General features: G+C 35.0%; 3 protein-coding genes and 1 long non-coding RNA gene across 8 annotated transcripts; 3 read left to right on the top strand and 1 right to left on the bottom strand.

Annotated features, from left to right (window-relative positions):
• LOC109711464 (putative inactive cadmium/zinc-transporting ATPase HMA3) lies at positions 763 to 16,024 on the top strand. Its single transcript, XM_020234511.1, has 10 exons — positions 763 to 850; positions 1,326 to 1,581; positions 2,669 to 2,926; positions 6,361 to 6,458; positions 10,239 to 10,494; positions 10,614 to 10,751; positions 11,458 to 11,803; positions 12,646 to 12,848; positions 13,337 to 13,536; positions 13,998 to 16,024. Exons 2-10 carry the CDS (start codon positions 1,338 to 1,340, stop codon positions 15,024 to 15,026), a joined length of 2,772 nt encoding a protein of 923 aa, XP_020090100.1. The 5' UTR covers positions 763 to 850; positions 1,326 to 1,337; the 3' UTR covers positions 15,027 to 16,024.
• Positions 10,593 to 17,104, bottom strand: LOC109711465. 2 transcript variants are annotated; one of them, XR_002216605.1, is made up of 5 exons: positions 16,995 to 17,104; positions 13,371 to 13,516; positions 12,414 to 12,540; positions 11,442 to 11,718; positions 10,593 to 10,728 (listed from the first exon to the last, which is right to left on the bottom strand). It is a non-coding gene; the product is annotated as an uncharacterized LOC109711465 (long non-coding RNA). The 2 variants fall into 2 exon arrangements; XR_002216604.1 differs by lacking the exon at positions 12,414 to 12,540.
• On the top strand, positions 30,559 to 41,912 carry LOC109711834 (polyamine-modulated factor 1-binding protein 1-like). Of its 3 annotated transcripts, none has more exons than XM_020235109.1 (15): positions 30,560 to 30,869; positions 31,538 to 31,665; positions 32,320 to 32,385; positions 32,462 to 32,575; positions 34,354 to 34,422; positions 34,506 to 34,562; positions 36,930 to 36,983; positions 37,074 to 37,136; positions 37,299 to 37,361; positions 38,518 to 38,682; positions 38,870 to 39,025; positions 39,905 to 39,985; positions 40,084 to 40,145; positions 40,247 to 40,381; positions 41,538 to 41,912. In XM_020235109.1, exons 1-14 carry the CDS (start codon positions 30,686 to 30,688, stop codon positions 40,332 to 40,334), a joined length of 1,350 nt encoding a protein of 449 aa, XP_020090698.1. In that variant the 5' UTR covers positions 30,560 to 30,685; the 3' UTR covers positions 40,335 to 40,381; positions 41,538 to 41,912. The 3 variants fall into 3 exon arrangements, with proteins under 3 accessions (XP_020090699.1, XP_020090698.1, XP_020090697.1); XM_020235108.1 differs by having other exon boundaries at positions 30,561 to 30,869; positions 40,244 to 40,381; XM_020235110.1 differs by lacking the exon at positions 41,538 to 41,912 and having other exon boundaries at positions 30,559 to 30,869; positions 40,238 to 40,377.
• Positions 48,146 to 60,573, top strand: LOC109711718. Of its 2 annotated transcripts, XR_002216668.1 has the most exons (12): positions 48,146 to 48,233; positions 49,521 to 50,011; positions 51,957 to 52,055; positions 55,145 to 55,245; positions 55,342 to 55,413; positions 55,495 to 55,585; positions 57,838 to 57,918; positions 58,751 to 58,807; positions 58,942 to 59,064; positions 59,200 to 59,238; positions 59,907 to 60,167; positions 60,380 to 60,573. XR_002216668.1 is itself a non-coding variant. In XM_020234898.1 (11 exons), exons 2-11 carry the CDS (start codon positions 49,682 to 49,684, stop codon positions 60,033 to 60,035), a joined length of 1,122 nt encoding a protein of 373 aa, XP_020090487.1. In that variant the 5' UTR covers positions 48,146 to 48,233; positions 49,521 to 49,681; the 3' UTR covers positions 60,036 to 60,573. The 2 variants fall into 2 exon arrangements, 1 of the variants encoding a protein (XP_020090487.1); XM_020234898.1 differs by having other exon boundaries at positions 59,907 to 60,573.

A 69,849-nucleotide genomic window follows, 5' to 3' on the forward strand; every position in this document is an offset into this window, starting at 1 on the left:
AAAATCCTAGAGTGAAGAGCTGAAACACTTACATCCCTTTTCGGACGTACCAATAGCATTTATCTTTAAAATTATTATTCAAGTTTAAAAATGAGATAAAATTATCTGCACAACACAATTCTGTGACAAAAGAACAACACCAGAGAGGGTTATGTGACATCCCAATAGTTTCGTCGCATCAAACGGAAAAGAAATTATACATGAGAATGTAAGGATCATGAATTTTAATACTAATAACTGATTATTACTGCTAGCAGGTTAGGTCATCACATTTGGTGCCAAATTGCCAGTCGACAATATGAGATAGAACACACATCGTGCAGTGATTTTGGACTGGAAAATGAAACCTAACGATAATACTCATAACTAAACTTAAACATTTTGGACCAGCAAATTGTTAGTAAGTACTTGTAAGCTGAGTCATTACAATTTATATAAAACAAAAATAAATTGTTCAAGTATTCCTATATTAGCTGATCTCAAATTGCTCTAAAGGTTAGATAGGTGGAAAGCTTTTTTGCTGTCATTTATTGAACACCAGAAGAACAGAATTAGTACTGCACAAGCAAATCTAACAAGATACTAATTCCCATATTATAATATATTGATCCTAAACCCCAGAGGCCACCACAAAATTAGTGGAATCCCTTGCTTTCCAACTTTGATAGTGGGCCAAAAACAAATTCCTCAACAATGAACACAATGCATATATATATACAAGTTGGTTACTCCATTATTTGCTTCATTGAACATACCATTCCTTGTTAAATTCCCCAACCACCCCCCCTTTCTCCAGCTACTCACACAAGAGGAACCAGCCACTGAGAAGTTGAGGATCTTCAGATTTCAGGTGTTGTAATGTTGATAGATACATTCCCTTGGTTGAGATTTTGCCCTGTTTTTTTTGTGTTGGTGTTCTTTTTTGGGCCATTTGCTACTGAATTATCACAAATTGCACTAACTTTTAGAATAACTTCATCTCTGTCTAATTGGCTCATCATTCTGATCACCATTCTGCAACTCAAGAGTAAAGTTAGGCTTTTTTTCTCAACTCCTTCCACCTTTTACTAATTAATTTGAATTCCTAAGTAGGTTGCCAACATGAAGAACATGCTCCCTCTTTCTCTCTCTATACAATATCAGTGAGAACAACCAACCCCTCTCACCCTCTTTCTCTCTTAATTGTTTTTCTTTTGCTATGACATTTTGATACTAAGCCAATCAGTCACCTTCTCTTCCCAATTCCACTCTAAGAAAAAGTCCGAATCAAATTTAAATTTGATTTTATGTTTTTAACCTTTTTTTTGGGCTTATTGTGTGTACAGGGAGGGCTTAGGATGGGGGGAAATGAAACTGGGGAGAGCACAACAACATCAACAGCAACAGCAACAACAACAACAAGAGAGGTGAAGTATCAGAAGAGCTACTTTGATGTTTTGGGGATCTGTTGCCCTTCAGAAGTGCCCCTAGTAGAGAAAATATTGAGGCCATTAGAAGGGGTTCAGAAGGTCTCAGTGATAGTTCCTTCAAAGACTGTTATAGTTGTGCATGATGGCAGCCTCATCTCCCCTGTTCAGATTGGTATGCATGAATCTCTCTCTTGTTCAGTCTGGGGTCTTCTTTATCTGTCTAAAGAGCTCAAGTTGGCTTGTTAGTTAAGTTTTACTGCACAAGAAGTTAACCTAAAAAATAAAAAGAAAAAAGAAAAAAGGGGGAGAGAGAGAGAGAGAGAAAGTGAGAAGTTTGAGTAATTTTTGTATTTGGTCAGTTATATCCATCAAATCGATCTTTCCAGTAACATAGTATCAAACCAAGTTCTAAGATCCACGGATCCAAATATTAACAATATTTAGTTATAATGTTTAGCATGGCCGATGTGATCTCCAGCGTGCAAGTGAGCATGAATGTTAAGACTATTCTCAGGCATTTCCTATCAGATTAATTTGTTTGCTGACCGAAAATAGCTCCCGAGAGGCTTCCCTACTCAAAAAGTAGAAGCCAATTAGCAACCAAAAAAGATTCGGGTTCAAAAAATTACAAGCGACCCTAAAAGAGCTCACACTAATCAAAATAACATTTCTACAGAAACTCAAGCCACACCAAAAGAAAAAATAGTCCCAAGACAACCAAACAAGCTTTTTTATGTTATTCAATGAGGCTTTGGTTTGGAGGTCTCCAAAGTAGAAGAATTTGGTTAAGGCTCTCTAGAGGAAAAGATCATCAAATAATTAAATATTTGGTTTTTTTGATGAACCTCACTGTTGGGACCAAACAAGCACCACAAAGACCTCTAACTGCACCAAAAGCTTGATTTTTTGAAAGCTACTGGACCTGCACATTTAAGTTTGGCAGATGTTACAACTTATTTAATCATTAGGTAGTCATTTTCCAGGGCTCTATAATTAATTTTGAAGAGAAAAAAAATTAAGTGGGAAGAGGGGGTAGATGAAGAGCATTAATTGAAATCTAAAAATATCCTTGGTTATATGGTCTCTCTCTCTATTCTTGACTATTGGCTAAGTTGCCTGAATCTTTTACCTGCAGTGTTTCACTTGAATTGATGTTCTAAACAGTGTAATCCATAAAAATGAATTGTAATATGCACTGCTTAGTAGATCGGCATTTGAATCCATGAATCACCCTTTGATCTGATTTTAACTTTCATCAGTCAAGGCTCTAAACCAAGCCAGGCTCGAAGCCTCGATTCGAGCTTACGGGGGCGGCAGAATCATCAACAAATGGCCGAGCCCGTATATAATTGCGAGCGGTCTGCTGCTTCTCGTCTCGCTGTTCAAGCGATTCTTCCGTCCCCTGCAATGGCTAGCCTTGGCAGCAGTCGTGGTCGGGCTGCCGCCGATAGTATTGAGAAGCATCGCCGCCATTCGGAGATTAACTCTGGATATCAACATTCTCTTACTGATTGCAGGTACAGGACCTCATCCTTTGATTCCCCTTAAAGGCTTTATGATGACATCTTAAGTGCAATTTGGTACTACTTATCTTCTAATAAAAGAACACATTCCAAAGAACAATGAAAAGCATAGGATTCTATTTCTAGGGATCTAGGGGTGCATAAATTGCTCAGGTTAAGCACAAACAAGACAATTCCCCATTGCACTTTAGCTCCGGTCTCAATTACCCCCACTGCATAAAAGAAATCGCATCAATTACCCTTCCACATTTTATCATTATCTCAAACAGGTCCAGGTATTTACGATAATTGTTGAATTCAGTTATAAAACTTTGTAAAAAGAAATGTGCAGTTAAAGTTATCTATCAGTAATGCAGTAGAATCTTATAAAATGAATAAATTTCTCAATAAACTATCAATTTTGATAGTATTAGTAAAATAATAGATATCCTTTATCTAGATTTTTTTATATAATTTTTAAGTTATAAATTGGATATATGTTGAGATACAGAACAATGTGATATCCCAGTTCGTTTTAGTAAAGTTTTATAGCCTAATTTCCGAATTGTTTAAATTTTTTAGATCTATTTAAGATGATAATCAAGCGTAGGGTGACATTTTAATGTGGTGGGGTAATTAAGACAAGCACTAAAATGCAATGAGGCTTTTTATTATTTACCCATGTTTTTTCCACAATAAATGATGGGAAAACTTCAAAAAACCCCCCTGTGGTTTGGTAGTTTCTCACTTTGTCCCCCTGTGGTTTAAAGTGTATTAATTTGCCCCCCTGTGGTTTCGTTTTTATCTTTTCGGTAGCTTTTTCGTTAATATTTCATTAAATTATATACAAAAAACTTCAGATACCCATCTAGATTTATCAAATATTCACTTTAGTACCCTTTAATTTTAACTTTATCACTGATTTAAGAAAAAAAAATAATGAAATTGATAAGAAAAAGAGAAAAAAGAAACCACAGGGGGGCAAATTGATACATTTTAAACCACAGGGGGGCAAAGTGAGAAACTATGAAACCACAGGGGGGTTTTTTGAAGTTTTCCCATAAATGATTAAACACATCATGCACTTTTCTTATTTTCCTTCTAAGAAAAATAATTATTTAGAAGGTACTAAAGATGCTATTAAGATTATGGTATTGGAGAGCAAGGTTGTCATTAGCTCCATAATGTTAAAGTTAATGATTCTGCAACAAAAATAAAGAATTCCAAGTTGAGCATAGTAGGAATCACTACAAACACAAGTCACAATTAAGGGTGGACCAATCCATGATGCAAAAAGAGATCACTTTTACTTTTTTTTTAAATGCAAAAAATGTAGAAAAACCTAGTATTGCACTCTTAACATAATTAAGAAAGGGGGATAATCTTAATCTCAGGTGAGATTCATACTTTTAAAATCTAAAACCTATAAAAAATATATATATATATCAAGTTTCATATCCAACTTAAACCTAAAAAACCCGAATTCGACAGAACTATAAGATCCGTGTCAAGATCCGAACCTAATTAGTGGTTAGCTATGAGATCCATGTTAGGATCAAACCTAATTGCACATCATCCTCTTAAGTTATTTTTCTTAAAGTATGATTAAATAACCTTGTAAATGGAACGCATTATCCTAAACAATCATGACTATACGGGTTTTATAGCTGATTAAAAAGAAAATGTTTGTGCAACAAAAGTCATCATTTGATCAAATTTTTATTAACTAAATATTTTGTAAGATCATATAACTAGCAGGGATACAATAGTAGCCAAAACTCGTAAGACGAATACCTTGGGGGGTTAGGTCTCGGAAAGCCAACCAAGAAATCTGAGGTTCAAAGTTTGAAACTTACTGTACCTAGCGCGGTTGGCTAAGGGCTTGATGGTCGGTACCCAAGGTTCCAAGTTCGAAGCTTAGTTGCTTCACATTTCTAACTACATTTATTTCTAAAATAAAAAGAAAATAAAAGAAGCAGTAGCTTGCAATCTTTAATAAGCTGTAGAATGTTGTGTCAGGTGTGGGACTCACAGACAAGTCTAAAAAAAATAAATAAAAGTGAAGTAGCTCCAAGCTGGAGAACTACACCACTTAGGGGGGGCTCCCAATTGCTCTATCTGCGATTTTCCTATCTCCTATATTGAAATTTTTTTTTATACTTTTTTCACTTTACTAGATGAAATTTCAACATGAAATCATAGTCTTTCAATCGAAGAAAAAAATTACCTTAGTCTTCCATTTCTAGACCGTTCTATTCCAGTAGTTCGACCGTCAAATTTTATTTGTTTTGCTATTTTCAGAATACGGAATGTGACTTACTATTATTGATCTAATTGATAATACATGGAATGGACCTGTTATCTCTATCAAGATGAGCTCATGATATGCTCAGGTTCATGGAATAACTGTCAATGGGTGCCTGTCATTTGTGATTTGCTTGCCTTGGTGGAATGGGAATAGTCCAACCTTTAAAGTTATAATACATATATAGAGAGAGAGAGAGACCACATGAGACACTTCTAATAGCACCAAGCATATGGTGCTTTTTCGCCATTAAATTTACCCTTTGATCAATTCTATCTTTTAAATCATGCTATACCAACCAACAATCAAACCCTAGAAGACCACTATCATTTCAACCCTATAATTTTTCACCCAATAGTTATAAATTTGGTAGTAAAAAGACACGAATACTATTAAAAAATATTCTAAGTCAATTATATATATCACCTTTTGGAGTGCTCAACTTGAGTTTTATTAAAGAGGGTTTGTTCCCTCTATATAGATACTGTGGTTAAGTACCACAACGTAATTTCCCAACACCAAGAGGTTTGGATTCCAATATTCCAACATGTTGAAAGCACAAAATGATTTTATTTTCTCTTTTTTATTTCTTGGTATGGAATAATTAACATAAGGTGTGGCATAACTATCAACTGCACTAGCAGTAAAGGACAAAGTCTGAGAGATGCTTACCCTACTTGCGTGAATAATTTTAGTGTAAAAATGTACTGAGATCCCCTCAACTATTAGTCATTTTGATCTTTAGATTATTTTTCCAAATTCGGCTTTATATGCAATAAAATTAAGGATTGATGACATCTAAATTCCATCTGCTAAAATGTAATCTAAACTTTTAAATTCAACAAAATGATTGTTAACTTTAGTAAATTTTTAGATTAATCAATAAAAATAACTTAACCAAAGAAATTAAATATTGAAGGGACATAAAAAAAAAAAAGAAAATAGTTGAGGGGTCTCTGTACATTTTTATCTCATAATAATTCATATCTTTCAAACTTTCACTTCCACATATATTGCCATGTGATAAAGATTAATTGTTTATTTGATTTGCTTCATTTTTTTGGGTCCTAGTAAGAGATAAATTTTTTAAAGTTAAGATTAAATTATGGTTTTTCTTGTTTCTTAAATTATGTGTATTTGGCAGTGGGTGGAGCAATTGCTCTCAGGGACTACTCAGAAGCAGGGTTTATTGTGTTTCTCTTTGCCACAGCTGAATGGTTGGAAACAGTGGCAAGTCACAAGGTCTCTATCAATCTCTCTCCCTCTCTCTCTCAATCGCACACACACACACACACACACTTTTAATTTCTTTTTTTTTTTTTGGTAAAAATGTATGGAGACCCTCTCAACTATAGGCAGTTCTGAAAGTGACCCCCAACTTCAATTTTTCTAATTTACACCCCCTTTAATTTTTTTTTTTCAATTGAATTACTCTAGTTATTTAACTTAAAAATCTTGTTAAATTTAATGGCTTAATTAGCTATTACCAGTTGATTAATCAAGCTTTATTCCTCACACTCTTCTAAGGCCTAGTTTGATAACATAGTAACTAAAAGTGCAAGAGCACTTTTAATCTTTTTTCCTCTACAGGCTTCTCCATCAGCCGTTTACTCTAATAAAAGATTCAGCTAGCATAAAACAATAATTTGACAGGAAGTAAAAAGCCTATACTTGAGCTTTTAAACTAATCAGTTGTTTTATAATAATAGGCACATTAATGTAGAGACTATCAACTGTAGAGTCAGTAAAACCAATCTACACAATATAAGAATTTTTTTATTAATATTCTTAAAAATTATTATAATTATAAAAATAGTTCTTTAAAAAAATTATTTATAAAACTAGTCTTACACAATAAATGAATTACTGATTTCTAAATGCGATAAATTATCCACCGCTTTCTATAAAATATTAAAATTACTTTTAGCGTTTAATGTCATACATCTTATTTTTTGTAGTTCGACCATAAAAAATATAGTGTAGAGCTACTATGCTATCAGAAGCATAAAAGGTTTTATGTTTTCGACTTTTTGACTCTTGGATCAAAAATTGTACAGTTGGGATGATTGTGGTCCCCCCTAGGATTGAGGTAGCACTAGGGTGTCAAACGGCCGGGCGGCCGCGAGTCCGCCCGGCCGGCACGAGAGTGGGCGCGGGCCAGGCACGGCACGAGTACTGTAGCGGGCCGTGCCGGCCCGACCCGGCCAGTCAAATCGGGTCGTGCTGGGCCTTGCTCCTGTGGCTTGATGGCCCGGCACGGCCGCGGCACGACCCGAGCCTGGCCGTGCCGGGCCTGAGAGTTTACCTTGCCGGCGGCGCGGCATGACACGCCCGACCCATGTGGCAGGGTCTTCGAGCCGGGCCCAGGCATGGACTTGGGTACGACGGCCTTACCCAACTCCCAAGGCCCTGTACTACCCAACTCCCAATGCATTGGGAGTTGGGCTTTGGGGCTCTCCCAAGGTCTGTGATAATAGATCCTTGGGAGTTGGTTTGGACCAAAATCCCTCCAACAGTCAAATTTTTGATTGTGGGAAGGGCATTTTGTTCCAAAAATTTAAAATTAAAATAATTTAAAATTTTAATATTTTGTAAATATATTTTAAAATTTTAATTTTTTATTGATATATAATTTTTAAAAATAATATTTTTATTTTTATTTTAAAAAAAAATTAAAATTTTTTAAATAAAATTAATAAAATAAAAAAAAGGGCTGGCCCGAAGCCGCCCAGCCAGGCACGGCTAGGGGTGGCAATCTCAGCTCGCTGTTCGCGAGCCAGCTCGTGTTCGGCTCGAAATGAGCTCGAGATCGGCTCGCTCATTTAGTAAACGAGCCGAACACGAGCCGGATTTTTCAGCTCTTTAATAAACGAGCCGAACACGAGCTAGGGTCAGCTCGCTCGCGTTCGGCTCGATAACAGCTCGATTTTATTTATTTTATATTAGTATAATTTTTTTATATTATAATATATATATAATTATATTTGTATATAAATATATAATACAGATTATTAATTTTAAAATTTTAGCCATTCTAAATGGATTATCTTGGGCCTAATCTTGGTTTGGGCCACGATGCTAGAGAGAGAGAGACCGACTCAGGATGCTATAGATGGATTATCTTGGGCCTTATCTTGGACCCGACTCAGGATGTGGAGTCGGGTCCGACGATGTTACAGAGAGAGACCACAGACCAGCTACCCGATAGCCGGTTCCAGGTGCGGATTCGGGCTCGGGAAGCGCTACAGTGAGGAAGCGCGGACCCGTTGCCCGAAACCCCACTCTCCTTTAGATTACGCCGCCGCCTTGTCCCATTCTTCACCTTGGATCCTCCCATGTCTCACCCATGTCTCACCGCCGCCTTGTCCCATTCTTCACCTTGGATCCTCCCTTGTCCCATTCTGCGACGATGCTTCTCGCTCGCAGCGAACTTCGGCAGCGGCAGCGAACTTCGACAACGGCAACAGCAGCGGCAGCAAACTTCGACAGCGGCAGCGGCAGCGAACTTCGACAGCGGCGCTAACGAGCCGAACACGAGCTAGCTCGATTAAGTTGCGAGCCGATCACGAGCCGGAGTTTTCGAGCTCGTCACGAGCTCGAGCCGAACACGAGCCGACCTGAAGACGTTCGAGCCGAGCTCGAGCTGGCTCCAGCTCGCTCGAGCTCGACTCGTTTACAGCCCCCTAGGCACGGCCCGTGCAGTGCGGGCCGGGAGGCCGTGCTGAGAACTTTGGCCCGGCACGGCACGGCCCGATTTTGGGGCCGGGCCGTGCCGGGCTGGCCTCCGGCCCGTTTCGACCCGGGAAAGGGTTGAGTGATCCCCACAGGGTAATAGTATTAATCCAAAGGTTAAAAATGATCAAAGGGGTTAATCTAAGGGCCAAAAAGTCAGAAGCATCAGATCCTCTATGCTTGCGATAACATAGTAGCTCTACTAAAAAATATATAAGGTTGGTGAAAATAGTGAATAATTTATCGTTTTTAGAAAGTGGTGAATAAAAAATTCTAAAAGGTCAAGTTGCCCAAAAAAAATCCAATATAATCAAAATCAAGATCACATTGAGGGACCACCCCTACAAAGAATATCTACGAAAGAATATGTATGATGCCATACAAACAGTAGGGGTACTGTAGCCACATTTATGCTATCAATTGGCCCACTTAATTTTGCTTGTACATTCTTGGTATGGAATTTAACGGGACCATCAACCATATCTACTGTTTCATGTGCATGTCCATAAATAAAAGCTTTGCCTAATAGAGAATTTCATCCACTCCACCACTTGGAATAGGAATTTCATATTAACAGAGTCAAATTTACTATTTACAAATAGATTTGTCAAACTTGATCACTTTCCATTACTTGGATTTGACCAAATTTGATGAATCTGCGAGGCAAACTTTTTATCTAACGCAACTGACACAAAGAAAAATGAGGACAAATTGTCAAAACAAAACACAAGATGGGTCTGAGCAAGCTAAGCCTAAATACACATTCATAAATAGTTTTTTCATAATTAGTAAAAGGAGATATCAACCTCTAACCTCGCTACTGTTTGGTCTAGCTAGAGCTTCCGCGAAAGTGTTGTATGCTTAAAAGCTACCCAAACTTCAGAAATTGAAAAAACACTGCCAACAAATTCTAGCATTTGCAACTGGAAGCAAAATCACAATGGAGTCAAAAAAGCAACATAGAAAGTAGTCTCTATTACAAAGAAAAACACCCTGCACTTCTGATCTATTTTATTTGTTTTAAGATCTATTATTAAAGTTGGACCTTAGATGTTCCGAACCAACATAATATGCTAACTCATTCTAGTAATGTTTTGCATCTAAATTCAACAATTGTTCCAAATTTTTCAACCAACTTGACATGGTGGTGATGTGCAAAGTGAGATTGATGCAACATTTTATGCCAAAAGATAACTGAAACAGGTTAAAGGGCAAGGATTTTCTGTAGTTTAGCCTGCTAATAATTTGTCTTATATGGAAAATTTTAGAAAGAAACTTAGTTACCTGCAGGCAACTGCGGGGATGTCGTCGCTGATGAGCATGGCTCCACAGAAGGCCGTGCTGGCCGAGACAGGCCAAGTGGTCGATGCTCGAGATGTTAAGATCGACACGGTCCTGGCAGTCAAAGCTGGGGAAGTGATCCCAATCGACGGCGTGGTCGTCGACGGGAGGAGTGAAGTCGACGAGAGAAGCCTAACGGGAGAGTCATTTCCTGTTGCCAAGCAGCCAAATTCCCAGGTGTGGGCTGGGACACTCAACATAAATGGTACCACCTTAGTAGACTAGGCCCTTCATTGTCCTTCCAATGTATGTGAACTTAAAACACATAGTTCTTCATAGGGTTCACATGGATAATTGTAGCTATGATCATTGTTTCTTCTGTAGGATACATTAGTGTGAGGACAACAGCAATGGCTGAGAACTCTGCAGTGGCTAAAATGGCAAGGCTAGTTGAAGAAGCGCAAAACAGCAGATCCAAGACGCAGCGATTGATCGATTCCTGCACCAAATACTACACACCAGGTAAGCGAGTAATTTTTCTTTAACATGATCATAGTTTTACTAATATAGTTGGTTATCGTACTTAAAGAGTTTGATTCGATGATTAATCTCTACGTTTGAGATGATAATTAGCATAACATAAGCTGTTATTTCTACCTCATCTGGACTTACCTAGCATTGTGTATGATTAAACTACTACAAAGAATATAAACTAATCTATTAATCAACTGGCCGCAAAGGTTTTGCTGTCAATTCTCCTCTAGCTCTAATATTTTACGAAGCACATAGTAGTTTCCAAAGGGAAAATCACACTGTTTAGTTATTAAAGTAATCATATATATTCACTAAGGTCACCAAACTTCAATTTGTTCCAACAGTCGTATGAAACTTTAATTTCAGTTTCAACCACACTTTGTTAAAGAGTTTAACAGAGTGACTGAGACAGAGATAGAAATTTGGTACAACAGTCTGAACAAATCAAAGTTTGGTGATCTAAGTAAAACTTCGACATAACTTCCGTGAGACCGTGACCAACAGTAGTTTGACCATTTCTAAAGAGTAACTAGTTAACAAACTCGCTTTAACAAATCAATAATTTAAATCTTAAAATGCCAGACAAGGAAGCCTTCTTGAAGTACTAGTGTGCTTGAAATATTTATATTCGATAGTTGAAAATTGCTGCCTATGTGTGATTCTTGGCTCATATGTTACCTGTTTCTTTCTGCAGCTGTCGTGTGCCTAGCAGTAGCGGTCGCATTGGTTCCCTTAATAACGAGAATCTGGAGTCACAAAATAGTCCGGAACCCCAAAGGCTGGTACCAATTGGCACTGGTCCTCCTAGTGAGCGCGTGCCCCTGTGCTCTGGTGCTCTCAACACCCGTTGCGACCTTTTGTGCACTCCTCAAAGCTGCGAGAACTGGGCTCCTCATCAAAGGTGGGGATGTCCTTGAAACTTTGGCGAAGATCAGCGTAGTAGCCTTTGATAAAACTGGAACAATCACAAAAGGAGAGTTTGATGTTAGAGAGCTCAGAACGGTTCAAAGTGAGGTCTCCCTCCATACACTTCTTTACTGGTAAGTTTCAATATGTATTATAGGATCTTTTAAAAAAAAAAAAATTGGAGACCATTTGTCGGTAACCAAGTTGAGAAACTTTTTGAAGTTTGCTGAACTACACTACCAGTTACTGAACCTATGGTGACATGTCACCTTAGTCTTCACCAAACTTGCAATTTGTTGCAACTATACAAGGAAGCTCTATTTTTGCTTCAATTAAATCACTCCATTAAACTCCGGTTAGTATCCCACAGGGATGACTTGGGCACCTGACTCAATTGCTATGTCATGTTGTGACTGCTGATTTAACTAGCAAATAAGCTCTTGAGACGATGCAGCATTTGATCATAAGAGCCTTGAAATGAGTTGCTTTGTCATTGCTGTATCATGTTTTAGAGATGACACGGCAGTTGAATATACTGTCCATCATCCCTTCATTGTGGAATTAAAGTGAGGTTGTGGAGTAACCTGATAGACTGAAAAACTAAACCTCTTAAGTATAAATGGGCCAAAATCTCAAGAAACACTGAAACAGTAATTAATGTTTAGCGCATCAATTGTGACAACGTGGAGTGCAGGATCTAAGAGAAATTTCACAAGAGATTCACTGACCAATGATATTAATTACCATTAGAAATTCATTTGTCAAGAAGATCTTCCACAGAGAGATAGTTGTTCAATTCATGCAGATCCATCTTATTCAGAAGACAGTCAAATAGGCCCCATTATTCATGTTCTTCATCTCTCCTCTTTCCCTTAAAACAAATTAACAAGAAAATTATTTGGCATTCAATGATTTGTTAAGATTTTAAGTTTTTCATATTTTTGTTGAAACTTGGCTGAGTCTCATAGTTCTTCAGGGTTTCAAGCATCGAGAGTAAATCCAGCCACCCAATGGCATCTGCACTAGTTGATTATGCTCGATCAAACTCAGTCGAACCGAAACCAGAGAATGTCGCAGAGTTTCACATCTATCCTGGTGAGGGAATTTATGGGAAAATAGATGGAAAAGATATTTATGTTGGAAACAAAAGAATTGCAGCCAGAGCAACATGTGAGACAGGTTGGTAATTGATTCATCTTTGGGTTAGAAAATTAGTCCCTGAACTTGGACTCAGATTTCAATTTCATTCCTAGATTCAATACCAACAATTAGCCTTTGAATCATCTTTAATCAGTCCATGAAGTTTGACCCCAATTTCTATTTCATTCTTACATTTTATGGTGCTGATGTTGTGACAAATCATCCTTTTTAAGATGATAGATTAGTTGAAGGGCTTAACTGTTCTGCGGGAAAAATTTCAGGGACTATATTGTTGAAATTGATACTATGAAGATGAAATTGAATTGCGGGTCAAGCTTAAGGGGCTAAACTATAAATTAACCCTTTTTTAATATATGTTGCATTGTTTGATTTATCCACTGAATTACCAAAACCTTCAAGAATTTCTGTAGGAATGAAATTCTCAATAAAGAAAGAAAATCCATGCATAGACATGATTTTTCAAGCTATACCGAGAATTTCTAATAGACTGATCCTCAAAATTTTAGTTACAAACATGGATGATAAGGAGGGAGGAGTTACCATTGGATACGTGATCTCAGATTCAGTATTAGTCGGAGTATTTACGCTGTCTGACACATGTCGGACAGGGTCGGCAAAAGCAATCAACGATTTGAAATCTTTAGGCATCAAGTCGGTAATGCTTACCGGAGACAGCACTGCAGCAGCTACACATGCCCAAGATCAGGTACATGATATTCTTTTGAGATATCGAATACAAATTGCTATAAATTAACTACTTAAAAGATACATCCCTGCAAATATGAATTTCATATATACCTTTTACAAACTTGATTTCTTACGTATAAAGAAAATACCCTATTTGAAAATTTTCTATTAATACTGGAACAACTTTGCCCTCTTCATTTGGACAATTCCCCACTTTCAACATATAGCTGTTTCTTATAAGAAACTGCACTTTCAAGCAATGTAATTCAAAAAAACTGCAGTATATACGAAAATTCAGATTTTACAGGGTATATATATATGTAATTAGATAATTTTGAAGGGATATATAGATATTTAAAATCCTATATTTTGTCATACAAAGGATCATTCAAGTGAAGAAATGAAAAGAAATTAATTCAAATAAAGAAAGCAACAGCCTACTATTATCTCACTTTTAATAGCATGATTATAATTATACAGCTAGAGCAAGCTCTTGAAGAACTTCATGCAGAGCTTCTACCAGAGGACAAGGTTCAAATAGTGAGCGAGCTCAAGACAAAAGAAGGGCCCACATTAATGGTCGGAGATGGCATGAATGATGCACCAGCATTAGCCATGGCAGACGTGGGAATCTCGATGGGGATATCAGGTTCAGCTGTAGCAATGGAAACCAGCCACATAACCCTAATGTCTAATGACATTGGCAAGATCCCAAAGGTTATTAGGCTCGCAAAGAGGACCCATTTTAAAATAATAGAGAACATTATCTTCTCAATTATTACAAAAGTCGCTATCGTCGCTCTTGCCTTTGCCGGCCATCCGCTACTTTGGGCAGCCGTCCTTGCCGATGTTGGGACATGCTTGCTTGTGATCTTGAATAGCATGACGCTCCTACGAGAAACTACCACAAAGGGTAAGAAATGTTGTGGTTCTTCGCATAAATCGCTCGTCAAAAGGACTGATCATGCAGGTCATTGTGCCAATGGTGCATGTACAACATCTAGCACTCGTGGGCAAATTAAAACATCCAGTTGCAGTGATAAGCATATTTGCCATGAGAATGAGAAGGAAGAGGTTGGAAAAAGAGTGTCTCATATAGAGTCACCAAATCATGTCCACTGTTGTCATGAACAAGTTAAAGACACAAGAAATGCGAGCCAAGAAAACTTGATCTCGATTAGTTCCGAATTAGGGCATCATGGTGATGACTGCTTGCATGAAGAGCACTTAGAGAAGCATCATGATACATGCAACCATGTATTAGACGATGATGATCATGATGATGATTCGTGGATATCTTCAAAGGTTTGTAGAGAGATAAGCAATGGCTGTTGTGGAAGTGAAAGAATGCAATGTGGTCAAGGAATAGAGGGTTATTTGTGCTCGCAAGAGATCAAGGAGAAGAGAGAGATTGGTGGTTGCTGCAGGAGCTGCAGACAGGATTGCAGAGAGAGGGATGGTTGCTGTGGAAGTGCGATAGTAAAACTGCCAGAAATAATTATAGAATAGAAGCATATATTTCAATTAAAGTTCATCATTGGCTTCAATCAGAGGGCCAAGGTGGATATATATATATATATATATATATAAGTTTTATTTTTCCTTTCACTTTCTGGGTTTTACAGAAATAGAAGGGAGGAAAAAAATCCAATTTTGGTTTCCACTACATGTTTTTGCATGAGATTGAGAAACACTAACATGTTAATCTCATTGAATGAAGGAAAAAATTGGCATCTTTTTGAGTGCTATGTAGACAATTTTGGAGAACACAAAAAGTTGACAGAAATTGCAAGATTTTATGATTGTTAGGGTACCAGACAGAAAACATCTACAGAGAAGAACCCTTTGACCTGACTGATTGGAGAGGACATTCAAGAGAGGGAACAAACAGCTTTAAGGATTTCTACATGATTACATTACAGCCAAATAGAAAGAAGGATACTCAGTCTATGGCTTAACTTCTGGAACAAAGGTGTTGAAGGAAAGCTTATAGGCTGTTTATTTATTGGGGCTACATGTTGATTCACTTTCTCGAGTGATAAATCTTTGTAGTTTTGGAATTTTGCTTGTATGGATGATTGATGAACTAAAGTATACAAATAACAGTTGATGGAAAACCAAGAGTTAACAAATTTCAGGATGAAATAAATGTAATCGTCGATGAGGAAAATGCTATTCTTGAAACACATTGATGCTCTTCCATTGCTGTTATGCAAGAGGAAAGGCTAAGTGAAGATGTCAGCTAACATCCCAATCCTGTGTTCTCTATCCCCATGCTTTCCTAAGAAACTCATCACTTGTTTCAATTTTATGCTCTGAAGCCTGATCTGGGGCATGTACTATCTTAGCATAATTATGCACCAAGATGGAAATTGTAACTTAAAAATCTCAAGTGAAAATCTTGTGACGCCAGAAATAACATCCCTCTTCCACCTTAGCTAATGCCTCATAAGGGATGAACTTCTGTTTAATAACCAAGTGGACCATTTATTCCTCCTCTTCTAAAATATTTTAGATTAATGTTATAGATTTGAAAGCTTTCCTGTCTTCTATGTAAGTTCCTACTTTCTTTTCTTTCTTTTTTTTTTGGTGCTCCCATTCTTAGGCAAAGCTTCAAATATTCATTAGTACAATCCATGCAAAGCTCAAGCATGAAGTAACTCATTTTTTAAAAAATAATAATAATCATACATTAACCTTCTTGCACAAATGAAACCCAAATAATACAATTTGAGAAGCCAAACATACAACTATAGATGTACGAAACTTCAACTGAATATAAAATATTAAAATACCATTCTTTGACAGCTTAATTTTTGGAGATTACGGTTAATCTATATAGCATCAGAGCAGAAAGTCCTGAAATCAAACTGCTATAAAATATATTGAGTCGAGACATCAGGAGAAGTCGAATATATAATACTAAAACACCGAGCCTAAACATGAGAAGTATTGAATATATAATATTAAAATATCGAGTGTTGAATATAAACGCTATAAAATATTTAAACACCGTTCTCTAATAACTTAGACTTTTGAGATAAATGGTTGTTTCACAACTTCAAATCCATGAAACAAGAGAATAATTAGATAATTTCCTCTTTTAGGACACAATTATTAACACTAGAGGAGAAAAAAAAAAAAAAAAGATACAATCATGATACTCATAATTCTCTTAGTCTTCATCATCCTCTTAACACAAACTACTTCAACCAATCCCATTGTTTTGGGCCAAAATTTCTACAAGGAGCTCCTTTTACATGATCATATGACCATCTATTAGCAAGAAAAACACTGAATTTGAGGAACTAAAACCTAATTCGAACTAATTTTACTACATACCTTCGTGGACAATTCCACAAACAATTGATGGGCATTGGAAGAGAATATTTGCGCCAGAAAATTTAAGAAAAATTGCAAATAAATCAGAGCGAATACTTGAGATTGTTGAAGCATGAGGGGATTTTAGATCGATACCTCATCAAAAATTTGCAAATTTCGCGCTCGATGAAACCAAAAAGCTAAGACGCCCAATTTGAGCTTCATGTTGGCGCCGGTGCTTTGAAACGTGCGCTGGAGAAATTTTAAATAAGAGATTTATTATACTAGTGGTACCTAACCTAATATTTGGTGTGTTTTTTACATTTAACCCCTTCAAAAGATTTTATTTTGTAAACAACCCATCAAAGTTATAAATAGAAAATTGGCTCTATATTGTACACGTAAATAGACTTAGCAAACGGGCGGGTTGGATAACTGCTGACGAGTTATTGTACCTACGGGTCATATTGGCATGGGTAAACTTTACCCCGAATGGGTAGACGGGTAAATATGCAGGTCACCTGCAAGATTTTTTTTCTATGCTTCTATACTTTTTCAGATACAAAATACAAATATAAAAAAGTATAATATAATTTATTGTTAGAAATATCATAATATGTAATAAATAATATAAAATCTTAAAATGTAAAAATAGTTTATCATTCCAAATTTTTATAACACACAATTAATAAAGTTTTTTTTATGATCATAAAATCAATATTGTAAAGATTGTATATTTTTTTAATTTAAAAAATATAAACGGGCATCCATGGGTACACACAGGTTGCCCAAAATATCCACAACTTAAAAAGGTACCCGCCTATTTTATTAATAATTTTTGGATAAAAAAAGTTTAGCACCCATACCCGTAAATTTGCAGATAACACGCGTACCCGCAGGTACGGATATAGTTTGCCAGGTCTCGATACACAGAACAAGATATTCATGCATATAAACGGGGCAAGGTATTGTTATCCATAATTTGTTGGTATAGTATATTTTACTAATAAGATGATTTATTTTATTCTAAAAAATGACATAAAATTCAAATATGATATTATATTCTGTACATTTAATCACACTCCTTATCAATCAAATATACAAAATTTTTTAAGTAAATTAAAAAGATATATTGAACAAAATATCAATGAATCCAGATATGGTACAAGCTTCTTAAATAAATGGGACAATTTTCTGTGTGCCCCTCTAACAGTAAGTATTTACATAGATGCCCCTATAAAAGTTGAAATATCCTAAATGCCCCTCTAAATATAGAAAACTTTAAAAATAGCCTTCAAAACACATTTTTGTTATAATCTACGGTAACAACAATCAAAATACCGATTTTACCCTTTTCATAATTGCCCTTTTAAATATTTCAATTATTAGAAATAATTTTAACTTTTGTAAATACCCCATAAATTTAAAAGTTTTACAAATTTAAAAGTTATTTAGTTATATTTTCACATTGATTTCTGTAAGAATTATATATTCTAAAAGAATAATATTTTTATCTTACTCAATATTATTGAATATTTCTAAATTTTTTTAAAATGGAGAGAGAAAATAATAAATAGCTGAAAAATTACAAAGTTTTATCATTAATTATAAAGCATAAAATTACTTACTAGATTTGAAATTACAATAAAACGATTTAGCATTGTTTACAAATTTTTTTAAAAAAAACTCAGATTATATGATAAATTTTATAATCAAGGTTAGAGAAATGCAAATGTACTAAATAACAGTGTGAATTGACTTTTATTAATATTTTAATAGTATTTAAATTGAATACTTGTATCTTTATCTAAACTAATTACTAGTGAGGGACAATTTTGAAAATTTATTTGTTGTACATTTCATCACATTAAAGTGCTTTTTCAAAAAAATTTAAAAAATTCAGAATAAAATGAACATTTTCATTCATTCATAATAACCTATCTAAATTAAATAAATGTTTGGTAGGGAGATATAAATTAACAACGAGAATATATTTATAAGATAGTATTTGTAAGGGTATTTGTGATATAATCAAATTTGTAGGGATGTTTATAATATTTTGAACGTTTAGAGGGGTATGAATGAAATTAACCCTTCATTAGTAATAATTGGAACATTTAAAAGGGCAATTATGAAAAGGGTAAAATCGGTATTTTAATTATGAAACGGATAAAATCGGTATTTTGATTGTTGTTACCGTAGATTTTAATAAAAATATGTTTTGAAGGGTATTTTTGAAAGTTTTCTATATTTAGAGGGGCATTTAGAATATTTCAATTTTTATAGGGGTATTTGTGTAAATACATGCTTTTAGAGGGGCACACAGGAAATTTTCCCTAAATAAATTGTGATAATATGTCAAACAATATATTAATGCATTTAAAAGGACCTTCATGTTTGGAGAGCCCGGTCTACAGACCGTGGTCCAGGCAATAATTTCCAGCTTCCACCAACCAGCGAGTTGTCTAAGTCCACGTGGCTGCACGACAGGAGCCGCTTGATGGCAACCTAACGAAAAATTCTAGAATAAGGGAGTCATTGTCTGCACCGGGTGTATAAGTACATCCCGTACACCACGAACTTATCCAAGATCTCAAATTAAATTCTGATTCATTCAGTGTTGTTTCGATTTACTGTCAACTATACTGGTTTACAAATTTTATTACTAAAGCATTTCCATGATTCTTTTAATCTAATTAATTAAAAAATATAATATTACAAAATATCTATGTCAAATTTATAAAGTATATACACTAATGAGTCCGACTACTATACTATTGACTGCACCAAGCACTTAGTGCTATTAAGTTTTCTGCCGTTAGATCTGCTCGTTTGACCATTTTCATCCGTTAGATCATACTATTCAACCAAGTACGCACTTAATCCTGAAGAATCACTATCATCGTAATCAAAGATCACTATCATCCTGATCAGAGACCACTATCATCCTAACCACACATCCCTTCATCAAAGAGCCAAAAACCTAATAGCACAAAGCGTTTGGTACTATAAATAATATAGTAGCCTAATTATACACTAATAGCCTGATAAAATAATAATATAACATAAAAATAGTCTGCTAGGAAAATAGATCAAATCAAATTATCTAATATGGATGAAATTGTGTGTAGGATTATTTTATTATTATGAAGGTATACTTGTGTCCAATTAGTTTTTGAATCACATAATTTCACTTCCTATATCATTAGTTTTTTATGTTATTTACTTGCTAGAACTAATTTTTTATGTTACTTTCATTTTAATTAAAAGTTACTTATCAAATATTGGGTTTATCTCATGACACTTATGATACACTAAGCATACGCAATGGATTCTAGAAAAAAGGAAAAAATCAACCATCAGTATCAGGAATGAAAAATAGGTAGATCCGCCCACCTAAGAGCCCAGTTTCCTTCGAGGGTCGGAATGGATTCGAATCACAGTAATTTTTATTTATTTTTTATCTCTATTTACTGCTTTATTCATGACGGATCGGAGTAAGAATAAATTTTTAGCATATCGAGGCAAATCAAAGGAAGAAAAGAATTTTCCACCTCCTGCTCTTTTGTTTTCAGTGGACCGGAGTAGATTTGCGATGATTTATTATTATTTTATTTTTGGCCCCAATTACCTCCATTCGGGGTTGGAGCTCCATCATCCATTTGCTGCCAAATCCAAAATGATAATTTGGTAAATCAACAATAGGGTCCACTAGATCTACTTTTATTTAACTTTTATTGTATTTATATCAATAAATGCTAATTCAGATACCCTATAAAAATTTTCTCTCGATGGCATATATAATAATATTATTGATGAGTTGATAATATTATTATTAAATTCTAAGCACTATCATTATACTCTAAATACAATTATTAAATTCTAAACATTATAATTAAATATTAAACTCTAAATCCTAAACTCTTTTTTTAAGTGCCATTACATCAACGAATAATTCAACAACAATATAATAGGTACAAAACATTATTCTATCAAATATTAGGAGTGGTTCATGATTCACGTGGTACACCAGGTTCAGGCGATGAATTTCTTGGGGACAAAAAACAAGCAAGGAGCATCGACGATCGGAATTGGGTGAGCCAACTGTCGGGTCCACGACATCAACGGCTCACGCCGAAATCCCAACCGCAAAACTGATTCGAAGTCAGCGTCGTAGGCTAACTGCCGCACCGCCACGTGTCGGTTGAAGGCCGGGAGGTTGGGGTCGGCTCTGAAGGTTAAATGGAGGGATGTTGATGGGTACGAATACATGAAATTTTATCCGAATCCGAATTTGAACAGAGCGGATTTTCGACGGATGTGTATACGGATATAGATTTTGAGTATACTCGCCTCAAACCCAAACACGAACCCGACCTAACTCAAATTAATTTTATATTATATAATATATATAGAGTTCGGCTGCAATGCTATCGATAGCACTAAGCACTTAGTGTTATCAAATTTTATGCCGTTAAATCAACCCTTTTGATTATTTTCATCCGTTAGATTATATTATTCAACCAACCACCCACTAAACTCTAAGGAATTATTAACATCATAATCGTACATCGCTTCATCTAAGATCCAAAAACTTAATGGTACCGATGACTAGGTGCTATTAATGGTTCACATATATAGAGTGGGTTGGTATGCTTAGGAAAGCACGGAGCCCTTCGTGCTTTCAAGTTGTTTTCGATGTTCGGACTTTCGAATCGACGATCGGCTCCGTTTGTAACATATGGAAACTTGGAGTCGCGATGTCAACTTTGACCTAGAGGGTCAAAGTGAGGATTGAGCTAGTTGGACATTATCCCCGAGGGATTTGTGATGCGTTGGAATGAGTTCCAAAGAGAAATAAGTGTGTTGGCGCAAATTGGGTGCGAAACGAAATGTAAAGAGAGTAAAGAGAATTTCGGATTTCCGACGCTAACTTTGATTAAAAGAATTAAAGTAAGGCGGAAGGATACATTGTGGTATCTCCGAATCAATTGTGAAGTTTTGGAAAAGCCAAGGGTGTGTTTTCAAAGGGTTTTGAAGAGCTCAGTGCGAAGTGGTAGTGCAAAACGGCCATGTATTGGAATTGGAGCCGATTCTATTTCTAATTCGGCTCAAATAATGTCAAAATGAAAAGGAATTGCTTCCAAATTAAATTGGTAGCTTGGGAAGGTCCCTTGGTGTATTTTGGAAGTGTTTGGGTGAAATCGGAGCGAAAACGGAAAATTTAGAATTTTCTGTAAGGAACGGGACTGAGAAAATTAGCAGAAAATGCACAGTGTCAGAAAATTACGAAAATTGGCAGAGATGTCAGGAATATTATTATAAGGCTAGTTTTGAAGTTTCAGATTTTTCTGACACCTGTAGAGAGAGAAATAGCATCTGGAAATTATCTGATAAAGATTACAGTTCGGGACAGTTCGCAGTGACCAAACGGGGTCGAAACTGAAATGTTAAAATTTCAGTGGACTTGTTAAGTAAAAACGAACATTCCTGCCAAATTTGAGCTCAATCGGACTTTCGGATGAGCCTACGAAAGGTATTTGATCCGAGTTGCGCGACGGAGTATAAGTCGAGGGCAATTTGGTAATTACACATGGCTTAGTGGATTTCCACTAAACCTGCCAGTAGGGGAGCTCCATCCTTATCCCCCCCCCTTCAGCCTGCCTACGTAGAGAGAGAGAAGGAGAAAAGAAGAGAAAAGAGAAGAAGAGAAAAGAGAAGAAGAAGAAGAAAAAGAAGAAAAGAAAGGTGAGAATTTTCCTCTCCCTCTCTCTGCTGACTATATCCCTTCCCCTCTCCCTCTCTCTGCTGTCAGCAGTAACCTCACCAGTAGCAGTAGTAGCATGAGAAGCTGCAGCAGCAGCAAGCTGCAGCAGCTCAGCCAGCAGCTGCTGCCAGCAGCAGCCTTAGCAGCAGCAGCAGCAGCTGCAGCAATCAGCAGCAGCAGCTGCAGCTAGCAGCAGCAGCAGCAGTGGCACCAGCAGCCTGCAGTCAGCAGGAGCAGCAGCAGCAGCTGCTGCTTCAGCAGCAGTCAGCAGCAGCTGCTTCAGCAGCAGCTGCTTCAGCAGCAGCTTGCGCAGGGAGTAGCAGCAGCAGCTTCAGCAGCAGGCAGTGAGCAGCAGCAGCAGGAGCTTCAGCAGCAGCAGTAGCTTCAGCTGCAGGGAAGCAAGAAAGAAAGAAAAGAAAAGAAAGAAAGGAAAAGAAAGAAAAGAAGGAAAGAAAGAAAGAAAGTAAGAAATGAAATAAAAGAATAGAGAGGAATGAAAGAGAGAAAATGAGAAAGAGGAAGAGATTGAAATGAGTTGAAATACTCTATACAATTTGTAAAATTGCATAGAAACAGGTTTAATAGAAAACTGACCGCGACAATGCACTTTTACAAAATAAGAGTCCTGATGCGAAATTGACCGCGTGTAAACCAAATTGAGGGTAAAAGAAACGCGTTGGCGAAGTCGGTTCGGCAATCCGACGAACCTACGCAAAGATATCGCCAAAAGAAGGTTTTCGGCTATAGTTGCCGTTTTATATAGCATTGTAATGCTAACTTGTAAAATATGAGTTATGACTCAAGTTTAATCTCTTTTATACTTGTTTGAATGAAGATTAAACTTGCCCAAGAGTCTAAATTGACTTTCCGACAGGTCGACGACGCTCTAATTACGGTAGCGGCCGTTCTAGTCCTATTTGCACAGAGTCGCGAGAGATAGTCGTCGACGCTTTCCGAGACGTGGATTCTAGTTGATTGACACCACTACAGGTGGGTGGTGCTATCCGAAGTCTTTGAATCACCTTTTATGTCTATGCTATTCATTGAGCATATTTACTTCTGTTTTCATGCATTATAGGGTATGGGCATTGGCATTATGCAAGTGATATTGAACGTGTGAATTCTTAGTGATAGTAAGAACATATGAACATTAGAATGTGGACATAGAACCCTATGAATGTATGAAACTGTAAAGGACCAAGACAATAGTAAACTTAGTGACATCATGACTAGAGATTTGGTTAGCATCGAGAAATGCAATTATGAAACTAGTATAAAGAACTAGTTAGAGTTAAATTGTGACATTATTGTTAGTTGAATCCTCTAAAGGGGGATCAGATCTTACTCACATAGTCTGTTTTCTTGCTTGGTGGTGGTCGCTCCCCCCAGGCAGTGAGCTCCGGAGTAGTCACTTGTTGGGCTAACGTACTTGCCCCAGGACTAACGTACTTGTCCGACAGACGGTCCCATCGGGAGGCAGCTTAGGGCCCGTGAGGGATTTCGTTGGTGAGTTATTGTTAACCAAAGGGTTAACCACTGAATTGGGTAAATTTATGGGCTAACGTACTTGCCCCAGGACTAACGTACTTGTCCAGCTGTTAACCACAGGGTTAACCAAAAGATTGGGTAAAGTTAATGAAAAGCATGCATGCATATTTACAGTTTTCATATCTGTTACTTCTTTCAGCTTTGTACAGGCATTGTAGTAGTTACATATTATAGTTGGTTACTATCTCAGTTTACTTTTCTTATCTACATATGCCTGAGTAGACCTAGTGGGTGAGTCGGCGAGGTCGGCGGCCGAACCCACTGGGAACTTTCTTGTAGTTCTCACACCACTAACCATACAGGTTCCAGTGCGAGTATTGTGGCCGAGGATCGAGGCAAGAGCCAGCAGCCTAGCTAGTGGACACCCGAGTACTAGTGGTATACCATTTTGGGTTCATGTATCATCTATTTCGATGTACAGAGACATGTAAATGAATATATAAAGCATGTAAATAGCTAAATGTTTCAGTTATACAGTTCAGTTTGAAAGTTTTAAGTTACAGTGAATTTCATTGTATAGTTAGTTTACTATCACTTGTGTTTGTTGCTTGCCTTCGTGCAAGCCATGTATATTGAAATGTGATCCTGGGAATTATTTATTTCTCTATACATGTATCCGTTGTTGTTGAGCCTTGGGCGAACAGAGGAGGTGCTGTTCGTTCGGCGTCTGTGTACGGGCCCGGATCGACCAAATTGGCGACCGCGGGACGTGACACCGTTAGAGTTGATCTAGAGTATTTGAAGTACCTAGAAAATAAATTTTGTGATTTTTCGATATCATTTGCCTAGTGATCGAAGGGACTCAAAATCAATAATTTTAATAGCCGTGGTGAGCCGGTTGCAAGTTTAATGGTGTAGAAATATCCAAATCACATGAAATTTTGATAGAAAATTCTTTATACCATATAAAACAAGATCAATAACTTTGATCTAAAATTTAATGTCATATCATCATACTTTGTAAGATTTTTATTTTCAGTCGTTGATTTTGAGCCACTTCGATCGCTAGGCAAATAATATCGAAAATTCGCAAAATTTATTTTCTAGATACTTCAAATACTTTAGATCAAGTCTAACGGAGCCGATCGTCGATTGAAAAATCCGAATATCGAAAACAAAGTGGAAGCATGGAGCCCTCCGTGCTTCCATAAGCATTCTAGCCACACTCCATATATATATATATATATATATATATATATATATATATATATAGGCAGGCTGCTGGTGCTCTCAGGAGCACGGAGGCCTCCATGCTCCTCAGCCGTTTTCGATATGGAATTTTCGAATTGACGATCGGCTCTGTTAGACTTGATCTAGCGCATTGAAGTTTCTAGAAATAATTTTTGCGATTTTTCGATATCATTTACCTAGTGATCGAAAGGATTCAAAATCTATAATTTTAATGTTGATATCTGCCGTTTTTAAGTTTAACGGTATAGAAGTATTCAAATCAGATGAAATTTTGATAGAAAATTCTTTATACTATCTAACAAGATCTATATTTCTGATCAAAAATTTTAGTGCATATCACCACTTTTTATAGGATTTTTATTTTCAGGCAGTTAAAATTAATTGATTTTAGAATCCTTTCGATTGCTAGGTAAATGATATCGAAAAATCGCAAAAATTATTTTCTAGAAACTTTAAATACGCTAGATCAAGTTTAATGGAGCCGATCGTCGATTCGAAAGCTCCATCATCGAAAACGCTCAGGAGCACGGAGGCCTCCGTGCTCCTGAGAGCCCAGCAGCCCTGCTCTATAAATATATAAATATAATAATTATATATATATATATATATATATATATATATATATATATATATATATATATATATATATATGTATGTGTGCGCGTGCGTGTGTTCGATGTTCTATTTAGATTTCTATTTTAAGAAATTTAGATTTAATGTAATATGTTTTGAAATATTTTGTTTCAGGTTCGAATTTTTGAATTCCGGTTTTTTGAATTTTTGATCGGATTCGAATTTGGATATGAATTTTTAAAATCCGTCGGATTGAGATTTGTATTCACTTTTTGGGTTTGATAGTGGGGTTCGGGTTTTTTAAAATATCCGCATCGAATTCGACTCATTAACATTCTACTGAACAACCGCCGAATACGTTGGGATTTTGCCAAAATCATATACGCATCCATATTTTTTGTTTAGATGTAGATATATATCGGTTGCTAAATTATTTTTACCATATCGCCTAAAATATATTCGGATTCAGATTGAAACGAACTTATATTTTGATATTCTTCAAATAATAATGTATACTAATATTTATTTATAAATATGAATTAAAATTAACGTGAATAAGATATACAATATAGTTAATAATAGATCACGTCCGTCTTCAAATTTCATATACCTATATTTTATTCAATAAAATTTAATATTTTCACAAATATAAATACAATTTTAATATAAAATTTATAGTAAAATAAATTAAGACCATAATAGAAAATCACTTTATTTTCGTGTATTATGTATTGACGTCTTCTTATTTCTTAACGGTGAAAACAATCGAGTATGGTCGAATTTTTTTTAAAAAAACTATAGTTGCATTTATATTTTTTTAATATTTTTTCAGATGCCAATTCGGATACAAATACATGTCGAATGTTAAATTTTAATATTTATATTCGTATCTTATCGAATTTGGTGTCGGATTTGACCAGAATTTATAGTTACCATTTCACTCCTATTGGCGGTTTCCGAGAGCGTTATAAACGTTAGGGGTCCAAACGTAATTCTCCACAACCATAAAGTCACCTACCCACCTAACCAGTCATTATATTACCTTTTCACTTTTTTTTTTTTTTTTTCCCTCTCTGCAAAATTCATGTATTTTGTTTCTGAGAAATATTTCAAAAACATAAGTTTTAGGACTATTTTTTTTATCTATTAAGTTTTTAAAATTTAGTTTTTAGTTTTTTTTTAAAAAATATTCAATTGATTTTGTTTTTCAATTTTTTTAAAAAATTGAACAGTCATTTACATTTTTTTCAATAAATCAAACATTCTCTCACTCCTACCCTATCCTCGTGAAGAAAAAAAATATATATCCTGTAACATATGCCGTCTGAAAATTTCGCATGTCATAAATTTTTTGAATATTTCACCAACTAAATTGCCTGAAATATACTGACTAAACACTAAATTTGTAACCAGAAGTAATGCAGTTAAATTTTAAAGTCAAAGTGCCGTTAGCTGATACACATTAAATAAATTAAAAGTTTGAATAATCAAATTAAAATTTTAAAAGATAAAATAGATAATTCATTCTTTAAATAAAGTTTACATTTTTATCACTCAATTAATTACAAAAAAACTTCAAATAGTGCCTATGTAGTTTCACACTTTCTCGCTTTTCTACTTTGTGGTTTAAAGCGTATCAATTTAGTATCATGTAGTTTCATTTTTATCTTTTTATTATTTATTTTATTAATTTTTTTCGTTAAATTAGTGACAAAGTTAAAACTAAAGGGTATTAAAGTGAATATTCGATAAACCTAGGCGGGGCGTCTGAAGTTTTTTTTAATATAATTTAACAAAATATTAACGAAAAAGCTGATGAAAAGATAAAAATAAAACTACGGAATACTAACTCGATACATTTTAAATAATATGATACTAAAGTGAGAAAGTGCGAAACCACTGGGGTGGTGTTTGAAGTTTACCCATTAATTAACTTATCATTAACTTTTGGGTTTTTTTTGCAAATAGCCCCCTGAGTAATTTTTATTTTAAAAACAGTCCTATCAAAATTAAAATTGGAAAAATGGTCCTGTTTCTGCCACGCAGGTGTCACGTCAGCGCCACACGGGCAGGGCTGGGGCCAGGGTATTAAGTTGAACACGGTGAATCATTCACCGTGTCTAAACACGGTGAATGGTTCACCGTATTCAACTTAACACACGGGCCCAGCCCTGCCCGCGTGGCGCTGACGTGGCGCCTGCGTGGCAAACCCAGGTCCATTTTTACAAATTAAATTTTAACTGGACTATTTTTAAAATAAAAATTTTTCAGGGATCTAAATGCAAAAAAAGTCCTTAACTTTTTGTTGAGAATATTGCCACTAGAGTCCCAACATCTACAACCAACCAAAAAGCTGAGCCCTTTTTGACTAATCATAGCAACGTAATTACACCAATAACATTTAAAATTGATTCAACTGGGGACAGTTGGGGTACGTTTTGGGTCCCCGTACGAACCCGCTATTAAGATTCCAACGGCTCGAATGCGCGCCACGTTGCTCTCCCTGTAATAATATACTAACTAATAATAATATAAAAAAAATAATATATCAGGTAAAAATGTAATGGAGACCCCTCGGCTATAGGATATTTTGTACGAGCCCCCTCAACTTTATTTTTTAAGGAAAAACTTCAGAAAACCCCCCAATAGTTTCCCAATTTTTTATTTTAGTACTCTGTGGTTTAAAGTGTATCAAGTTAGTACATGTGGTTTCGCACTTTCTCACTATAGTACCCTGTGGTTTAAAATATATCAAGTTAGTACCCTGTGATTTTATTTTTGTATCAAGTTAGTACCCTGTGATTTTATTTTTCTCTTAATGAAATATTAAACCACATGGTACTAAAGTGAAAAAGTGTGAACCCACAGGGTACTAAAGTGAGAAAGTGTGAAACCACAAGGTACTAACTTGATACACTTTAAACCATAGGGTACTAAAGTGAAAAAGTGCGAAACCACAAGGTGCTAACTTGATACATTTTAAACCACAGGGTATAAAGCGAGCAAAAGTGTATTTGAAGTTTTCCCTTTAAAATAAACTTCAAATACCACCTATGTAGTTTCCCACTTTCTCGCTTTAATACTCTATGGTTTAAAGTACATCGAGATAGTGTCATGTGGTTTTATTTTTATCATTTCGTCAGCTTTTCCGTTAATATTTCGTTAAATTTTATACAAAAAACTTCAAATACCTACCTAGGTTTATTGTATATTAATTTTAGTACTCTTTAGTTTTAACTTTGTCGCTGATTTAACAAAAAAACTTAGTGGAATCGATAATAAAAGGATAAAAATAAAATCATAGGCACTAATTTGATACACTTTAAATCATAGGGTACTAAAGTGAGAAAGTGTGAAACCATATGGTGGTATTTGAAGTTTTTTATATTTTTTTACATTTTAAAATTTTTTAATTGAGTGTTTTTTACATTGGTAAGTTATATATTTTAGTATACGATGTTATTATCCATTGGATGCTAATTATTATAATTTTAGTTATTAATAATATATTATCTAGATGAAGAAAAAGAAGTAGGGAAGAGTTAAAAAAGTTATAAAAGATTAAATAATTTTCTTTGATTCGAATTAAAATATGAGAGAGAAAAAAAAAAGAAAGAAAATAAAAATTATCTTTCATGAAGGTCCATTTTTCTTCTCTCTCCATTGAAAATTATTTTATTTTATTTTAATTTTCTTAGTCTAGACAATTGTAAATAATAGCTTAAAATATTAAAGTAACAAAATTACTACTAAATTTAATAAAATTTAGAATTTACTTTATTAAATTATTCAATTAAATATGAATTCAAAATCAAAATTAAAAATTGAAATTGAATTTAATTTCAAAATCTAAATTTGAATTCAAATATAGATTTTAAATCTCAATTGAATTTAAAATTTGAATACAAAATATTAATTTAATTTAAAATTTAAATCTTAAATTAAATTAAAATTTATAATTTTCATTCAAAATCAAAATTTAAATTTAAAATTTAAATTCTAAATTTAAAATTAACTTAAAAAATATTTAATTTTAATTTAAATTTTAATTTTAAAATAAATTTAAATCTAAATTTATGGTTCAAATTAAAGTAACGTAGTTTAAAAATTCTGAAAAACTATTCAGATCCACTCTGTTCGAGAATAGGAGATACCTATCTTCTCTTCATTACTAGAATTTTTTTTGTTAGGAAAAAAATTATTTATTCTGAAATAATAAATTTTCGATTGAATTACTAACCACTATTACCAAAATAGTATCATCTGTACAAGATTCTCAGTAATCCAATACACGCAGCATAAACCAAACACGTATTTTGTCTCCTGTTTAGGTAAAAATATATGAATACTCCTTAACCATAGCCTATTAGGAAACCGAATGAATGAGACATTTTACTTATAAACTTATTTGTGAATTAATCAAGCAAATAAAACTAGGCCAATTAATAGCTTGTGGAAAATAGAAAAATTAAAGTTTAATAATTTTTTTTTAACGTAATTAAATATATAAGTATAAAAACTAAAAATAGGAATAAAACATGGTTGTGAGGTCGATTTCAAAAAAGTCCTATAGTTGAGGGGGTTTCCTACACTTTTACCTACTCTTTATAATCCCCCTCCTCTCCTCGTTCTCTCCCTCTTTCGCGCTCTCCCTCTCTCCGACACGTTGCGAGCACGAAGAAGAGGTCGAGCGGAGAAAAGAAGGGAAAAAAAGGGGGTTTTTTTGTGGCTTTTTTTTTTTTTTTTTTTTGTGTGGTGGTGTTCTCCAATGGCGCCGTGGAAGCGCGCGGCGGTGGCATGGATCGTGATCTCGATCGCGCTTATCGGCGTTCGCGCCGAGGAGGCGGCGGCGGCGGCGGCGGCGGCGGCGGAGGCGGTGGCGAAGGGGGAGGTTGCGGATTCGGGGTTGAGGCTCGAGTTGGAGGAGCTACGGACGAAGATCTCCGCCCTAGGTTTGCCCCAATCCGATCTTGAAGCAGGAGCTAGGGTTTTCGCGGTGTTTGATCTTTGCCTCGGCTAGGTTTTGAAATCTTGGTTTTTTTTAGTGTGATGCTGGAGCATTTTAGAATAAGATTTTTGATCTTGTTGACGATTTCTCTTCCTTTTTGGTATAAGATGGAATTGATTTGATGGAGTGTGCCGATAACAGGATGGGTTAGTAGTTTGATTTTATTTGGATTTTTTCATTGATTTGGGTGTTTTTTTCAAAAAAAAAATTTAATCGGTTTGTTTGAGAGGGAAGGATTGCATTTGTAGCGTCTGTTGATGCTGTGCTTTGTTTTTGCTGAAGAGTCTACTATCAACGATACAATCCAGGAGTTGAAGATGCGAGCTAGGGTTTGTTGATGTTTGATCTTTGTGTTAGCTAGGGTTTTGAACGTTTACAGTCATTTGTTTCCGTTAATTGGAATTTCTTTGAGTGTGATCTTGGTAGTTTCGATTTGTCGTTTCTCCATTTGTTTTTTCTCCTTGGGTGGCGACGTTCGCTTATTAATGTTCTTGGAAAGGTGGAATATGTTAGAATGTATTTGGGCTTCACAGTTAATTAGGATGTTTTCCCTGAGTTGTAAAGTTTGCATCTTTAACATGTATTGATGCTCTTCTTTGTTCTTTGCTGAAGAGTCTAGCATTGCGGATCGAAACCATGCGTTGAAGAAGAAAGATGAAGGAATTGCGCAGTTGGAAAAGGTCATCGAAGAGAAAGCAAAGGCTATTTCATCGCTGCAGAGTGAGAAAGAATCGCTGCAGGTGGGCCAATAGTGACTGGCTATANATATATATATATATATATATATATATATATGGCCTCTCAACTCAAATTCTATGCTGTCGTGTAGTGGATTATTTGCATTCTATACATTGTGAGTTTCCTTTGTCAATAAAGAATATGAATATGTAGAACTTTTTTGGGGAAATGCCAGTGTATGCCTTGAAAGCTGCAAAATATCATAAATACCTCAGAAATTGTCAATATCATAATTTCTCACTTTAAATTCATAAGTTATATCATAAACATTCACTTAATGCGGGCTAACCGAGGGTTTCATACGAGTTAAGATGCAAAATGACCTAATTTCCCTTCACTGTAGCTAAAAGTGAGTTTAGAAGCGGACAAGCTATAACAAGAGTAGACGAGTCACTTTCATTAATTTTCTTCTAAAGATGAATTTACATGGTAACAAACGGTAACAGCAATAGAGGAGTAATTTCATTTTTTTTTTCTTTTAAAGATGATTTTACATGCTAATAAACAATAAGAAGAATAGAGGACTGAATCCATTAACATGTTCAATCGCATAGAATTTGATTTTTGAAAATACATGTGTGGCGAAATAACGCTGTCATGTGTTATTCTCCTGGGATAAGTCTTGTGAATCTTTTATTTTCTCCTCTTTTATGTAGAAAAAGGGTGCTGTTGCTGAGGAAGCAGGAAAGGCATATGCTCGGGCTAGTGAACTTGAGAAACAGGTTCAGAAGATGATAGCGCTTTTAATAAGTTCACAAATGGATCCTGGTTTTGAAACTCTCTGTTTTCCTTTGGCAGATAGAGAATCTTAAAGCAGAAATTGAGTCACAGAATAAAAAGAGAAACACTTTGGAGGTTCAGGCTAATGAAGCTGAGAAGAAAGTGCAAGAGTTGAACTTGAAATTGGAAAGGGTAAGAATACATCTTGCAATATGCAATATCTATGTCATGAATATCCATGACTGATCTTCTTTCAACTAATTGTACTGTCTCGCCTATCAGATCTTCTTGAGATGAATGTTTTGCTTGTTTGCCCCGAGGTATTGCTAACTGAATATCATATTGATACCTTTAAGATACATCTGTTGTAGCTCATTATTAGGGGTGGTAATAGTTTAGATTTAGGTTGGTGGAGATTGCTTAAAAAGTAAACACATCCCACAGGTCCGAAAACCCATGAAATACACAGGATGAAGTTATAGAATCTTAATAAACTTGCAGGTGTTATTAAATGGCTCTCTTAACTCTTATTTACGCAGAATTTGGCATTTTGAGTTATTTTTTGCAGATTTCTTAAAGTCTGAGGTGGCTTAACATTTTTTTTTATGGAAATTCCCAGATTTTGCATATCTATTTGTGTGAAATTCACTATATGCTGTACATTGTAAATATATTTTTTTTCCTGCAATATTTTTGTATGTGTGACTGCTATTTTATTTAGTGATGTTACGAGATTTGAGCAAAATTTAGTGTTGTGGCACGGGGGCGTGCTGCTGTCTGCCTGACATGGTATGGCACCGGCATGCTTCCGTACCGACAAATGGTACGCTTGTGTGCCGATGGATATGCATGACCTCCTACTGGCACGCTTTGGCACAGACTTATTTCAGCTCTTTTGGTTCCAATAAGCTCTTAAAATGTTATTTTGAAAGATTTAATCAAATAATTATGAATATTCGGCATGTACAGCTTACTATACTCATCAATTAACATACTTGTAAGCTTTTTTGTATATAAAGTACAACTATATCTGATGCAGAATAGAAATTTTTATAGGTTAGAATTTTTAAAATGCAAAGACATCTTTCTTTCTTTTTTTTTTGACCATATTACAGTCTTTCTTTTATAAAATACAAAAAAATAATTTTTAAAATAATTTTAAAAAGTATTTGAAAAAATTGTTTTTAATTAATTTGTTTAAAAATTAGTAGATCTATCGAAAAAATTAAGCAATAAATTATATGACAAATAAATTAAATAAATTTAAGTATTAATTGATTTAATTTAGCTATTAATTTTATCAGTATTTTCAATCTTCTAGTGCAAAAATAAAATTTTATATTTGATGTGCCTCAAAATTTGTTTATTGAGTTTGATTTTGTTCCTCTAATTTGCCAAAAGTTTCGGGTTCTACAAATTTTGATAAAATAATTTGTGAAGAAAAAATAGATGTCTGTGGTGGAAGCGGAGGGCTTGGGCCAATACAAGTAGATCCTCGATTTGCAATGTCTTTAGGGGGGTGTGGGGTACCCAGAATGCTTCGGGTACCCCAAAGAGCAAAGCAAAAAAAAAGAAAAAAAGAAAAAACCAGCGCAGTGCCGGCCCGATACTGTGCCGCGGCACCACGGAGAGGGGTCCGAGACCCCCCTTGTACCGTGCCCCTACGTGCCGCCCCGTGCTGTACCGCATGGGGCGGCACTTTGATCCTTGGATCTGAGTGTAGGCGGGTATAGGCTATAAATATTTACCATACTTTGGAAGAATCTACTAAAGATAGCTGCGTGATGAAGATTAATGTCTAAGGAAAACTATTTAATTCGGTAAATAGAGTCACTTTCTAGAATTTGCTACGAAGGCTAGGTACTATCTTTTGTAGTACAAAACAATGCATATTTTGGTTGGATGTGCAATGAAATCTCTTGCTTTTAGGGATTATTGCCTGACTTCTTCTTCTGTTTTATCTTTTGTAGCTCCAAAAGACTAGTGAAGAACAAAAAAAAAGGATTCAGAAAATTGAACGCGCTCTTCAAGTGGCGGAGGTTTGTGATATTTAGTTTAGTTCATATCTCTTAGACGATACATTAGTTGCATTCTTCATTTTATATTTCTCTTTTATGTCCAGGAGGAGTTGATGAGAGCACAGTTGGAAGCAACATCAAAGTCGAAAGAGTTGACAGAGGTGAGTTTGGTAATTGTTTTTCTCTGTAGTCTTTTTGTTTAACCTCTTGCTTCTTTGTTTAACTTCCATCACTAATCTTTTCTGCTTAATCTTTTCTGAGATTTCAACCTACTCTGAGATTTAACTTTCGTCACTAAGCATTTCTGCTTACTCTCTTCTGAGATTTCAACCTACTTCGTGTACAACAATTATTGAAATTTTTTTCATGCTGATTTTCAATATGTTTGTGCCTCTGATGAATTTTGTTTGAGAGTTGGAATCTTATCTGTGAATTGAATTACTAATGGTCTCAAAGTTTCAAGTTCAGGAAGTAGATTTATCTTGAATATATTAACAATTTCGTCTATCGAAGTTCTTCTGTAGAAAAGGAAACATATTAGCTCAAGCTTGCTGAAACACAAAATTGATGCAGTCTTTATTTCATATTCTTATTTCCTTGCTCTTTTGTCCTCTCAAACTTTGGTTTATAAGTTTGTTCCAGATGTATAGATTAATGCATTAAAGTGTTTAGTAGAGAAATGCATAGACCTGAACATTGCTGACAGTCAAATGTACAATATTGGGAATAGCTGATATTGTTAGTTAAATACAGTTTGAAGGCTTAAGAAATTTCATCAAAAATAAATTAGAAGGAAACATCTCTTGTGGAACCACTGCCAAGGAACCAATGAGGTGATAAGAAGCCATAATTGTGAGCATTGGACTTTAACAAATTTTCTGAGTAAGGGGAACTTTTTCGAGTCTGGTCTAGATTGGTATTGGGTTGTAAAACACACCAGCTCTCATGCTTTGGAAGGGACCTCCAAAAAAAAAAAGAAAAAACTGAAAGCACTTTGGAACTTCCATCCTCCAGTGCGCTATAAAACAGTTATTGGAGGAAAATGCCAAAGTGTTTTCAGATATTTGTATGTCAAAGTATGAAAGTCGATGTGTTTAGACGCCACAATTCCAACGGGGCCTAAATAGCACATCAGGAAGTGGGGGCTTATTGCCTGACATCCCAAAAAAAAAAATCAGTTAGACAATGAGTAACAACTACAAAAGAACTAGCAATTTCAAGTGTGCATGGTGAAGGAAGGAATTAGAAACAAACATGTTCTTGATTTAGTTCAGGACGTAATGGCCCAAAACTAATGATAAGGCTAATGAGATGTTTGGGCAGTAGCCTTGTTATGTGCTTTAAATCAGCATATTAGGCATCTGAATGTTCAAATGGGTTAATCTGTTAATTCAATGTTTGATGTGCAATTGTGCATGAAGTGAATGTTTATTGGTCAAAAAGTCTCCGCTAAATTCCGAATGAAATCTGAGAATTTGTAAATTATAATTTTGGAAGTCGTGAGCCGCTCATTTGCGAGCTAGAAATTTATAATGACATGGACAATCACATCTGAGGCTTAAATCAAACTTGAAGGTAGGACTGTATATAGTAGGTAGCTTGTAAAACCTTTTAAAGTTGGTGTGTAACAACATATTGATGATCTGAAGCAACTGCAGCATATTAACAACCTTGACTAAAATAAGATGGTTTGAGGTTGTAAGTGCGAGAAATAGTAAGTAAATTTGTGTCCAGGTGTTTTGTTCAGACGGAATACATTCTAATACTGAACAATCACTCGTTTAATACTCCGTCTTGATAAAAATTTCAAGTGTTAAACACAGATGGCTATAATAACTTTTTTTTTTTTTTTACACAGAAGCTTGTTGACATGCCATTTCCAAATATGGAGGACTAAATTGTACAAATATTTAGCAATGACCCTGATTTTAATTTTGTTTATTTCTGAACAAGATGATAAATATCAAGAACATTGCTCATTGGTCCCATATTTTGCTAACTACATGCTTCTCTGTTAAGTATAAATTGTACCAATTTTGTTGCAACAATAAAATTGCTGATGAAAGATCATATCTATCATGAAGTTTGCAAGAAGTAACTGGATTTATGTAATCTTAGAAGTACGTTAGTCTCAACTCACAAGTTATTAGAAGTTAGAATATTACATAAAAGACGTGTGTGGGTATACTAAAACTCTCATATCTTAGGTGGGAAAAAAGTTTGCAAAAGTATCAATGAACTGCCTCGTAAGTTCGTGATTCCACACTTTGTAGAATGTGAAATGTTGGCTAGCTGTCACTATTATTTGTTGGGACTTAAAACAACGCTGGACATGCTGGTGATTGTGAAGCTTACAGAAGTGAAGAACTTACAATGGATGGTTATACTTCCTATGATGCTCAATAAGTGTCCGGCATGGTTATTTACTTTTCATTGTCTATGAATTACTGCTTTAGCTTTTTTTCACTTGGTCTGTGGTATGTGAATGATGGTTTGACAGCTAGGTTAATGTTTTTGTGGTTGATCAGGTTCATGGAGCGTGGCTGCCGCCTTGGCTTGCTACCCATATTGGCGATTTTCAGGTATGTTCCACATTCCACATGGCTAGCTTAGGTGTACAAGGAATTTTATGCAGAGTCTTGCTCATTATTACTTCTATATTCCATTTCTAGGAGATTGCATTAGCACACTGGGAGGAGCGTCTGAAACCTGCATATGAAAGTTTCTTACAAAAGGTGCTTTTGTATTGAGTTCTGATTTGACCAACTTATCCTTTCATTTGTGGCATGCATTATAGATTACAATTTGCTTATCCATGTTGTGGAATGCATTATGGATCAACTATGCTTTTATTTCTTCCTTTTTATTATTATTTTTTAATATCAACATGATTGCAGGCATCAGAAAAAACAAGAGAGGCACAAAAATGGGCTGAGCCTCACTTGGAAACAGTTAAGACAGTAAGTAGCTAATACATAGAGAATCATATCCCAATGTTTGTTTGAATATATTTGTAAATATTGGAAATATAAAAAGAAAAATGGATGATACTATCTCTTAGATTCATACGAGTAATCACATGCTCTAAAGGTAAATGCCTTTCCAATTGGCTACATGATCTTCCAAGTGAGGTTAAGAATCAAGAACCAAATCAAATCGTAAGATACTATCTCTTAGATTCATACGAGTAATCACATGCTCTAAAGGTAAATGCCTTTCCAATTGGCTACATGATCTTCCAACATTTCTCAAAATTTATGTAATATTCAGTTTAGTTTATTTGTTTTACACTTTTACATGTTATTTTATTTTGAGAATATAGATCGTATCTTACGATTTGATTTGGTTCTTGATTCTTAACTCTTAAAATTAGACTTTTGATTCACATTTCAATCTTGACTAGTGCTGTAACCCACATTACACGGCGGGTAAATACTGTTGTAAAAAAAAAATGGATACTTTATTAAACCAAAAAATAGTATGATCATAGCTAAGGTGTAACAGCTATAGAGGAAAAGAAAAAACTGTTTTAGCAGGCTAAGGTATAACAGTTGGAGACAAACCAACGAAGAGAGAAACCAGCTGGAGACAAAGCAGCGAAGCTGTAATGGGATCACTGTGTTCAATTTAAAATGCCAACGTGGCACTCACGTGGTAAGGAGAGAGCTATTTATGCAAATATAAATTTGCTAAGGCCATTTGTAAAAAAAAAGTTTTGAGTGGACTAAATGCAAAAAAAAAGCCTCAAATATTTAACGACTTCTAGTTATTAAGTATTCTATATAAACTAGAATGTTGAGTTAAATGGACATCTGCAATGTCTGCATATCTATATGATTGTGTAATATACATATTGAAGTTCTGTTCGACCATTTGACTAGACTAGCTCGACATTGTAATTTGTATATTTGTATGCATGCTAATTTTTTTTTTTCCCTGTTTACGTGGACTGGTGATAATTTGTACAGTGGTGGAATACAGTTGGTCCAGCGAAAAAGAAGCTTGCTGTGGCTCTTATACAAGATAGCTCCATGTTTGATGTTTTACTTACAATTATAAAGCTTTTACCTTGACTCGACTGGATATCAATGATATATTTATGTTGTTTTCCTGTAGAAATGGATCCCTGCTGTTAAAGAAAAATGGGTAATCTTTGTAAAGAATGCTGAACCACACTTGCGGATGGTCTCTTCAAAATCTGTTGAAATTTATGAGGCATCCAAGACTGCTATTGCACCTCATGTTGTCAGAGTACAGGAATTTGCAGATCCCTATCTCCAGGTACTTCTCATTTCACCTTTTCAAAAGTGCACTGATTATACACCTTTTTTTTTTTGGTAATAATCTGGAAGTTCTTAGTTGATTGGTGGCTATGCAAATGGATAGTTCTAGGTTGTCTTTTTTTTTTTTTTTCCTTTTTTCCCTCGTCTGTCTGATGATGCTACTGGAATTTATTATCTGATTCCAGGAAGCTAAGAAGTTTTCTAAACCATACATTAATCAAGTAGCTGAGATCACCAAACCACACGTGGAGAAAGTGAGGGTCGCCTTGAAGCCCTACACAAAGCAAGTAGTTCGATCATACAGAAAGTTTCTTAAATCAGCTAATACATATCATCACCAGGTACTTGTTTTCCTTCATCCACCTTGAGATTTTGTTTTATTATTGGTTTTTAATACTGCTCTTTCTCCCCTGTTATTTGTTGTGTCATAGTTGCTAGGGTCTTTTTGTGAAAATCTTAAACTCGACATAATATCCAGTTGATAATAGTCGTGGGGTTATTTTTTTTTTTTTTCTATTGTTGAATTATGGTATTTAATTTACTAGCAAGCATAGCAATGGCCAAAGAATGTTTGGAATCTATGTGATGCTGAAATGACTAGCTACGAGCTATGAATATGGTATACCTAATTTGTGTAAAGTGTATGGTAAATTATTTAATTTTCACTGTTGTTGTTGAGCTTTGGTTCTTCATTTGTTTGCAGCGATCTTCTAATTCAACCAGTTCTTTCCCGAATTATTTGTCCCTCAACAGCTTAACCTTGTATTGTTTTGGAAATCTGACCATAAAGTTGCTAGTCATTTGTTTCATGGTCTTATATATATATTTGTATCAGATTAAATCATGAAACACATTTAACCTATCAACAGACTTCATATAGAGATTTGATATCTTGCCTTAAGTTGAGGCTTTTCAATGCAAGCAGTCAAAAAACTTTGACAACTTTCAAGCTCTATTTTAGGTTCGACTACATTTCTGGGGTCATTCTTTCTCTTATATCTTCTCCTTTTGGCAACTAACTTGAGTTCTGGCCTCTTAGTATAGATAAATGTGCAATAATAACATCCGTTTCAAAGTATACTTTTGATTTCTCTATCTTTGTTTCTTCTAAAACTTGTGATGTTAGCAATTTCATACTTACACTTGTTTCTTTATAAATGCTCTTTTGAGATATAACACTAGCTAAAACAATATCGTTAACCTTTTTGGTTCTGTTTTAGGTACAAGCAACTCTCACGGAGAATCTAAAGAAGCACGAATTAACAAAATCGCTTGCTACTAAGGAGCTGGTGTGGTTCATGGTAACTACAAATCTAACTTAATTCTTAGAAAAGCTTTGGCATCTATCCTGTGATATTCTTGTCAGTATTCCTATGATATAACTGATTATTCTTTGCAGGCTTCTGCGTTGCTGGCATTTCCTGTTTTCTTTCTGTACAGACTCCTGTCAGATATATTTTGGTCAGTAGTTCATTGCACTTCAACCAATCACATTTCTCTTTGCTAATACTATACAAACATAACAATTTCTTAATTTGAGTATTTTGGCTAAGATGCAGCAGTAAAAAGGCTAGGAAACCATCAAGGAATACCCATAACCATGCAAGTCATGCATCTCGGAGACCAAAGCGCAGGCATACTGATAAATAGATGATGGAGAATTATTATAAGTCTATCTCTGCAGCATTTAGCTGCAGGTATGGTTCTCAACCTTCTAAACATATATAAAATCTTTTTAAAATGTGATGGCTTTTGAACTTTGCATCTTTTTGACAGCAAAAATCAATACCTTGGTCTAGTGGTAAGGTCGCAAAATTGTGATTGGGGTCTTAAGGACGGTTGCTTATGTTTTGACCCATCTTAAACTCTGTTGTTATGGAACTCTTATGCACTAGTCGTCAAGGTTTTAAGTGCCCGTCGGCACGGGCCGTATCCATCGTGCCGTATCGTGCCAACAAGATACTGGCACGATACAGACCCCGTGTCGATGGCACAGCTCAAAACCCTCTATTCTTTAAATTAGTAAATAATTTCCTCAATAAAGTTCATAAGATGTGATAAAAAGACATAATAAATAGTTAGAATATTTTGTTGCTAAAAAAAATAAATATTTCATGCTATTATGTGTCGGCACATAAGAATTTTTTTGACCGGCACGCATCGGCACGGCTCGGCACGCACTGTGCCGGCAAGTTTCCGGCACGACCCCGTTCCACGGCACTTAAATCCTTGCTAGTCGTGTTATTTATGTATAGCCTAGTGTTTAAAGAGCTTGACATGAGCGAAAATTTGTACTTTTTGCCCGTAAAGGAGTATATCACTAGAATTTAGCAGTAGCATGTTGAGTGAACGAACAGATTGATCTCAGCGAGACTTGTTTTGCTTTACGAGATTAGTTTGTCCCTAATTGTACACTTCATTATTGTCTTTGGGCCGTGGATTTCTATCGACCGGTACATATTGTGTACTGTTGTTTGCTTTCCTACTTGCTTATTTGGCCTGGTTTTTTTAGAACGGCTTCTCTACTCGGAGAAGCAGAAATCAGATGGCCAACAAACAAAATTTTGGAGCTTTCATTGTGGTGAGCTAGGTTAATAAGCTTCTAGACTATCAAAAGTAGAACCTCTGATTTCAAGCCTGTGAGTCTGCAAAGCTGTTAATTCTTATTTGGACTACTATTTTTGGACATCTGCAGAAGAAATTTAAACTTGAATCATTACTCCTGAGGTGATTAATTAATGCTAAAGCGTAATGCAGTAAAAATTCTCATGGTTCTTGGAGTTGGCGTTTTCTTTTTTCTCTTTTATTTATTTTCTTTTCCAGTAGAAATAATATATATTTTGGTGCATGCAGATATCCGCGCTATCCACATCATGCTGTGTCTGTACAAGATGGGGAGCTATAGACTTACAACTCCTGAGAATAGGGATCTTTTGGGTTAGGATTTAGGGTCTTTTTTCGAATCCTCGATGTGAAATTGCTCAAAACACTCTCTCACGCACAGACACCAAACAATACGAATCGCTTTTTTTTGGTCCAGAAACAGATTCAGGACTCGTGCAGCTGTACTGTGTCGTCGTCATCTTCACGGTCTTGTACTTGAAAAACTTCCACGTTTTTTGGGTTATTTATAACTATCGAGTCGATCTTGTGTTCAAGTCATATGCCGGTTTTGTCCTGTCAGAGCATTACATTCCTTTTCTTGCCATGCGCATTGTTTTATTCACTCAATCCGTCATCCTAAGTATTGACAGGGGTTTAAGTTACATTCTGTTTGGCACTGCTGGAGATTTTGTGCAGGTGCTTTCTGCTGCGGTAGAAGCAGAACCTTCAGATGCCGTATTTTGCTTTGCAACTAAGATGGTTCGAGAAGTACATGGTGGCTAATTTTTACTGAATACAGTAGAACTTCTCTACTGCAATATGTTACTTCAACAATTTTTGCTCGAAAAGCTCGCGGGTTGGAGACATGCATGCTTTGGTGACCACTTGAACTTCTAGTGAAAGTCTGTTTGGGTGCTATGATTTTAGTCGCAGAACTTCAATTTCTATTTTAGTTGGGTTACTTTATTTAATTTTGACAATGTTTTCAACAAGGCCAAGATAATAACTAATTTAGGAGTGAGGCTACTATGTTTGTGGAAGCACGGAGCCTTTCATGCTTCTAGGTGGTTTTCGATGTTGCGACTTTCGAATCGTCGATCGGCTCCGTTAAACTTGATCTAGAGTATTTGAAGTATCTAGAAAATAAATTTTATGATTTTTCGATATCATTTACCTAGTGATGGAAGGGACTCAAAATTAATAATTTTAATGGCCGTGGTGAGCCGTTCGCATGTTTAACTGTGTAGAAACATTCAAATCATGTGAAATTTTGATAGAAAATTTTTTATATTATATAAAATAAGATCAATATCTTTGATCTAAAATTTTAATGTCATATTATCATATTTTGTAAGATTTTTATTTTCAGCCATTGATTTTGAGCCCCTTAGTTCACTAGGCAAATGATATTAAAAAATTGTAAAATTTATTTTCGAGGTACTTCAAATACTTTAGATTAAGTTTAATGGAGCTGATTGACGATTCGAAAGTCGCAACATCGAAAAGGACTTGGAAGCATGGAAGGCTTCGTGCTTCCAGAAGCATAGTAGCCTCACTCCTAATTTAGTCACCATATTATATTTTAAGAAGCGCAATTTAGTTTTAAAACAATACAATTTTGTTTAAATTATAGTTTTTGATATTTTTTGTAACAGTTATGACACATAATGGCCTTTTCAAAAGAAGATGTATGTATATTATTATTATTTTCTATTCTTTGCACTTTTTATGCTATCGGTAGGGGTATAAAATGGGCCGCCCGACCCGGCACGAGTGCGGGCCGGGCCGTGGCCCGGTATGGCTACTGTAGCAATCGTGCCGGCTCGCTGTTCCCAAGACCCACTGTCCAAGGGTCTGGCTAGGGATGTCAATGGGTCGGGTTTGGGTTGGGTTTTTAAAAATCCGAATCTGAACCCAAAAACTAAATTAAAACCTGTTTCCGGACTCGAATCCGGCAGGTTTTAAAAATCTATACCCATATCCGTACCCGACTAAAAACCCGACTCCGGACCCGGATCCGGACCCGGCGGGTTTTAAAAATTCATACCGTTGAATGAAGATCTAAGGGCTAAAGATTATTAACTATTTTATATATTATATAAATAAATAAAAATAAATTATGTATATATATAATTTATTCGGGTTCGGGTTTGGGTTTGGGTCGGGTAAATATAAAATTTATATCCGTATCCATATCCGTCGGGTTTTTATTTTCTATACCCATAACCAAATCCATATCCGTTTAGCTCGGGTAAACCCGCCCTATTCGGGTTCGGGTTCGGATAATATTTCGGGTATCCATACCCATTGACATCCCTAGGTCTGGCAGACCCTTGGACAGCAGGCCCAACGGTTTAATAGCCGTTCGGTTGGATTTTGATTTTTTTTTTCTGAAAAAATATTATTTTTTTTTTTACAAAAAATGGGTTAAAAAATTAAAAAAGACATTTCTTTTATTAAAATGACCACAATGCCGTCACTATCATTCAAAAAATTGACTGTTAGAGAGGACATTTTGGTCAAAAACTAAAAAATATTTTTATATTTTTTTAAAAAATATTTTTTATATCTATAAATACTATTACAAATATCCAAATACATCACAACAAACAATTCTTCATTCATTTTCTTCTACAAACCCTACTTCCTCCTACTCTTAAACTTTCAATCTTTTTTTTTTTCTCTCAATTCTCAAGTTACTTTGCAAATATTTTTAATTTTTTTCAACAATTTTTTTTTTACAAAGTCTCTCCACAAGTATTGTGATTTTTTTAAATTTATAAAATTTTTAAAAAAGTTTTATAAAGGTTGGGTATTATTGTGTAAATTTAAAACTATAAGTCAAAAAGTTATAATTTAAACTCTTTTTTAAAAAAGAAATTTTTAAAAAATACAAACTTTATATAATATGATTAATACAAACTTTATATTTTTTTGTAATTATTTTTTTTAAATATCAATTTCTCTTCAAATAATAAAAAATTATTAAAAATATTTAATAAAAGAGTTTTCAAAAAGTTTGGTATAATTTTGTAAAGTAAAAGTTATAAGTCAAATTTATAATTTTAAAAAAATTCTCTTTTTTTTGAAAAAAAAAATTCTAAAAAAAAACTGGGTGAAGATTTTTTATTTTTTTTAAAATCTGGGCTGGCACGAAGCCCGGCCAGGCCCGGCATGGCCTGTGCGGTGCGCGCCAGGGGCCCAAAATGACCCAGAAAATGTGGGCCGTGCCAACCCGACATGACCTACATTACATCCCTAACTATCGTGCTCTCTCTCTCCCTCTACTGCAGTAGTTGCTCTTGTCTCGACACGCTCTCTCTTTCTCTCTCTCTCTACCCGTCTTTCTTAAATCTTTTTGCACCCTTTTGACTGTCGTCGTCTACGGTGACATCCTCGGTTGCAACTTTATCTTCGTGAGCTGCGCCATATTCAAGCTGGCGTCGATGGAGGTGTGGGCGAGGTAAGGATATCTGAGCCGACGTCAATGAAGGTGTGGGCAAGGCAAGGATATCGGAGCTGGCATTGTTGGAGGTATGGGTGAGCTAAGGAAGATAAGTGTAGGGAGGATAAAAGTGAACGAGAAATAAAAAATGCAAGAGGCATTAGGGTAATTTTGATTAGTTTACTAAAAATTTGGTCTAATATGTAAAATAAAAAAAATGATGTATTTTTACAAATGTTGCGAAATAAGTAAATTCTTTATGCAAATTGGCCAAGATGATTTCTCCTATCGAGATGTGAATCAATTTTAATTTTCTTAATTTCGGAAGGGATTGAGAAAAGAATCGTATTTTTTCATTAACAATTATTTAAATTTAAATATTTAATTTATATTTAATTTTAAATTATAAGTTTATATTTAAACGTGAATTATGGATTCAAAATTTATTTTTTAATTTCTTAAATTCAAGTTTAAATTCTTTATAAGTTTAATATTTGAATTTAGTTCTAAATTTAAATTTTAACTTTGAACTTGAATTTGAATTGTAAATTCAAATTTTAAGTTTAAATTGTGAGTTCAAATTTAGGTTCAAGAATTTGAATAGTAAATTTAAATTTTAGTTGCAATTAATTTTTGTGAGTTTTAATTTGAACATTTCGATTTCGATTCCTCTTATGAATCAAACAAATTAAAGTTTTCATTATTCCGTTTTTGATTCTCGTCCATTTTTATTTTTATTCTGATTTCGATTCTTATTTTGAACCGAATACGCCCTAAATTATGCTGTAACGGCTGTAACTCAGCCTTAAAAAATTTGAATAATTGAGAAGTGGCCACGAGAATGGGGAGGTTAAATTAAAGGAAAAACTTCAAAAACTCCCTGTGTGGTTTCACACTTTCTCACTTTCGTACCCTGTGATTTAAAGTGTATCAATTTAGCACCCTATAGTTTTATTTTTCTCTTTTTATTATTAATTTCACTATTTTTTTTCTTAAATCAGTGACAAAGTTAAAATTAAATAGAACTAAAGTGAATATTCGATAAACCTTGGTGGGTATCTGAAGTTTTTTATATATAATTTAACGAAATATTAATGAAAAAGCTGCCGAAAAGATAAAAATGAAAACACAGGGCACCAAATTGATACACTTTAAACCACATGGTACTAAAGTGAGAAAGTGCGAAACCACGTGTGCAGTTGTGAAGTTTTCCCTAAATTAAAAAAAAGAAAAAGAAAAAAAATACAATACAAAATAATATTATAACAGTTACATATTTAATGTAGCTCCTGTTATGCGTACCCACAAAACCTACCCCTTACGTTTATTTCAGGTATAGAAACAGTAAGATTTTCTTAAATTATTACTTCATTAGTGACCACTTGTGGGTAAGCATAATAATGCTGAAAATATCTTTATGGGTCTGTACGTGTGAAAACCATTTTCTGAACCCGGTCTACACAGCATCAGTGGATCGATCAACCCATCCACCCCACGTGCGCCATTTTTATGTGGGAAATTTACGTGGGAGGCCCCTATCCTTCTAATAATTGCAATTACGCTCCTTTCCTTCTACCATACATGTTTTAATTTTAATTGATTTCCGGACTTTTTTTTGTATTTAGGCCGCTCTTAAAAGTTTCTTCGCAAATAATTCCACGAAATTTATAATTACAAAACTGGTCCTATTCCCGCCATGCAAGCGCCATGTAAGCAGTTAAGCACAACATCAGCGGCTATGAAACTGTTCACTGTGTTTGGACGAGCTGAACAGTAATCTATCCCGTAAAAAAATTGAAATAGCCCCGTAATGCATTTTAGCTTGAACCATTCATTATGTCTAAATGCGGTGAATGGTTCACTGTGTTTAACTTATGACAGCCAGCCGCTGATGTGGCACTTGCGTGACAATGATAAGGCCAATTTTGTAATTATAAATTTGTAGGATTATTTGTGAAAAAAATTTATGAGGGGCTACAGGCAAGAAAAGCCTCGATTTTTTAACATTCCAGCAGTTGCCACTAGGTCCTTGATGCATTTTCACGTTGCCACATTATATTTTTGAAATTTTTTACTCTACATTTTGTAATTTTAATTTTATTTTGTTACAAGGATTTGACATTACATAGAATAGTAGTTTAATTATATTTTATAAACTATAAAGTGATGAAATATTAATGATAAGCTAGTTAAATGCCACTTTATTTCTCTGCATGTCCTTCATAAAAATATATTATCCTATAGTTTGTACAATATTATAATATTTTATTATCTCATTTAATGACAAATCTTTCTAAGAAGTTAAGAAAAATTATTAGAAAACCAAAATAAAAATTTTAAGCTATAGAACGAGAAAAAAAATAGCGTCTAGATCAATATAATATGTCAAACTATTATAATAAAATTTTACAATCAAGTTCAGCAGTATTTTCGAAGTTTTGGACCTCGTTTAGTGCTGTGTTTTTTTTATTACTTTTAAATAAAATTTTATATATCAAAATATAGAAATCGACAGTGAATTTATTGTAAACTTTTATCAAAGTATTTCTTTAGCAAAAAATAATTATTTATTTATTTTTTTTGCTTTTAATTTTTTTTTTTAAATATGTTGTCGTCTACCACTTGACCGGATATAGTATAAGCTAGCAAAATGTAACAACTAATTTTTTTTAATATATCCAATTATATATAATTAGTATTTAAAAAATAAGAAAATGAGAACAATACTACAAAAAGTTTTTTCGTTTTCAATTAAAAAAAATAATTTGGACGGTTTAGATTAAGGATGTCGATAGTTATGGATACTTGAAATGTTATTCAAACTCGAATCTGAAAGGAAAAAAATTTATTCGATGCTAAACGTATACGTTTTTTAATACGGGCATGAAAAATGAAAATACGACGAATTAAAATTCAGATATGAATTTTGTCTATACCCGTCCCCAACGCAAATAGATTTTACACTAGTATATAATATATATATAAATATTTAATATTATATTTAAATTTATATTTAAAAAATTAAAATATTAATATAATATGTTTTTAAATAGGATAAAGAGAAATGATTGTTTTGAGTTCGATTTTGAATATGAATTTTCAAAAACTCGTCGATTATGATTTGACTTTGGATCTTGGGTTCGGTTGTCGGGTTTGGATTTGAATTTTTGAAAACTCCGACCCGAAAACATCTCTTGTTCAGATTCAAAAGTTGAGAGATGTGATGGTTGACGGTCTACAGCTGACGTGGTGGACCCGGTCCACCAATAATTTCTCGTCGTACAAACTTCGTATGTGTACTCAGCGTCGTTGTCTTTGACCCTTGTCTCTCTCTACTCCATACAGTGTCTCTACTCCTTTAAATACCCCGACCACCCCCTCAAAAAAAAAAAAAAAAAAAAAAAAAAAAAANCTCTCTCGGAGCTCGCGAGATCGATCTCTCCGTTTCTCTCTCTCGCGATCTCGATCCCCAATCTCATCGTCTCGCGCACGACCCACAGGTACTTCTCCGATTTCTCCCTCCAATTTCCTCTTCCGCTTCTCGATCTCGTCTCGCTCGATGTAATCTCAGCTCACGGCGATCGAATTCAGAGTTTTACTACTTCGATCGGTTCGATTTCTTGATTTCTCGTTTTTCTCTAGCTTTCCGAGTTGTTTTGACGCTAATTCGATGCTGCGATCGCCAAATTGCTAAATCTTTTGGTGAGAATTGGAGGAAGAGGTGCTTCGATTTCAGTTATTTTTCTTTTTTGGTTTGATTTTTGATTAGTTCTTGAGAGGCGTTTCGTAGTTCTCTACTTTGGCTTCGTCGGTAATTTGCGTGGAGTGATTTGACTTTTGTGGGCTAGGTTTGACTTGTTGCGGTGTTGCGTCACAGCAACATAAATAGGGGGGAGTGGAAATGGGAAAGGGGGAAAATTGGTGTTAATTGCTTGGGGCATTTGAAAATGTATCCCTTCAAAGTTCAAAGTTGAAATCTTGCATATTGTTATCTCTATTTTTGCTTTCTTGGGGAATATTTTCTCACTATATGGTTGAAGATAGAATTGAATCAGCTTTATCTTCTTTCATTGGTCAGTTTCTTTCTTGCGTATTATGTCACAACCTGCATAGGGGAAGGAGAGAAAATTGGCGTTAGTTGCTAGGGACATTTGAAAAATGTATCACTGCAAAGTTGGAATATTGCATCTTGTACTATTATTAATATTAGTTTTCCTTTTTCTGGTAGCACTTTTCACTATAAGGTTAAAGATAGAAATGAATCAACTAATCTTATTTCATTGGTAATTTTAAGTTTCTTGCTTGCGTATTATGTCACAACATGCATAGGGGAAAGGGAGAAAATTGGTATTAATTGCTAAGGACATTTGAATATGTATCCCTACAAAGTTGGAATATTGCGTATTGTGTTATCCGGATTTTCCTTTGTTGGGTTGTATTTTCTTTCTATAACGTTGAGAAGATGGAACTGAATCAACTTTATCTTCTTTCATTTGCATATTGTATGAACATCATCTAAGTATTCTAATCTTTCTTATTTTAAATAAACATTTCTGGTGCTAATTTTATTGCGATCCGGCATGTATTAAATATACCCTTCTCTGCAAACTTGTGCTTGACCTTTCCTTTTTACCTTGCAATTGTTTATCTCCTGTTCTTTCCTCAAATATAGAAGATTAAAATTCCATTACCTGTAACTACTTTTGATTCGTCTATTTCCTATTAGAATAGATAATTTAGGGCTTTCTGTATGATGATGTGTAATGTGTGCTCTTTTCAATTTCCAGGTTCTGCAAGACTGGTAAATGTAATGCTGCAAACCATGTCTTAATCGAGTGTTTAATAATGATACCTAAAGAAAAGGCTGTTGAATCAAGCTATCAGTGAAGACCAGTGTTGTTGATGTACATTGTGCGCTAATGAATTTCTCTAGATAAAGAAACCAAATATGGCAGCTCCTCGCTATAATAGATCTCCATCTAGAAGGCCTTTATGGATAATCATTTTGCTTACTCTGATATGTGTAGCATTGATTGGGGCTTATGTTTATCCGCCTCGCCACTACTCGGCCTGCTATTTTCTATCTTCGAGCGTTTGTAGCCCTTTTCACCCCCCTGCACCTGCAAGGGTTTACACAGATGATGAAATCGCTGCTCATGTTGTCAATATAAACATTCTCTTGGCGCCAGCTTTCCAGCCGAAGAACCCTAAAATCGCTTTCATGTTCTTGACGCCTGGCTCATTGCCTTTTGAGAGGTTGTGGGAGAAATTCTTCCAGGTAGAAACTTTGTTCTCTAGAAGTGTATGTATGTTCTAAATGCCTATTTTGCATGTATTTATCTAATATGTAGGTTCGAATGGTTTGGACAGATCACTTTCCTAAACTGTAAATGTTACACTAATGTGAAGTTACACATGCAGTTTCATTTTCAGTGTCCAGTCCAAACTGAATGATGCATGCTAAAGTTAATAATCTCCGTTAAGAAAGCAATTTCTTTGTTCTTTCACAATTTGGAGTCTTTCATTCAGTGCTACAATTGCAATGCAACCTGCAAATCTTGTATAATGTACATGCGAAGAGGGGTGTAAAGGGCAGCCTAGGTTCAGCTCAAAATTGATTAAGGGGCCGTATTGAGCTTGATTTGAGCTGAGAGAGACCATGCTCGAGTTCTCTGCTCGGCTCGTGACTTGACTGTGAATCCAGCTACCATTCTTCCAACTGTCTAGCAGTTGGTTCGTTTTGCGCTTTCTGGTTCATTCATTTACTTTATGGGTGGGGTGGGACTATTAGGCTATACAGAAGTTAAAATATATAGGAAGTTACATTACAAACAGCATAGTGTTACCAACATTGGAACCCACATCCCATGAAAGAAGAGAAGAAGACTCTAATCACTGAGGTGGTAATTTGCTTGTAATTAATTTCTGTAATATTTTATGTAGTTCCGTGAATCTTGAGCTTTCTAGATCTGAGCTCGAGTGAGCTGAACCAAGCCAACTAGAGCTGGTTCATGGGCCTCAAGCTTTTTTTGACTGCTCTACATGAAGACATGAACTTAGTTAGCATATTCACTTTTTTGATTGAAGGACCAAAAAAGTAATGAAACTTGCATATTATATGAACTTTTGTATGATTTTAGTGTAAGAGAGATGCAAGACAAAATCAACAAGAGATACAGGTCTTCAATTCTCACATACATTGTAGACTGGTTGGCTGGCGTTACTCTTTGTAGATATTATGATGGCTACCATGGTATTAACACATGGAGTCCTGATGGTTTGCTTTTATCTAAAATGTTTCTAGTTCATCAATAAAATAAAATATGCATCTTGGAGCTTTATCATCATGAAATGAAAAATGATGTTTTGTACCAGCACTTAATATATTAGCATTTCTCGAGTGATTGTTGCTTTAATGATTGCTAATTTCAATGCTTTGACTTATATGAGATGCTTTGGAAATGCTACATATTGCCTAGAGAAAGCATACAAACTAGTACAGGAAATATATGATCGATTCCTTTCAGAGTGAATTGAGTCTTTTTTAGTTGTTCTAGTAGGTTGGGTTTACCCTGCCTTTATACATCTATTGCATGGTATCGTCATAGTTAGCCATTTATTTAAATTTCCATAGGTCAACATTAACAAAACTGAGGGCCAAGTTTCTATATGGATGGTATATGTTACCTTTCTTTCATTTTAATTTTGAGATCATTATCTGAGATATTGTTAATTAGAATGTTTGGTCTGTGGAGCGAAATCTACTTTTTGTTTATGTGGATTGTAGTGTTCTCTTGTTGAATTTGAACTAAGCTAACATTATCTTTTTATTTATTTATTTATTTATTTTTCTCTCTTTCATTAGATAAATGTCCTTGACCAACCAAAGCCTAGGAGCGCTAGTCAACAACTTTATAAAGATAGATACAACAACTTTATAAAGATAGATATAGACCTTTCCTTCATTTTATTTTTGAGGTCTTTACCGAGATTAGTAGACCCAATATTCTTATTTGAATTGAGCATATGCTTTTAGCTAGAACCTTAGGTCTAGGTTGAGTCAAAACTGGCATTGAAATTATTGAGTAGAATGCCCTTGCTTTTCCTTACAAGTTTGAAAGAGAAATGGGCACCCTTTAACATACCATCGGTGTTATTGTAAATATAATTGACTGGACATTAGTAGTTCTCTTTGTTATCATCTTGCTTGTCTGCATTCTCAGGGACATGAAGACAGATTTACAATATATGTGCATGCATCAAGAGAGCAACCAGTACATACATCTTCTTTATTCATTGGCCGGAACATCCGCAGTCAAAAGGTACCCAAACATTTCCCACATATTACATTTTTTAAAGTATGTGCCGTAGCAATAGCTTTTCCATTACGTATTAGGCACGATGTCATTGTTTTGCAAAATTTTTGGTGTCAGGACCGGTGCAGATCCTTTGAAGGGTGTAAGAAGGGCCTATTAGACAAGAAATATTCTTGTAGCATCAAGAAAAATTATCATTCTGATATTCTAATATTAAATATATGCCCAAGCTTTGGGTTTTATGTCTCTAATATCTGGCTAATGATGTTCATTGTGTTGTGCAATGCTTGTCAATATGTTGATCAGTGGAATCCTAGGTTGTTTGTTGGTTTCAGGGGCATGTGGGTGTTTCCTGATTAATGCGATCTTGACATGGAATGTCGTATAAATGAAGCATGAATTGTTATTGATAGACTAGGTGCACTAAGACCCGGTCAAGTCCACTGTGTGAACATTGATCAGGTTCAACATGCTTGTTCTGCCAATAAATATTCCTGCAATGTTTTAGTATCACTACCCTTTTGTGCAAAAGTGTCCACTTACGAATTTGGCAATGAATTGCAAATGTTAGTACATAGATGTCCTTTGAATTCTGTGTTTTGCCAAAATCAACTTGCATTTCTCTCTTTGCCCTTTATCGGGGTTGTTTTTGTCTATTGGAAAAAAAAAAAATAAAAGTATCATTCCCAAATTCCTCAAGTACTTAGGGAATTTCATGAAAAATCAGTTGATGTGTATGATTAGGCTTCAAGGCCCTATCTGTAGTACATTGCTCGAGTGAAGATCTTATTGCCATGAATTCATGATGTCATATAATGTTGCTTTTGTTCTTTATGTTGCTAAATATCATCAAATGGAATAAAGATTGCGGTGCCACTGGCACGGTGCATTGTGCCAGTGGCACTGGAAGGGTTTGGCATGTTTTTTTGTCTTATTTTTTTTTCTTTCAAGTATTGTTAGCTTTTTAGGATGTTTTAACATTTGTAATGCATATAAACTTAATTCAAATTCATCTTTTATCCAGTACAAGTCGAAATAGTCATATACAACTCATGAAAGTATGTAAATGCTAATATAAGATTAATAATTAACAACGTATAATATTAGAGATAATTCAATATGCCCAAATCATAACTCTAAAATCCAAACTTTCATCTTCCATTGCTAGTACTACATTGAGTGCTTAGGTGGATCATACTGATAATTGTCATCATCAGTTACCAGATTGATCCCTCAACTATATAAATATTGCTGATATAGGTGAAAGCTCATTTGTTACTGGTACATCTCGTAATAATTGCGAACATATTCATTACAGTGAATTGTATCATAATGTATGTGTACTACCGTGATCGACACCATTAAAAGATCTCTTTTGACCTCTTAAGATAGAAAAATGAGTAAATAGATCCGTATCATTGTCAAACTGTGCTAGTTCAGCACGAACAGGCACTGGGCGATACAGGGGTGGCCCCACGATAGGGAGTGATACAGGGGTAGGATGCCATGATATAGGGTGGTACGCTCGCAGTTTCTGTGTGTACGACACAAGCACGGGCCCGTGCCGGCATGGGCCCATGCCACCGGCACAGGCAATCCTTGAAATGGAAAAGTACATTAGGATTGAAGAAGGCAACTTCTTCGCAAGAATGAGACAGCATGAAAAGTTTGACTAATTGCTAGTTTTGTTGCTTTTATGGTATCTAAAGGTGAAATTGCATAAGTAGTAGACAAAATTGGCGTTCCACTGTTATATTGATATCGTCTAGACTGTGTTTGTTGCTTCTCTATTTTCACTAGAGTCATTCAAAATGACCTTTTAAGTTAGCACAAAGTACCGTTAAGCTGTTAAGGACAAAAATTTGAGCTGAGAGAAGAAAGGAATGAAAATAATCACACATGGTATTGGATGTTTTGCACTTATACCATCTGTGATTAGGATTGCTGACCATCTGCTACAGTAGGATACATCTTAAGAGACATCTGAAGGCATTAAGAGGCTTTTAAGTGTCGTCAAATCATGATAGGAGATAGGAAAGAAGATTCCTCCAATAGTTCAACAATCTGCAAATTTAGTATGCTTATGAACTACTACAGTAATTGGTTTCTTAGATGCTATACTTGAATGGAAATTGATCCATCATGTCTTCTTTCTAAGTCTTACAGTAGTAGCTCTCTTTCGCACTGAAATATGTTGTTGTAATATCTTAGGCCAATATTCTTCTGTTTTTGTTACTTTTTCATCACCAAGGTGACGTAGTCTTTGGTTACAAGACACCATTAAATCACATCATAGCCACCTGTTTCCTGTCAGTAACTACCTTCCACTTTAATTTAGAGTTTTGGGTGGAACAGTTATTGATCGCTGACATCTAATTATGCATAATTGTTTTTGGGCCCCTCTGTGCTATCTACCTTTAGATATATAGGCTTCGTGAAACAACTTTCTTACTTAATTTCGATTTTCTCGTCGATCGACACCGTGATGTTCAACTAAGCAACAGAAAAAGAAAATGACACAGGATCATAAACTCATTACCTTGAAACACGGAGTCCTCATGGTAATGCTCAGTTATTTGAAAGGAAAAAAAGAACACTTGATTAAATGATTAGTTCAATGTAAATGTGTAGTCGGACTTGAGGGCATAAGACGTCCAAATCATAATTTTGCTAGTTGAAAGATCACAAATATCAAGTCCATAAGACGTCCAAATCATAATTTTGCTAGTTGAACGATCACAAATAGGTAAATATATCTATTGGTACCTTTTTTCGAAGTTTTTCAATTAAATGGTATTTCTTTTTGAAGATAAAGTAAAAGCAATGTCTTGCAATTAATCAGAGTAGTTGTTATAGTGACACCAAACTTATGATATTACAAATGCAGTTTTGTTCCAAAGCTGTCTATTTATTATCTACTAAGCAGTGGCTGTCAGTAGTTTCTTGTTACTTTCAGTTACTGATGATTAGACAATGACAATCATGCCAATCATAAATACATTCATTGTTTAAGTTTGCGTTATCGTATCATGAATCAATTCTTCTCTCATAATTGGAACTAGAAGTGCAGTTTTAGACATATAAAGTGGCTGTAGGTGGTTTGGGGTGACATTTCAATGGTTGATGCCGAGAAGAGGTTATTAGCAAATGCACTCAGAGATCCTGATAATCAGCATTTTGTGTTGCTTTCTGACAGGTAATTTGATTTGCCACCCAGTAATTTTTTTATTGCTCTTTTCTTTTTAGTATTGACAATTTATTTTATTTTATTATTATTATTTTTTCATTGCAGTTGTGTACCACTTCACAATTTTGATTATGTATATAGTTATCTGATGGAAACAAATATCAGCTTCATTGACTGGTAAAGTGACTGTAAACTTGCCAAAAATCTGAAGTGTTATTTATTTAGGAGAGTTCTTATGCTGGCTATTTCTTTTTTTAGTTTTGAAGATCCAGGGCCACATGGAACAGGTAGATATTCTGAGCATATGCTACCGGAAATTGAGAAAAAAGATTGGAGGAAAGGTGCACAGGTGTGTTAAGCTATATTCTCAACTCGTTAGCACGGATTTAAGTGCCAGGGCATAGGATCGTGCCGAGCACTTGCCGGCACGGTGTGGCACAGTGTGTACCATGCCGTACCTATGTATGCTGTTCACAAAAATATTTGTATACTGACACACTATAGCATGAAATTTATTTCGGTGGCACCAATATATTCTAATTGCTTATTGTATTTCTTTATCAAATATTTTGCATTTTATTGATGTAAGTAATTGCTAATATCAAAGAAAAGAGGGTTTTGAATAATGCTATGGAGACAGGGTTGTATAACAGCACGGTGGGCACGGAATATGCGTATGGGCACTTAAATCCTTGTCGTTTAGACATTGTCCTCACTTGGCATTTTCATTGTTTAGTCATTAAAAAAACCAAGTGCAGAAAAAATTTTCTTAGGTTGGACATTACGGCTCAACTATTTGCAGCATGTAACCTCCTTTACTTTTCCATTGTAGAGAAAAATAACATGCTTGATACTGTGATTCCCTTATTCTCTGCCTTTGATATCCTATGTTTATTTCACATGTAGATAAGGATAAACAAGTTATGACATCTATCTTTCCTTTCAAGTAACTTTGCATAAATGGCAAGAAAAGGAGATCTTAGAGTGTGAGGTATTCTAGCCATTCAAAAGATTGGTCATGCTAGAAATTTGGCCATTTAAAGTTTTATGCCTAGCAAGATTCCTGTACATACAATTTTTATGGATAGCTCATATTTCTTAGCATATTTATTAGCCATATCTGATCTCGATGGTGTTTGGTTTTAGGTAGTCAATGTACTTGTTTCCAGCAGAGCTTCTAAGCAGAACAAGTTCGACGTTAACTACCTGTTACTTGTTATGGTTGGATGATTGCTACATAACTGTCTTTGTCAAGATTAGATATGCAGGATTGGCTCTTCTTTCCATTAGTAAAATACAGTGCAAAATTCAGTCAACCTTTAAATAAAAGCAGCTAGAAGTAGAATGTGTAGCATTTTCTGAGACAATCCCTATTCTAAAACAGGACTGCATACTGAGTGATTGATGTGCTTTTCGTGCATGCAATCATCCATAAGCTTGTTAATTGATCAACCAATGTTTCAAAAGGCCGTATGCGGTATCCATGCAGTTATCTACCATATAGCACATATGGGTATGCGGGCGTATATATGAACACATATGTGGTCTATCTATTAAAATATTAATAAACATTTATATGTATAAAAAAAATGTATATGAATGCTTTCTAACAAAGCTAAATAACTAAAGTAACAATTCAAAATTCAAAAATTAAAATAATTAATTTCAAGTGAAGGTGCACACATGTATCACCAAACTAACAATTAGTAATTTACTCTTAATTATTAAATATAAAGATAAATAGGAATTTCGATGCAAAATTATAAAAATGTCAAACAAAAACCAATGTTTTTAAAAAATAGAACGATAAACTTTTATGAAGAATAAATATTTTTTCAATAAATTGTCATTCACATCATTTGATAGAACAACACTAAAAAAAAAATCTAGTATAATAACATCTAACAACTACAAAATTATTCATCAATATTTATAAATATAATTATTAGATAGATTAGGAATAATACCTACCAAAATAAGAGAGATAGTTAGGTTTTATTTATATAAAGATAATTGCATTAATATGCAATAATTGCATTAATATGCATTATTATTAATTAAACCTGTATGAAAATAGTCATATATATATATGTCTAATTTTTAATCAAACAATCACATTCAATATTGCATTTCAATCCTATCTTTTTTTTTAAAAAAAACTTTATTGCATATGCAGCCGTGTATCGGCGGCATATGCAGTCCGACTACATACTGCATAGTATATTACATATGCGATGTGGTTTATTGTCCGAACCGCATATGCAGCCGCATGAACCGCTTTTTGGATCATCGCAGTCATCCAACATGCCTGAAGGGATCGATAGAAGCTTTTTTTTAACATGATGGTACATGTAGCACAGACCTTTCTTTTCTAGGTGGGAAAAGCATAACATATAATATTTATTCTCAAATATGCATTATGAAGAATCTTTTCTTGATTAGATGTGTGTTATATCAAGCATGCATGTGAAACTTGAGATGGAAAGAATTCAAATTTCAGTGGCAATGAAAGGCCTTTGGCGTACTTCCAATCAGTTTAATTAAATATTTATTATGCTCATGCTGATACTTTGAAATCTTATTTCCTATTCAAATGTGCAGTGGTTCTCAGTTAAGCGGCAGCATGCTTTGCTAATTCTTGCTGACATGCTTTACTATAATAAGTTCAAGCTTCACTGTAAGGTAACCGTACATGTTGTAAATTTATTATGATTACAGTAGTTAAAGCTCTATACCTTAAGAGAATTTTTGCGTCTAATGCATCTTAATTAATAAATTTCCTAATGAACTTTGTTGACCTGTACATGACATTTTATAGGATGAACATGTGTACTAATGGGGTTCCAAATTTCTGACGTTTTTGGACAGTGATCCTTTTGTAATTTCTCAAAGTATATTCATATCGATGATGTTAGTTAGGATATGTAAACATCCTATACAATTTGTTTGTGGGGGGCTTTTGCTAACTGTGAATGCATCATAGAATCATCATCATAAGCTAGTCAGATGAAGTAATGCTTTCAACGGTGGATGCTTGAGTCATTGTTTTCTTGCTAAGATCAAATGACGAATGTAGGAAAAATATGGAAGAATTTTATGTCTCCGACTTACGTACTATACGGTTGAAGCTAGATTTGTTCTCTCTAATGATAACCTATGTTCTCTTGTGTGACAACTGTTTGTGCTTCTTGGCTAGCCAATAATTCGATATCTCAATTGCATTTGCATTTCTAAAACTAATAACAAAATGCAAAAACTTAATCTATTCATTTTTAGTGTGTTTGTGGCTTGGATGCTTCGGTGGTGGGGGATGTTTCTTGCTATAATTCCATATATATGAGATTATTTGTGTATTGGTTTACAATTTCAAGCACCTTAATAAAATGCTATATATTTCTAGTTTGCTATCTGTGAGAATGATGATACTTTTTTGCCCACTAATACAAACTAATTTGGTTTCTTTTGGGGCATGATGGCGTTCTATGCTGATTTTGCTGTGGTTTGACCCTTACAGCCAGTCAAGGGACACAATTGCTATGCTGACGAACATTATTTGCCAACCTTCTTCCATGTAAGAACATAAGACCAATTTTAACTAGGGTTTCATTCCATGTAAGCACATAAGACCAATTTTAACTAGGGTTTCATCTTCTTTTCCATTATCTTTTGAAATTGATTTCCAACCGTTATTTGTGCCTGCTGCAGATGGTTGATCCGACTGGAATTGCAAACTGGTCGGTTACACATGTAGATTGGTCTGAAGGGAAATGGCATCCTAAAGCATATAGAGCTGTTGATGCAACCTTTGAGCTTCTAAAGAATATCACTGTAAGAATTTTTTTTTTTTAATTTTTATTAAGATCCATATAAGAAAATTCATGTTCTTCATTATCTTCCTTTGTTATACAAAATTGATTGTGTACGGCCAAGGATTTACCATTCTAACTATAATTGTCTTTGCAGTCTATTGATGAGAGTATACATGTTACCAGTAATTTGAAGGTAAAGCAACTATAATCTTGTCCTCCAATTTCATTTTCTGATTCGTGGTGACCTATAATAGTTTTCTTTGTTAAGATTCACGTGTTTAGTCTTTACAAGTCTGCATAAAGTATGCATATCCACTTACCTGTATGGTTCACTGGAGCTTCAGCTGCAGAAGATTCAAATACGATCTTCTGATTTTGTGGCTTATAAGCGCATTTCAAGTTATAGTTTAGATTTGTTTTCATCTGACCAGAAGAGGTTTAGTGTTAAATGTAGAGAAGAGATAGATTTTACAAATATGATGTAGTTCCAAAAGTATAAATAGTTACTATGTTTTCATACCAGCCGATGAATGTATGTTGGAATAGTCATAACAAAGGCATTAATGATTGGTTAGAGAAAGAAATTCAAAACCTAGAACCAGATGTACAACAAGAAAAGGGTGTGTAGATGCTTGTCATTTTATGTACTTATTTTCCTCCAGATATGTATAGACAAGTTACTTACATGTTTGGTTTGTTTTTAATAATATACCAGTTAGTTCTCTGAGTTCATGTTCTGATTTCCTGTTCTTTAAGCTTTCCATTCCATTTGCTAATTTCAGAACTACTTGGAAGGAAAAGTCACATTAAGATTCTATATCTAACTGAAATAACAATTTTCCTTGACGTGATTTGTCACAGAAAGTAGTGCAGAAGAGACCTTGTCTATGGAACGGGATGAAGCGGCCATGCTACTTATTTGCCAGAAAATTTTACCCCGAGGCACTCGACAATTTGATGAATATATTCTCCAATTTTACAGTTATTTGACAATCAGACCAATGTTCTCATTCTTTGCTCGAAGATCATCCTCCGCCCATTGGCTCTCTCCAACGAATCAACTGATCCCCCCGCGAAATGGAGGAATTTTTCTGAGAATGCTATTTGCTGCTCTCTTCTCAGGTCAATTTCTCATCATATCTCCTCTTTACTATTTATTTTATAAATAAGGTTCTGTGTTTAAATTCTCAATCATCATGCCATTCTGCCGATTGGAACAGCAATTTTGTTAGTCGATTTAACTGCCGTAAGGTCATCCATTTTAGCTCACACTGTAATCGCTTTCTCTGTCATCCTTTTCTGGTATTTAGTGAAAGTTTTGTTGCTCTTAATAGTTAAAATGGAACTCACTGTGCTCATTAACATCAAAAGTGATAGAGGCGGAAAAGGGAACTTTCCTTTCCTTGTTTAGAAAGATGGGATAACTCAGTTCGATCCTACATATTTAATGTATGAGAAGATTACAAAGTTGTCATTAATGTTTGAAACTTCAACTCATTTAACATCTATACAGGCTGTTTTTTGGTAATTTTGTTCTGACTTTTGGCTTGTAAAATGTACTGTTTTTTTTTTTTTTTTTTTTTTTTTTTAAAGTTCCAGGTTTATAGTTGATTTTGGCATTAGATCTTTTGAAGCTTTATTTTCTTTCATTTATGGTGTCATAGGAAAAGCGACATTAACCATTCTATTATTATTATTACTAGCGTAGGACCCGCGCGATGCGGCGGGTAGAAATGGTTTAGTAAAAATCTACAGACTACAGATTTAACAAACAAATAAAAATATTAAAAAGAAATAAAAAAATATTTAAAATATTATAAAAGATAATAAATAATGAAAGAAAAATAAAAAAAAGCTCAAATTCACATTTAACTAATCATATAAAGATATTTATCTATCCTATTATCTTTCCTAATTTAAATTAGATTTCTCTTAAAAGCCAATTATTATTTCATTTGTTTATGGACATTCAAATTGTCATGCCATCAAAGAATTAGTACGGAATGTAAAGGAATAGAAGAAAAAGTATGAAGGAATATATGATAGTCATACAAATAAATTTAAAAATAATAATAGTTAGTTTTTAACTACCGTTAAATTGTAAAAGCCCACTTTTCATATATCTATAAGCCAACAATCTATATACTATATTTAGTTTGTTGATGCAAATGCTAATTTAATCAGTTTTTTTAGATAATTTTTCTCCATTAATTTTTTGTGTGATTCAAATGACTTATTCATGAACAGTAATGTACAAAAAAAAAAGAGAAATAATATTTTTAGAAGTTGTAGCCTCTATCCACAACTTAGATCAAAATAATAATCACTGCTCTCATAAATTTGTTAGAAAATTAATACACTAAAAATAACACTTATTTGACAAAATGCTCAAAAGAACAACATCATTTGAATACGATGTCATTTGCATCTTAAAAAAAACAAATCTATTACTAAGGGTAATAAGTTTATACAATAAGTTTATACCAAGTCAATTTCTATGACATATATTACCTCAATGACAAAGCTAAGATAAGAACAAATTTAGATGAACATTAAAAGTGAAAAAAAAAATTAAACTAATTAGCAAACAAAATTCTAAAAAAGAGTACACAAATTAGTAAAAGGGCGACTAAGGAGGAAAATTATCTCCAACCTATCCTAAAAGATGTGTCATTTCCTATTCCATCTCTTTGGTAGAAGAAAATTTTTAAAGACATGTCTTTCCCCATTACATCAATTCGAATTCTATGCTCTTCTCTTAAATTCTTTAAAATTTAACTTAAAATTTTATTTCTTTTTTATCTAAATTTCTTTCAAGCTCTCTCCTCTTTCTCCTCACCCCAGTCTCATCAGCGGTGGTGATGTGATCGAGATCGCGACAGGCATTGTGATCCCCATCCCGCTCTCGACCTCGCATCACGCACCCTCCTCATACCCATCCGCCCCTCCCCGCTCCCCTTCGTCGCCTCTCTCCTCTCCTTTCAACTAAATGTACCGTAAAGCTGTCACGCCCCGGATTACACTTTTCCCGGGCACGCCGACAAATCCGCCGTATACAAAGGAATTTTCTCTGTATACGAAGCGATAGCTGTACCTGTAAATCAAACACTACTACGAACAGTAGTAGGGAGCTGCTAGAGAAAACAGAAATTAAACCAACTGAGTTTCATATACATAGTCCAAATCCAAAATACAAAGCTACTCGTATTGGCGAGTTAGGTCCACTATGTACATAAACTCGAAACAAAACATCTACCTGCAGTAGGGGCACCTCTAGCTCAGCACGTCGGGTAGGGCTCTAACTCGCGACGCCCTTGCCTCGATCCTGGTCCGCAGACGGTGCAGCAGCCGGAACCTGTGGCTCTGCAAAAACATAGGTAACAACTGGGCGTGAGAACTACTGTAAAAACAAGTAGTCCTCAGTGGGTACCGCCCAAAACAACATCGGTCCACCCACTAAGTCTACAGAAGGGAGCAAGAATAGTAGGAAAAGCAGGAAGTACACTCTACCGCTATCAATCACTACACTATCATGCTCTACACTAACCAACTGTAGGAAATGTCAAATCTGACCCAATCCAATCGGGACTGTAAGCATACCCGTCCCCGGGACTGTGAATACACCCGTCCCTGCCCCGTTGCGACTATCAGGCTCTATCCACACTAACTGGTCCGTGGAGAGCAAGTCCAACTGGCATGAGCGACACCAACGCAAAAGCACAAGCCTGACTCCGGAGTGGCACTCGTGGGCGCTACCCAACCGAGTATGCAGCGTATCTCTGTCGAGCTCAAACAGGCTCCAACTAGCCAAAGTCAAGTGAACAGGGTCAAAACAGGTCTACAAACCAAACCCACGTGCCCTCGGCACAATCTGTGACCAAAACAAGAATCTGGGTCCACCGCTAACCCGAACGGCACCCAATGACCCGAAACAGCCTATACTCTGCTGAAAAATAAGCTCGGCACCTCAGCACGAGCGTAAATGCCATCTAAACTACCCCAGGTATCCATCGCACTAATACGGCAACGATACAATCGAAACACGGCTCCTAGAGCTAAATCTGGTAGTTTAAGCATATGACGGGTCAAAACGCAGGTTTTCTCCTAAGTCAAATTTCAAGTCCAACATGTATAATCTAAATATTCATTTCAGCATGCTTCTACATTCATATTACATTCAAAAATGCTAATCGATGAATTAAAGCATGATTTACAACAATCGAACCATACACGTTGACTAACATGCACTTAGGAGCGAAACCGATGATACACCCACCTCTAATGCAATTCCTGGCAGCACGGGACTCCCTCGGCTGTGGCACAACCTGCTGGATCGACGGAAAATGTCCGAGTCTCACAATCAAGCTATCTCCAAGCTATCAACATCAAAATCCACAATTCAGTCCAAATACACAGCAGCAGAGAAGAGAAGGGTTTCGACCAAGCTAACCTTCACCAAAATCCACAAGTAACAACTTCGTGGATTCCTCTCGCAGTCCTGAAACTAACGAATCAAGTTTCGTCGAAATCCGATGCTCCTACGTCGAGTACGAGCTGAAATACCAACAGTCGACGATAAAGTTCAGCAAAACAGCACTTAAGCTTAAAAATCCCAATTCCAATGTCAAAACTCACCTAATGAACTCCAAATCAGGTGAAGAAGGTCCCAATTCCAGTGCTGGGTGATGGTGAACGTGACTCAACTCCACAAAGCCCCTGCTTCCAAAGTTCACCCCAAAAAGAACTCAAAAACTTACAATTCTGCCCACAGCAACAACAGCAGAGGAAAACTTGAGTTCGACTGAGCTAACCTTCACTAAATTCTGTGAATCATGGCTTCGTGGATTCCTCTGGAAGTCTAGAATCCAGCAAACCAAGTTTCGTCGAGATCCGATCTTCCTACGTCGCACACGAGTCAAAACACTGGAGGTCGACGCTGAAGAACTGCAGAATCAGCACACCATCAAGCTGGATCAATGGAACTTGATGCAATTTGAAGCAAATCCGAGGTTTGAGAGGCTAAGAGGGGTTTCTCTGTGAAGGAGGGAAGAAAAGAGCAGCAAAGGGACGCTTACCAAGTATTTATAGTGAGTTAGAACGATCCAAAAAGCCTCAGGAACTCAAGCTGCTATCCAGTGTCCCTGCAGAAACGGGCATTTCCGGGCGCCCGGAACCATGTTCTGGGCGACCAGAACATCCCGACAGCACAAACCGGGCCCTTCGGACTCTCCGCCCGCGGTGTGCTGCGCCCGTAAACGGCACCGGCGGAACTCACCTACCGCCCTGCCACGCGTCGAAGCAAGCGATATTCACGAGGTGAAATTTCCGGACCCACTTCTGGGCGCCCGGAACTTGGGATCCGAATTGGCTTCCAGTCTCAATTAAATTCAACACTCGTTTCTGGGCGACCCTAACAATGTACTGGGCGCCCGAATCTGGCAAAACTCCAGTTTTGCTTATTTGAGTGCGCCGAGTCCAATTCTGCATCCAATTCGTGCAGACTTGACTCCGACTCAGTCCGACACTCTCCAGAGATGTCGACCAGTCTATAATACTGAAGCCAATCCTATCCAAAGCTCAGGAACACTACAAAAGCATCTAGTGATTTTGACATATTAGCAAATGTAATATATGTTACACTAAATATAGAATTTCTCTGAAAGCAATACCAGAAAAATAACAACAAAACCATGACTACCAGTATTAACCAATTAAATTGCAAAACTTAAAACAGCAAGAGCAAGACTACGATGGATTCCCTGAATCATTCACCTGAACTACTCGCACGAAAAACGCAGACCGATTGGAGGGATCGCGGACCTCCTCGAGCAATCTCTTATGCATCAAAACATCCTCTGCCCTCTCAACATTCACATCCATTGCATACCCGCAGCATTAAAAGTTCAACAACCAGATCACAAACAGATTGCGAGCAAATCAAAGGGAAAAAAATAACCCCCTCAAATACAACACCAAAACATCAAAAACAAAGTCCACCACTCTACATATGCACTGTAATTGGTTAATCTTCTGCTGCGGTTTTGGGAGATGAGGAGGGAGCGGTTTTGAAAGATGAGGAGTCTCGGGGGTTGAAAGATGAGGGGTCTCGGGGGTTGGGAGATGAGAGGGGAGCAGTTTTGGGAGATGAGAAGGGAGCGGTTTTGGGAGAAGGAGGTAACACCACGTCAGCAAGATATTGGGGATTTATAGATTAGTATAGATTATTATTATTATTATTATTATTATTATTATTATTATTATTTCTCTTGTTTCATCTTCAAATTTAGTGGATTGGTGAACTACTTTTTCCTTCCACATAAAGGCATTTTGCTCTTGCACTTATTTCAACAACAACTGCAACAAGTGAATCTATCATCTAACTCGTTTGTTTATTTGAGAAATATAGCCATAAAAAGGCCTCCAAAGTAGTTAGAATAATTCGTGTTAGTTCCAACCCCTAACTAATTGTCGTTAACAGGTGCTTCTTACATGCTATAACTCCTATACTTAGGAAGTTAAGTACCTGGGGGACCATGTTGTAGTGGCAAAAATGTATAGAGACCCCTTCAACTATAGGCGATTTTGAAATGAACCTCTCGGCTTTTAATTCTTTTGATTGAGATTCCCCCAAGTTTTAAATTTTTTATTTGAGTTTTCATATTTAGTTATGTTAAAAGTTTTGTCAAATTTAATGGCTCAATTGGTTATTAAATTTGATGAATTTACCAACAAATTTGAGAGAATTTGGAATTTTTTTTTTTTTGACTAAAATGGCTTAATTTACCTGTGGCTTACGTTGAGGGGTTCATCTCAAAACTCCTGTACTTGGAGGGAGTTGAGAGTTATTTGTGGTTTCACATGATATCAACTCAAGGGTCCTGAGTTAAATCTCATCAGTTCCTCGTTTTATTTAGTTTAAGTTTTTATTTCGAGTCTTATCTAAAATTTTCAATGCCTAAATATGAGGGGGGGCTGTTGAAGATAAAATATTAAAACAATGCCTCTTAATGAATTTATTTATCAGAAGATTCATATTACATTTTTCTTCACTAAAATAATGCCTTTTAATACAGTTGTTGGATTTTATCTAAAATAATAAATTTAGCGATATTTATGAAAAACGAATGGTACAAGACAAAAATAAACATATTTCTAAAATACAGTTAAGATATGAAATATTTCTAAAATATTGGTAAAATAAATTTAGTTTAAGTTTATTTATGAAATATTTCTAAAATATTGGTAAAATATAATAATATAATAATATTTTTAAAAAATAATATAATATAATAAATAAATACAATTAAGCCTTTCCTTACCAAGGAAGGTGCTTTAAATAATATCTTTTATCACGCTAATTTGTATAAAAATTTCACAAGTTTTGAGTTTTTATAAAAATAGGCCGTTATTCAGATCGAATTTTTTTAAAAATGGACTAAAATATTCTTTTTTTTCCTTTTTTTTTTTTTTCCTTCTTTTTCTCTCCGAAGAAGGCGGCCGCCTCTGCCTCTGTCCTGCATGCCCTCACCCTTGCCTGTGCATACTTCCCGCCATCCTCGCCTCCTACTATAGCGAAGCTGCATTGCAATCCTTTTTTTTTTTTTTTTTTTTTTTTTTTTTTTTTTTTTTTACTCTTTGATCTCCTTCTACTGTCTCCGCGACCCTTCATGATTGTAATGAGGACAGCGCTCCGTATCCTCTTCCTTCGCTTTCGTCGGTGTAGACATCGACGTCGGTGCCAGAGAAGGAGGACTCGAAGCGAGGGTGCGAATAGAGTTTAAAAAAAATACAAAAAAAATATAAAGAAAAATATATTTTTTTACAAGAAATATAAAGAATCAGAGAGAAAAAAAGAAAATAAACTTATACTGATTTAGAAAAATATTGCACTGTTTTAAAAAAAATTATATTTTTGAGAGAAAAATTATATTTTTCTAAATAAAAGTTGCACTTTTTGAATGAAAATTACACTGTTAGAAAATTTTACTATTTCTCCTTATTCCTCTTTATTTTTGTGTGTTTTTTCTGCGTCCACTCTTTTTCGCCCTCTATCTCCGCCGGCAGATTTTCCACCCATGAAATTCATATTTGGGAACTTTTTGTCCTCACCTCCACCACTGTCGACGAAGAGGAAGCACTTCTTGGCGCCGAGAAGCTCGCTAAGGGAGGGGGCACGCAGCCCACAACGCCCACCGGGGACAGCGAAGCGCGGGTGAAGACGGAGGAGAGCACGGTGAAATTGGAAAAGATGGCGAGCCTTGAAAATGAAAACAAAGGTGCAGGTGGAGGGTGAAAAAGAGATGGGTGTAGAAGAAGTGCACAAAAATGAGGAAGGAGAATAATGAGGAGAAACAGTGTAATTTTAGCTTAAAGAGTAAAATTTTCGTTCAAAGAGTACAACTTTCATTTAAAAAAGTCTAATTTTTTCTCAAAAAGTGTAAATTTTCTTTAAAACAATACAACGATACTCTGAAATAATGCAACTTCATCATCTTCTTATTTTATCTCTGATTCTCTATTTTTTTATAGAAAAAAATAATTTTTTTATATTTTAATTATTTTTTTATTTTTTGTATTTTTTTTTCTTGGTTCCACTTTTACTCGCTTTCGCTTCGAGTTTTTCTTCTTCGGCGTCGGTGGCAGTGCCTGCGCCGGTGAAGGCGGAGGAAGAGGACGCAGCACTGTCTTCATTGTTGTTATGGAGGGTTGCAGAGATGGTGGAGGGGTCGAAGAGAAAAAAAAAGAAGAGAAAGAGGATGCGATGTTATTCTCTTTACTGCCATAAAGAGCTGGGGAGGTGATAGAGGAGGGTCGGAAGGAGAAAAAAAAAAAAAGGGGTTGCAGGGCAGCCTCGGCAGGGTTGGAGGCTAGGAAGGCAAGGGTGCGTGGGCAAGGGTGAGGTGCGCAAGATAGAGGCGAGGTGGGCTGCCTCTGCCTCCGTCGAGAAAAACAAAAGAACGAAAATAAAATAAGAGTATTTTGGTCATTTTTCTAAAAATTCGGTCTGAATCTGTAAAATTCAAAAAGACGGTCTATTTTTGCAAAAGCTCAAAACTGAATTTTTTATGCAAATTGGCTGTTTTATTACAATTAAACAAAAGAAGTAAACTTCAGTTTAGCCCCCTGGGATTAAGCATATTTTTAATTCGTCATTTCACAGTTTTAAAAATTACACTTAAGTATTTAGTACTTTTGTCTGTTTTCACTTTACCACTCCATGGTTCAAAAAATTATAATTAATTATTATTTTTAACTTTATTGTTAGAATTTATTGTGAAAAAGGATACTTTCATGTAGTTTTTAAAAATTGTTATTTTACTATTCTATTTGATTACGCCTTATTTGGGTAAAATAAAAATAAAAGTATAAAATAATTACATATAATTTTTAAAATCGCAGAATGGTAAAATAAAAATATGCTAATTATTCACACACAAGTTTATTACTTTTCTCATACGCTACTGTAAAACATTTTTTTTCATTATTATTTTTTAACTGTTATAGTTATTATTTTACTTATAAATTAATTTCTTTTTTCTCATGAGTTATAATCGCTATCCAATTCTAACACTTTATATTATTACCATGTAAGGAAATAATAAAAAAAATATAAATAGACACGACATTACTTTTGTTATGAGGTTAAATGGAATGAAATGTTACTCCTATAATTAATTATATTTGATTTGATATACAGTGGTTTTAACTTCAAATAATATAATTTTTATAATTTAGGAGGATTATGTTAAAATGAGGTTAAAGGAGGAAAATAAGACAACAAAATAAGTGAGAAAATTTTGAGTCTTATTACAACATTTTTTTTTTTTCTCACTCTCTTTATTTTCTCTCTTCTTGGACTTCAATTTTCTCTCTTTATTTTCTTTCTCCTCACTTTTTTTTCTTCACTCTCTCTCTCCTTATTTTGTCTTTTCTAATTTCTCTCTCTTCATTTTCTCTCTCTCTCTCTCTCTCTCTCTCTCTTTTTCTTTTTCTTTTTTTTCTTTTCTTCCATTCTTTCTCTTCACTTCTCTTCCCTTTCTTTCTCTCACATTCTCTCCCATTCTTTTCTCACTACTTTTTTTTTTTCCTTGTGTATACTTCAAATACCATCTTTGTAATTTTACACTTTTTTATTTTAATACCATATAGTTTAAAGTATATCACTTTAGTACCATATGGTTTCATTTTATAATTTTTATCAGTACTTTTATTAACTCTCCGTTAAATTATATACAAAAAGCTTTATATACCCCATCTATGATTTATTAACTATTCACTTTAATATACCGACTGTCCCTAGCGCAAGTGGTAAAAGGACTTGATGGTTGGTTCCCGAGACCCAAGTTCGAATTATAGTTGATTCACATTTCTAGCTAAGTTTATTTCTAAATAAAATAAACGAATTAAGCGGGTAGCATGCTACCTTTCTCTCTCTCGAAAAAAAAAAACTATTCACTTTAGTATTCTGTGATTTATCGAATTTTTATTTTAGTATTCTGTGGTTTTAACTTTATCATTGATACAACAGAGAAATTAACGGAGGAGATAACGGAAAGAGAAAAATAAAACCACAAGATACTAAAGTGATATATTTTAAACCGCATTATAGTAAAATGAGAAAGTATAAAACCACGAAGGTGTTATTTAAAATTTTTTCTTTTTTTTTTCCTTTACTTTTATTCAGGACACAATCAGTGTCATTAAAAAAAACTTTTCCTTTGCAAAAAAAAATATTAACTTCACAGAATATTACAGAGGAAATATTTAACTCTTCAACTTTTAACCTCATATCAAACTAGCACAT

Source organism: Ananas comosus, linkage group 6 (genome assembly GCF_001540865.1).
Source record: "Ananas comosus cultivar F153 linkage group 6, ASM154086v1, whole genome shotgun sequence".
Classification (NCBI taxonomy): domain Eukaryota; kingdom Viridiplantae; phylum Streptophyta; class Magnoliopsida; order Poales; family Bromeliaceae; genus Ananas; species Ananas comosus.

Excerpts from the sequence above, each read along its gene's own strand:
- LOC109711834 (XM_020235108.1), top strand. The coding sequence starts at position 30,686 with ATGGCGCCGTGGAAGCGCGCGGCGGTGGCATGGATCGTGATCTCGATC. Across the intron at positions 32,386-32,461 it reads CTAGTGAACTTGAGAAACAG|ATAGAGAATCTTAAAGCAGA; the intron begins GTTCAGAAGATG and ends TTCCTTTGGCAG. Across the intron at positions 37,137-37,298 it reads ATGAAAGTTTCTTACAAAAG|GCATCAGAAAAAACAAGAGA; the intron begins GTGCTTTTGTAT and ends ACATGATTGCAG.
- LOC109711718 (XM_020234898.1), top strand. The coding sequence starts at position 49,682 with ATGGCAGCTCCTCGCTATAATAGATCTCCATCTAGAAGGCCTTTATGG. Across the intron at positions 50,012-51,956 it reads TGTGGGAGAAATTCTTCCAG|GGACATGAAGACAGATTTAC; the intron begins GTAGAAACTTTG and ends CTGCATTCTCAG. Across the intron at positions 58,808-58,941 it reads ATTTGCCAACCTTCTTCCAT|ATGGTTGATCCGACTGGAAT; the intron begins GTAAGAACATAA and ends TGCCTGCTGCAG.
- LOC109711464 (XM_020234511.1), top strand. The coding sequence starts at position 1,338 with ATGGGGGGAAATGAAACTGGGGAGAGCACAACAACATCAACAGCAACA. Across the intron at positions 1,582-2,668 it reads CATCTCCCCTGTTCAGATTG|TCAAGGCTCTAAACCAAGCC; the intron begins GTATGCATGAAT and ends AACTTTCATCAG. Across the intron at positions 13,537-13,997 it reads CTACACATGCCCAAGATCAG|CTAGAGCAAGCTCTTGAAGA; the intron begins GTACATGATATT and ends ATAATTATACAG.